The sequence below is a fragment of the Archocentrus centrarchus genome, chromosome 14, assembly GCF_007364275.1.
Source record: "Archocentrus centrarchus isolate MPI-CPG fArcCen1 chromosome 14, fArcCen1, whole genome shotgun sequence".
Lineage (NCBI taxonomy): Eukaryota > Metazoa > Chordata > Actinopteri > Cichliformes > Cichlidae > Archocentrus > Archocentrus centrarchus.
Window position 1 is genome coordinate 33,586,869 of NC_044359.1, and position 63,531 is coordinate 33,650,399.

Here is a 63,531-nt window from a genome sequence, read left to right on the forward strand (position 1 = left end):
TAAATAACGTTTCGCTCACATTAGCTGCATTACAGGGCTCAGTCGTCTTCTTCTTCTTGTGGGTTTGCGGTTGACCAAACCAGCTTAGAGCTGCATTACCGCCACCTACTGGAATGGAGTGGGGTATCAGGAGTTAGATAACAATCCCCTCAGATCCTCCGTCGCTGCGACGGATTCCCTTTGACACTGAGCGATCATCGCTGACATGTTTTTCCACCTCCACCGCTCTCTGCCTTGTTTGTGTTGTGCTCGCTGTGCTGAGAATCAGCTGTTATTTTTTTCTCTACTTCAGCTCCCGGACATACTGCTAGCGAGCGCAGCTATTAGCACTAGTGACCGTCCGGTACCGGAAGAACCCCTTCCCCGTCAAAATATTTTTGATACTTTAATCCCTGATTTGTGACTAAATAGAGACCTGCAGCAGAAACGTATTTAGGAGAATGCTTGTGAATATAAAGCATTACAAGATTGCGCTCACGCAGCCCCTAGTTTTTCAGCATAAACACTGATGACGCAACAGCAGCAGTCAGCTGATTTACGTGCAGTCTGTCTGCACAAGCGGAAAGAGGCGGAGCCGGCGAGCTCAGATGGAGCAGAAGGAAATGTTTTTCTAGTGTCCAAAAGAAGCCTTTTCATCCCTGTAACCTCCATTAAACCTTTACTGGAAAACAGCTGGAGGTCCTTCATCAACCACCTGATCAGTAAGTGAAGAAAAGAGAACTTTGTAGCTGCTCCATCCATCCTGTGTGTTTCACACAGGGAAAAACTGCAGTACGGAAGTTAAAATATGCAGATGAACTGTTAATATGAAAAAAAGTATTTCTTATCCAGTTACTTGTGTAATCAATAAAATTGAATACACAATTGCTAAAACAATCGATAGTTGCAGCCCTAATGAAATTTGCAACATGCCATAAGCATCTCCTTCTCACACAGAAGCAACAGGATTCAGGTGATAGTTATTGTTGTAAGTAAGTAAAGTTTATTTATATAGTGTTTTTCACAGACAGAAAAGCACTGTACAATAATTAAAACACAATATCACCCCCCCACCCCCAGAAAACACTATGTTAAAAACATAATAACATTACCATATTAAAAGAAAAAGAATAAAAATAAAGTCAGAAACCAGAAAGCCTGGTTAAACAGAAAACTTTTCAACTATTTTTTAAATGACACCACAGAGTCAGCTAAATGGAGCTGGAGTGGTAAACAGTTCCAGAGCTTTGGTGCCACTGCCTAAAAAGCTCTGCCCACCCTGGTCCTTAGTCTTGTATGTGGGACAACTAAAAGACTTTGATTTTGTTGTGTGAGAGACTGTTGACTTCTTTTTTTTTAATGTTTTTAAATGCCTGGATCAATTTTAAATATCGGATTTATATCGGTATCAGCCGATACCCAAATGTAAATAATCGATATCGGTATCGGACATAAAAAAGTGGTATCGTGCCATCCCTAGTTGTAATAATGGAATTTGTACACCTTTTGCAGTGTTTGGTTTGTCAAATATCATTTGAACTGTGTTAAAATTTAATTTTGTTGCTAATTTTTATTTTAAATCTCTCTATATAAACATCATCACTTCATCTAGAGTTATTCAACCAAATCAAAAATGTACTTTACGTCTCTGTGTGTTCATCACTGCCATACTGTCATTTATTTCTTACTTGGGACAAAATTACATTTTCCTGATTGAAAAATGTCTTTACTTCTTTTCTGGTGAAACACGTTCACTCTGTGTGTGAGTCTGTTTGCTGCTGCTGAGCAACTTACCTGCATTACTTAAAGTCAATACTGTTTATGTCCAGTACTGTGCAACAGTGACCAAAATGCAGCTTTCCTTTAACACTGACACAAAGGGGTTCGGGATAATTACATGCCGATGGAAAATAACCACCTGCAGCTGACTCACACAACACAACTCACATAAAAGAAAAATGTTAGCAGAAAGCAGAGAGGAAATGTCTGAGTTTTAGTCTTTGTCACAAGACTTTTTGTTGACACCACAAGCTCAAGAAAACACTGCTGAACGTATTTAATGAGACAAACATGCAGACCCCTTGGGTCTGCATGTTTGTGGATGTTTGTGGATGTCCCAGCTCGTGTTTTTGAGCTTCTCAAATCTTTGGCCCTGCAAACACTATAACAGAAAACTAACAAACTAATATTTAAATCATCATTTTTAAATCAAGAAACTAAACTGAAACCTGCTCTGGAAACTAACTGAATATAAAGTGAACAAAAAAAAGATACTTAATCTGAGTTTGAGGATCTTGTCATCATCATGTCATGACAAATTTCCCCAGAAAACTATAATAATGTCACATCATGTACATCTAACATCATCATGAGTAATCAAAGCCAGGCTTCACCATAAAAGGAGCGTTTCCCTGGTCAGTGACAGCAGGTAGTTGTGCAGCATATCCAATCTCTAGCCTGTATAACAGCTTCTTCCAGCACTGAGACACAATAAAGAAACATGAAGACTTTGACTCTGAATGCTCTGCTGGGCCTGGCAGTAGCAGTTTACTGCTTGTCAGTTTCTCAGCTTACTGAGCAAGATGAAAGTTTAGCAAAGGCATGTGCCATGATGAAGGAGCCGGGTTATGTTTCTGATGGAAAGGTTGCCCATTTCTCCACTTTTAGGAACAACCTCAAATGGCAGATAAACAGCCTCACATACAGAGAAAAGACTCTTTTCTTTGCAGGCAGTGATTACTACAGATGTGTTTAAATAAGACCTGAGAAAATCAGCCAGCTGATTCTTTTGATATGGCAGCTCACAACTAGTATTAAAAATGTTACGTCAGCCTAATTACTATTTCTTTTCCCAGTTATGATGAGATCAAAAAGAACATGGATGAGGGATTCTCCAAACGGGTGGATGAGACCTTTTTGGGAATGACCTCCAAAGTGACTGCTGAGCAAATGATTCCAAATGTACTAACAGCTTTCTGGTAGGAATTTAAAGTAAGATAAAACTATCCAGTTATGAAGCTGTCACTGATCCAGTTATGATGGTGACTTTTTATCAGGAACACACACACTCACACACACACACAAACACACACACACACACACTACACAAATGTCAAGGTATCACTTTACAGCATTCAGAGTGAAAGGAAACAAAGCGAGGGCAAACTTGTATAAGTGGGTTCGGATTGAGAATTATTGCTTTTCTTTTATGGACCAAAACTGTTTATGTAGTTAACTATACAAAAAAAGGCAAAAAACTGACTTGGATGGCACTGTGCCTACATGGTTTTTCTCCCAGTACACTGGGTTCCTCTCACAGTTCAAAGATAGACAGTTTAGGTTAATTTGTGATTCCAAACTGGTGTATGTGACACAGAGAAAGTGCTTGAAGTGTACAGGATAAAGTGTTATGTGACTGTATGGTTAATATGTGACTTGTAGTCTAAAGAGCTTTGAATTGTCAAGACTTGAAAAGTGCTATATACATCCAATAAGGATATTGATTCAATACCTATATATTTTGATATTATACTGAAAGTGTACATTAGTTGAAGTACTCAAATACTTTACTGGAACTGCTCATATCTCAATAGTAACTGGTACAATGTTGAAATTTATATTTTAGTTTCAGTTAGTTTACTAAGATGGATAGTACTGCATTTCACATATCAATTTTAGATGCAAATTTTTTATTTTGCATGTTTTACTGAATATTTTCTTCTTCATGCACTTCCTTAGTGGATTTAATCCTGAGTTCCTTTTTCTTGTTTGCTTTAGAGTTCAATTTTTTTCCTCAGTATTTTTTGTTCATTCTTCTTGTGTGAGTTCCCCTACATTAAGTTCATTCATAGTTTGCTGGCTCTCCTACTCTCGGGGTAGTCCTCTGCCTCTCTGTCATATTTATCCTGACCCTTCCCCTCCTCCCACTCAGTTAAACATCACATTACACACACGTAGGTTCTTGGGGGAGGGGGGCTCGTGCTGCAGTGAGTATGGCCACCCCCTCGGCTCTGCTCGCTGTGTTTTGCTTGATGTCCCACTCCTCCTTTTTAATTGCATCAGTCAGTTCACAACGCATCATAGTACATATAGGGCCTTGGGGGCAGGTGTGTCACACAGTGGTTAGTGGGTGGCACTGCTGAGGTGGCGCCACTTGTCTGTTCACTGCTGCCTGCTCCTCAATTTTATTTACATTTTAGACATTGAGGGCCTTGAGGGACAGTGTGGATGGGCGCTGTTCTTCAGTGCTCATATTACATCTGTCCCTCCAATTTTAATAGCACCATAGCTTTCACACAGTCATAGACATTCTTCTCATTACATACACTCACATCACCCCAAACATGCTGGGTGGGAGGAGGGGGTGGGCGGATCTTCTCACACCCCAGTTTCAAGCACCCTGCCTTGGGTGGGGACTGGCTAGTTGTTCGGGGCTGGGTTGGCTGCTTCCCTGGGGTTGCCGCTGGCTATCTGCTGGTACCCGCTCTCTCACACTAGGTCCATGTATGGTATCCGTGCATGCGTGCGTGCGTGCGTGCATGCGTGTGTGTGTGTGTGTGTGTGTGTGTGTGTCTGTGTGTGTGTGTGTGTGTGTGTGTGTGTGTGTGTGTGAACAGCTGGGCCTTGGGTCTGTGTCTTGCTGAGCCTTGGCACCTGCGGGACACGGTTGTGGAGGGGCGGGAGTTACCCCTCCCTACCGCTCCACGCTGCTCCCCACTGATCGTTACTGCCACCCCTGGGGTGTGGATGCCTGTGTGTCCGGGTATGTGGCCGGATGTCTTGGTGTGGTTTCTGACCCGCTCCCTTGGCGGCTGCAGCCTGGGGGTGTCGGGCCATTCTTGGGCGCTTGGGGCCTCGGGGGCCGCATGCTCAGCTTGTGCTGGGGAAGCCGGGGGAGGGGGGTTGGCTGCTCATTGCCTCTGGCTCTCTGGACTCTTGCCCTTTGGCTGTGGGGGCTCCGTCTGGGGTCTCCCTCCTTCCTCCTCTGGGGTGTGCACGCGGTTGCCATCAAGATGTGTGGCCTCACGTCTTCTGAGCCCCTACACAGCAAATTTGGAAGTGTTAATTCAACTCCTGGGGAGTAGTCCCTGTCCCAAAGAAACCACACCCCAGCAGCCCCAATGACTTCAGGCCCATAGCACTCACCTCAGTGGTGATGAAGTGTTTTGAGAGACCCATCAAGACATTCATCACCTCCTCACTGCCCACCACCCTCGACCCACTACAGTTTGCATACCGGCCAGACAGATCCACAGATGATGCCATATCCTTCCTCCTCCACAAGACCCTTTCACACATAGACACCGGTAAGGGGAACTATGTGAGAGTGCTGTTTGTAGATTAGAGCTCAGCATTCAACACCATAGTTCCCTCCAGGCTGGTCTCTAAGCTGCTGGACCTGGGCCTGGGCCCATCCCTGTGCAGGTGGGTTCACAGCATCCTTGTGCAGGTGGGTTCACAGCTTCTTGACCAGCAGACCACAGGTGGTACGAGTGGGTCACCTCACCTCATCCTCCCTCACCCTCAACACTGGATCCCCCCAAGGCTGTGTGCTCAGCCCTCTGCTGTACTCACTGTACACCCATGACTGCGAGGCCACGTCAGAGTCCAACGTCATCATCAAGTTTGCTGACGACACTGCTGTTGTGGGACTAATCTCTCACAATGAGGAGACAGCCTACAGGAGAGAGGTCTCCCGCCTGGAGAACTGCTGCCAGGAGAACCACCTCCTGCTCAACGTCAGCAAAACAAAGGAACTGATCGTGGACTTCAGCAGGAAGCAGCAGAGGGACTACCATCCACTTGTCATCAGTGGTGCTGAGGTGGAAAGAGTGGACACTTTCAAATACCTGGGAGTGACCATCTCACAGGACCTGTCCTGGACTCATCACATAAACATCACTGTGAAGAAGGCCAGACAGCGTCTCTACCTCCTCAGGCGGCTGAGAGACTTCAAGCTCCCACTCAAGGTGCTCAGGAACTTTTACACCTGCACCATCGAGAGCATCATGCGTGGGAGCATCACCACCTGGATGGGAAACTGCACCAAGCAGGACTTCATGGCCCTAAAAAGGGTGGTTCGTTCAGCTGAACGGACCATCAGAACCACCCTCCCCAACCTGCAGGACATTTACACCAAGCAGTGCAGGCTGAGGGCCATGAAGCCCAGCCACCCCGGACACTCTCTCTTCTCCCTGCTCCCATCAGGCCAGCGTTACTGCTGCCTGAGGGCTAAGACTGAAAGGTTGAAGAAGAGTTTTTACCCACAAGCCATCCGTCTGCTCAACTCTGAGCCCTAACTGGACCATTATTGCACAATGTAAATATTATAATTTATAATCTATAATTCCACGTAAAAGTGTGTATAGTGTATAGTATATAGAGTATAGTGTATAGTGTGAATTACTTTTTTATTTTTATTCTTCTTATTTATATGTGTGTGTATATATGGTTGCAGGTACAAAATACATTTCACTGTGCATTGTACTGTGTATAACTGTGCATGTGACGAATAAACACTATCTTAATCTTAATCTTAATCTTAAACTCAGTCAGATTAGATGGAGAGCGTTTGTGAACAGCAGTTTTCAGATCTTGCCACAAATTCTCGATTGGGTTTAGGTCTGGACTTTGACTGGGCCATTCTAACACATCAATATGTTTTGTTTTAAACCATTCCATTGTAGCCCTGGCTTTATGTTTAGGGTCGTTGTGCTGCTGGAAGGTGAACCTCCACTCGAGTCTCAAGTCTTCTGCAGACTCCAACAGGTTTTCTTCCAAGATTGCCCTGTATTTGGCTCCATCCATCTTCCCATCAACTCTGACCAACTTCCCTGTCCCTGCTGAAGAGAAGCAGCCCCAGAGCATGATGCTGCCACCACCATATCTGACAGTGGGGATGGTGTGTTCAGAGTGATGTGCAGTGTTAATTTTACCAGAGCATCTTTAACACAAGTTTGTACTTCTGATTAAATAACCAGTGTGTGTATTTTTATGTGTAACACAACAGTAACATACTTGAAAATGTGCTAATTCTTGATATCAATTTATTTTTACTGTTCCACATTTGATCTTTTGGATACATTCATAAGTCGAGTCACAGTTAATAAATTTGAAACGGCAGTAATTAGCTAGTGCAATACCTAAACAAGTGCCATAAATAAAACATAACAATTTAAGGTGAACTTAATAAATCGAGTGACATTACAAAATAACACAAGTACAAAACAGTATTTAAAAGATGCTGCTGGTAATTGTGTAACAATAAATTTGGACATCCAAGAATATAATAATACATTTTTTTTTAACTGTGCCTCATGTAACATTCAAGATCTTCTGTAACAAGTTAGCCATGTGTCTGGTCTAGAAGTTACTGCAGGGCAGGAAATAGTTGTTCCTCAGCACACGGTACAGCCTCCCAGTACTCAGGCTGTACTCATGCATGTAGGGTCCACTGTAGAGGTAGGTGAAACCTGCAGAACAGACATGTTACATGTTAGTGCTGCATAACAGCTCAAGGAATTTCAAATAGCTGCAATCATTGTCAGCATCAATATTATTTATATAGCACATTTGATTAAACATAAATGAATGTGCTTAGCATAAAAGATGAAAGCATGAAACCCCCAAAAGACAATCACTGTCTCATTTCAGTGTTCTTCAATGCTGGAATGCTGCTCACCTCTGTGCTGCAAAGCTGCAGTCACTCTGGAGGTCATTCCCGAAAAGGTCTCATCCACACGTTTGGGGAATCCTGCATCCATGTTCTTTTTGACCTCATCATAACTGGGAAAAGAAATAGTAATTAGGCTGATGTAACATTTGTAATACAACTTGTAAGCTGTCATATCAAAAGAATCAGCTGCCTGATGTTCTCAGGTCTTATTTAAACACACCTGTAGTAATCACTGCCTACAAAGAAAAGAGTCTTCCCAGTTTGTTGGTCATGGAGGGCCGCATCGACTTTCTTCACTGTTTTGGGCAGACCGAAGCTGGATATTGGTTTAGGATAGCCTCTAACAAGATCATAGCCGCTGAAAGCCCACACTTTCTGACCTGTAAACAAATAAGAAGAGGACTTTATAGTAAATCTATGGAAAAGCAAAAAAAAAAAAAGGTTGACTTGAAAAGTTTGCAACACTCAGTGGACACAGGGAACACGTACCTTTAAAAAGCATTACATGGTCTGACTGAAGGTTCTCATAAGCAGCATCAATGTTAACAGGGGCACTGGGCCAGAAGTTTGTGATGAGAGTTTGCTGAGGTGTCATTGTCTGAGGGTGGTTACGCCAGAAGAAGCTGAGGACACACACACACACACACAAACCCCATAAATGATCTCAAAAAGCAGCTCTATTGTGGAGAAAAACACTCTTTATAGATTTCAGCACTCAGATATTTAAGCATTTGTTTTACGGTACCGGTCCTTAAAGAAGAGCATCTCTCCTCGCAGTGTGGCAACAGCGTCCAAAACCAATGTTGAATCACAGGCGTTTGGAGTAGGGGGGGCTGTAGGTCCAGGCTGAATAGGATCCTTATTTGGACCTGGAGGTAATTCAATGACATTGACCTTGCAGCTAAGTTGTAAAATGATTTGTGCACAAGTTCTTCTAAGATTTTGGGAAAATCAAATGGTGTTTATTAAAAAAAGGACGAAATGAGCACTCACCATAGAGGGACTGGATGCCTTTAACATCATCTCGAGTGAGGACAAAGGTGTCAGGATCACTGTATGAGTACACTGGGTACATGAGAGCACCAGGGTCATCAGAGTGAGACAAGCCCAGAGAGTGACCAAACTCATGGGCAGCAACCATAAAGAGAACATAGCCTAAAGCAGAAAACACACAATGACAGGTTGGTTACAGCTTAGTGTAAATCAGGTCACACACTGGCAGAGGAGTAATTGATTAAAGAGGACACCAAAGTTAGTAAAAGTAACAAATTTACCTGTGTTAGAGCGGAACGTGAAGGTTTCATCATCGTCAAAATGGGCGTCTCCTCCAATTCCATCACTTGGGGCAAAGGCGTGGGCGAGAGTGCCATCAGGGCCGTCAAAGGGGTAAAAATCACCGTGTGCTGTTCAAAGACAGTCAGATAAGACTTGACAAAACCAAACATGCACTAAAGACAGTTTTAGTCAAAAAGCAAAAATGTAACTGGGTGTTCTTAACTGATAGCTGTGATGACGGTAAGATGTTTATGGAATAATGTAAAATTCAGAGATTATATTATTGAATGATCTTCTGGCCTCACCCTGGCGACCGAAGGAGATCATGATGTCAGCAGTGCCGCTGTAGATTCTTGTGAACCTCAGAGGAGTGACTTTGGCCCAAACCTGCAGCGCTTTCTCAATAGAATCATCCACCTCTGCCACAGACATGTCAGGTGTGTAGTTCTCTATCCTGTAGGACAGAAGAATAGTCCAGAAAATTATTAGATGGATTCAGTACAATCACATTTTCTCACATCTTCTCTCTTTAGATCATTTACCTGTATGTGAGGCTGTTTTTCTGCCATTTGAGGTTGTTTCCAAAAGTGGAGAAATGGGCAACGGCTCCATCTGGAACACCACAGCGTGGCTTCTTCATCACGGCCAAGGTGTCAGCATCCAGAGTCCCGGTGATCTGCAGACCAAAGAATCTCTGCATCTCAGCCAGCTTCTTGTTCAGTGGGCTGATGCCCCGTCTGACAGCTGGACCCTCCTCCTCTGTCAGGTTGAAGAATTTCTTCAGGTAGCTCTGAAGGAGAGAAATAGTCAGAGTTTGATATTTAAATATCCATCAGCACATATAAGTTCATTGAACAAGTAAAAAAAAAAAAAAATAACAGTAAAAAGCAAAAAGAAGCCAAGGACACATACCTTTGCTAAACTTTCATCTTGCTCAGTAAGCTGAGAAACTGGCATGCAGTAAACTGCCACTGCCAGGCCCAGCAGAACACTCAGAGTCAAAGTCTTCATGTTTCTTCATTGTGTTCAATTTGTGTCTTAGTGCTGGAAGAAGCTGTTATATAGGCTGGAGTTTGGATTTGTTGCACAACTACCTGCTGTCACTGACTAAGGAGACGCTCCTTTTATGGATAAGAGGCTTTAATTGCTCATGATGATTTTACATGTACATGATGTGACTATTATAGTTTTCTGGGAAAATTTGTCATGAGATAATGATGACAGGATCCTCAAAATCTGTCATTTAATTTACAGATTAAGTATCTTTTTTTGTTCACTTTATGTTCAGTTAGTTTCCAGAGCAGGTTTCAGTTCAGTTTCTTGATTTAAAAATGATGATTTTAACATTTGTTTGTTAGTTTTATGTTATATTGTTTGGATGCTGTTTGCAGGGCCAAAGATTTGAGAAGCTCAGAACAGGTGTTTGCGTGTATGTGGATGTCCCAGTCTCATTAAACACGTTCAGCAGTGTTTTCTCGAGCTTGTGGTGTCAACAAAAAGTCTTGTGACAAAGACTAAAACTCAGACATTTCCTCTCTGCTTTCTGCTAACATTTTTCTCTTACGTGAGTTGTGTTGTGTGAGTCAGCTGCAGGTGGTTATTTTCCATCGGCATGTGTGTAATTATCCCGAACCCCTTTTGTCAGTGTTAAAGGAAAGCTGCATTTTGGTCACTGTTGCACAATACTGGACACTGAGATAAACAGTATTGACTTTATAAAGTAATGCAGGTAAGTTGCTCAGCAGCAGCAAACAGACTCACACACAGAGTGAACGTGTTTCAACAGAAAAGAAGCAAAGACATTTTTCAATCAGGAAAATACAATTTTTTTCCAGAGTAAGAAATAAATGACAGTATGGCAGTGATGCACACACAGAGACGTAAAATACACTTTTTGATTTGGTTGAATAACTCTAGATGAAGTGATGATGTTTATATAGAGAGATTTAAAATAAAAATTAGCAACAAAATTAAATTTTAACACATTTCAAATTATGTTTTTCAAACCAAACACCGCGAAAAGTGTACAAATTCCATTATTACAACACTGTGTTACACACTGAAGTAACATTAACGACACACACTAACCACTTCCCTGCATCATTCACCAGTTCTCAGTTTTCTGTAGATACAGTGCGGTAATTACTGAATATCCACTTTGTTTAATTTAATGTCATGAGAATAAATTCCTTAATGTTAGTCGTGTCTTGTTTATGGGTGCAACGTTTCATGTGACCTGGCCAGGTCACATGAAACGTTGCATGTCTGGTAAATTGTCTTAAAACACTTTTTTGATGAGAAATAAATCAGTGACAGCAGCTGATCCTGCAACCACGCACACAGGACATGTGTAATATTGTATTACAGAACTTAAGAAGGCAGTGTGTCTGGTCTAGACTCTATCTGTAAGCATGTTGTGTTGTTCACCAATTTCACTCATGCAATCACCATCTTTACAGACCACATTACTCAGATATTACTACCCCTGGTGCATTCCAGGCCTTCAAAATGTTGATCGATGCGTTCAATGATCAATGAAATGTGTTCTTAAATGGTGAGAAGGAAACCTGGTTTATGATACGTAAATTTGTGCGAAATGGGAGAACTGCTGCTCCTCACTCACAAATCGGGATCTCAACTTATGATTCAACTTCCTGCTTAGTTAAAACTCTAAATAGGAACTAACTGCGTCCCAACGTGAGCAGATAATATTTGAATTGCCCATTACACAAACCGTGGTTTAGTAAAATTTGGCTGGACATATTTTTAACAGGGCAAAAGCAAATATATATTCTCCCAGACATTTGTATCTGTATATCACCAGTCAGAGTTTAGGCCATGACACAGACAGTCACTGTGCTACTGTCATCTTAAATGATGCCCATACAACACCTTTTACAAACAAGTTTGTTATTGTAGTGTAACACTGTTCCAGTATATATATGCAGTTGCTTAGAAATATGGGCATTGCGCTATGATCTTTAAGAAATGTTTTACATGTTATAGATTTGCAGATTGATGATGAGAGGGGTTAAAGTGGGATTTGGTAGGTGGGGGAACCCTAAGATGGGGCGTAACAATGATCGTGTTTGAGGAAGAATCACATAGAAATAAATCATATAATAATATGTATTGTGTTAGATTTTAGTTTGTCTACAGGTTGTGATCAGCTGACCTGTGCTGCTACTCACTATTCATTGCTCTACTATTACTACTGCTATTCATTGCTCTTTGTGGATTTAGCCAACTGAATTCCACAACCTATTAGCAGATGTTTAATGCACCATCAAGGCTGATTTCCAGTCTCTACACAGTTTAATTATTCATTTAAAAAATTTTTTTTTTTCCCTGCTCTCGGTGGAGACGGACGTATTTTTCTCTTCTCCCCAGCCTTCCCTATCTACCCCTGCTTTTTGCTGCTTCGCTGCTTAGAGCATCTCTTCACACATCTCCGAACTGGAAATTAAATTATGGATCTGGTCAGCTGGTCTCTCAACACTACTGATGGCCAAATTCTCATCACGAGGAGATTGGGAGAAGGGGAACCCTCTTTCCTCTGGTCCGACTACACACCCGGCTGGTTATGTTATGGATTCCTGTGGGGATGGAAGATAACGTTCCTGGCTGCACTGTGTGGACGTGGTATATATATTGATACCAGGATTTCTTTTCCCGAATTGGACCTGGGGATACCTGGTATCCAGGCAGCTGTTCAGGCCCTAGTAAGGCTGCCTATGAGGGATGCAGAAACAGTACGAACTCAGTCAGACTCAGTAGAGCTGAATCGAAATAGATTACATCTGGAGGAGTGTTGGAGTGTCTGTTCTGTATGGCAGAGTAGAACCAAATTCAGATTATTGGACTTCTGAGAGGTAACCAGAAAACTGTAAGTCTGTCAGCAAATAGTTATGACGGCCTGAACCAAAACAATTGCAGTATTTGGAATTTGGCTCCCAGACGTCCTTGGATGCTGTCTATCTAAAGTGTCTCCTGGAGATGTTATGTAAACAGATGCTCTTCACCCCCCCGCCCCGTGTTGTGACCTGTATGAACTGGTATCCTGGCAACCAAGGCTGACTATACCATCTTATCATGAACATTATCATGAACTGCTGGTCTGGAAGCTGTGTGACCATCACAGTATCCTGCTCGTCTCCGCTGGCAGCCCCTCCCCTACCCACCCTAGTGCTCTCCAGGCTTTAAATGTGCTGCTGGTTTGCTGAGGTGTTTTTTGGAACCTTGTAAGGTGTTCATAATGAACACAGTACCAGATGATTTTTTTGAACCTACCTATCCCAGTGTATCTCTTTCTGTTTTCCTGCTAAAGGTAGCGCCGGTAAAACGGCTGCATGACCTCAGACACCTGTCCCCCCTGTTTGTGTTTGTCTCTATGTTTGTATTTCTTGGATGGGTGTTCTGTTAACTGTAATTTCCCCATTGTGGAACTAATAAAGGTATTCGTATTTAATGAAGGTGCCGGAACACCGTTCTGGATCTATCTCATCCATGTTAGCCTCTGATGATGAGCAAATTAGAAACACTTCATAATAACCATTTGAAAAGAATAATTTGATAATGAATTCACCTTTAGTTGATACTGTTTTACTGTTTGGTAACAGTGAAATGAAAATCTCCATTAACCGGTGAAAATTGCTTTATAAATCATCCATAAACATTTTGAGAATGATATTATAAAACTGAAACTGATGTTTATAATACAGTTATTAAAGAGTATATAAACAAACCGATTAAGTTCACCTCTCACTTTTAGACAGCAGAACTACATACTGGAAGTGAGAGTTACCACGACAGCTACCACAGGTTGATTAAAATGAGTCCTACTCAAGTAACTTTAGAAAATATTCCTCAGGTATTTCAAAATTTGTACGAGTGTTTCTCAATTAGACCTAAAAATAAGTTGAAAATTCAACTTCATGGTGGGGGATGTGGTGAGACTCTGTTGGCTGAGAGGAATTTTTGACAAAGAAATCCCAACAAAGTTTCACAGACAAGTTGTTTACTGTGAGTGAATGTCTCCCTCTCATCCGCCCTGTCTATAAAGTCTAAGATTATGACAGGGGCATTATTAAGGGGTCATTTTATGAGCCAGAGCTGCAGAAAGTCAAATTTGTCAAAGACAGACTTTATCACATGGAGGAAATACTGGAGAAACTGGCCTGCAAAATTTAATAGCTGGATCAAAAGTAGTGAGGTTAAAAAATTGAACAAAACAATGAATCCGCTCCAAGTGCCAGATTAAAACAAGGATGGCACGCCCAGGTGGGGGTTCTATGTCACGCTGCCCTCTAACCCCAGCTAAAAAGTATTCAAGAATAATAAAAACTCACTTAGAGCTTCAGGGTTCATGGGATGTTGCTCTACGTGAAAGTTTGTATCCTCATATATGGCACAATTTGCCTGAAGAAATGGAAAAAGAAAACCTTCGAGGCAGATTTTACTCCAATCTGAATGAGCTCAGCATGGAGCTGGAGTTTATCCTCTGTAAACTAGACCCTGATATAAAGCTAAGGTTTATTTCATTAAAAGAAAAAAAAAAAAAAAGAATTCCTGGGTAACAGTTTGTTTCACATCAGAGTTCAGCCCCCTTTGGTTCACACGTCAGGACTTCCTGCTGGACTTTTGTGGAAGTGTGACATGTGATATGCCCTGCAGACATAAACACAGGTATTTACCATCTGTACTGCTATACTGACGTTGTCAATTTGCAGGTAGTAGGTGATGCTTACACTCCTCTGTTGCTCACTCTCAAAAGAGAGGATAAATACAGTGATATAATTACACAGTTTTACAGTTTTTCTCAATTGCCAAAACACTTAAACCCTGTTGTCTGAACCAAATGCTCAGTATATATATATATATATATATATATATATATAGGTGAGCTAGGACAGGTGAGCTAGGATATTAGATTATTTACCTTTGTATTTTTAATTAACCACTGTGTTGTGAGATTGAACCTCTTTGATGATCGTCTGGGAAAAACCCTTGTAACGAGAGGCAGGAGGAAGAGACAGTGAGGTGGATTGTTTCGATCGGACACCTGGTACGTCATTATCATAAATCAGCGCAATCACGCACGGGCACACACGCACACGCCCTCTCATGCACGCGCGGGGCTTTTTTCACACCTAGGTGTGAAAGGGCCGCCTCCCTATTACTACTAGCATTTTTGTGAACAGTAAATATTATTTCTTAAAATTTCATGATCTGATCGTTGTGTTTTCTTTTTTTCTATGTTGTGCATAATGACTGTTCAGTAGTGTTTTACATTTTGATTGACTCGGGGTCTGATCTGACAACACTGTTTGCTTTTGAGCACTGCTTCAACTGTTTTGAGGCAATAGTTTAGTTTTGCAGGAAGAGTCAGAGGTTTTGTGAAAGTAGTTTGAAAATTGAGTTTTGTGTTTACAGATTAGAGACATGGTTTCAAGAAATGTGTCTTGGCAATTGAGAAAAACTGTAACAACCCTGAACCCTAACAACCAGTGGCAAGAAAGCATCTTGAAAATATTCAAATGTCAAGTCAAAACAAGACTGTGAATTTCACCTGCAAGAAAACTTTAGTAAAACTCTATTTCTGTCCTATAAAACTTCTACTGTGAAAAAAATATGATCCAGGATAATAACAAATTTGTACCTGACTATCAGGCTCAGGCTAGTAACTGTCGCCTGGGGCATCTGTGATATAAAGATGTGGTTTGGCCTCTATGTGCTCTAAGTCATTCAGGTGTGTTATGCTGAAAGACATATTTTAGACATGAGAAGCATGTCTCTGTTATATGAGAAATCTGTAGAATGCACTCTGAGTGAGTTGGATCTTTTCACTGCACCCTTATCTCAACTCTCCATTGAAAACAAATCCTACATGGAGCTCAGATCTATTTCTGCTGTGACTGACTGGGGCCCCCTAGAAGTTTTTGTACCAGGAAGCAGCTGTAATCATTTGGACCTGATTGATACTTTGCTGCACCTAAGATTGAAAAAAAAAAGCTCTCACAGAAAGACACCAGTTGAAAAAAACCTCTCTTCCCATCAGTATTCATACGTTCTAACCCAAAGAGGCCTACATGTGACAAATTTTCTCTGTGGCTGAAGAAAATAACCTTTGACTTTATCTTCAAACCATAAAGCCTTTGGCATAACAGCAAGAAGCATGGGGAGAAAACTGCACTAATCTATATATCACTGATTATAATCGCTGTCTGTAAAATAAATCACTTTAGACTCCTGCATTATAAAGTTTGGTTTACCATTACAGCTAAAATTATTTAAGCATCAGCCCTTTTGAATTATGCGTGACAAAAACAGAGCCCCTGAAGTACGGATGTCTTAATTGCAGAAGTAATCTTTCCACGCAATCATGACCTCTGGCATCCCAGTTTTTAATTGTGATGTTATAGCAGATACCAAAAACAGCCTGGCGTTATGGTCTACGACATGGACCACAACGTAAAGGCCTGGATGACCTCTAATTTCCTGCATCTAAATTCAGACAAAACTGAGGTTGCTGTACTCTGCCCCGCAGGTCTTAGAGGTGTGGTGTCTAGCCAGATACTTTCTCTGGATGGTGTTGAATTGGCTTCCAGTGACACTGTGAGAAAGCTTAAAGTCATTTTTGATCACAATATGTCCTTCAATGCACTTATTAAACAAATATGTAGGATCACTTTTTTGCATTTGTGCAATATTTCTAAACTAAGAAACATCAGAGTAATGCTGAAAAGCTAATTCACATATTTATTACTTCTAGCTGGACTATTTTAATTCATTATTATCAGGCTGTCCATAAAGCTCCCTGAAAAGCCTTCAGCTGATTCAAAATGCTGCAGCTAGAGTGCTGACAGGGAGGCAGAGCCTTCAGCTTTCAGGACCCTCTTCTGTGGAACGAGCTCCCAATTTGGATTCAGGAGACAGACATGCTCTCTATTTTTAAGATTAGGCTCTAAACTTTCCTTTTTGAACCCTCCCTTAGTTATGTCTAGGTTTCTGGGCAGTGGGTGGGGTTTCCCATGATGCACTGAGTGTTGCTTTTCATTCACCTCGTTTTACTCTGTTTATACCTTCCACAGTGTGTCTTTTGTCCGGTCTCTCTCCCCTTAGCTCTATCCAGTCACTGCAGATAACTGGCCCTCCCTGAGCCTGGTTTTGCCTGTTAAAAGGGAGTTTTTCCTTTCCACTGTCGCCAAGTGCTTGCACATAGGAGGTCATTTTGACTGTTAGGCTTTCTCTGTAATTATTGTAAGATCTTTACCTTACAATAGAAACCACCTTGAGGTTACTGTTTGTTGCGATTTTAAAATTGAATTTAAATGAAATGAATATTTCTGATTTCTGCAACAGCAGTTCTCCAAACACAGACTTATGGCTGCTTATATCAGTCTACTATGCAATAAAGTCTTATAAAAACCTTTTGATCCATTCCAACGGACACCCTGTGTTTAGCATTCCTCAGACATGTTTACAATCTTAAACATGAACTGAAGTCTGATAAGACTACACACGGCAAACGGAAACTCTAAGGAAACTGAAAACCCTATAATAAACTAGGAATCTAAATCATAAGCAAACTAAGAAACATGATGGAAAAAACTTAACAATAACAGAACTTCCACCCCAAAACACAAAGAGATTGAGTCAGTGGTCAGAGTGGCTCAGCAAACCAAGTCATATTCCAAACCACCAAACAGGCTTTTTTTCCCCACTGCTGTTTATCTTCAGATAATTCACTGGGCCCACACTGTCATCCTGGGCCGAATCGAAGCATCACATTCTTTTGAAGGATGTTCTGGTGAACTGTCTCAGAAAATATTGTGAGCTCTTTTACTCTCGCTGAGACACTACAGCCAATCTTATGGTTTCCCCACCTGCTAAACTCCACTTTAACCTCTGGCTGTACTTATTTTTCTGTTTAGCTGTAAAGTTGAGGTAAAGTTGGTTCTAGTCCCCGTCTGAGTGCATGCTGTCATTGGGGCCCTGGGAGAGACACTTAACCCACATTGTGTAAGTATGAATGTGGTTGTATGTTTGGTGTTCGGTGGTGGTCTGTGGGGCCGTAGGTGTGAATTAGCCGCCACGCTTCTGTTAGACTGCCCCAGAACAGCTGTGGATACATTGGTAGCTTACTGCCACCAAGTACGACTGAGGTGTGAATGAGTGTAAATGTGAATGTACATGAAAATGTAAATCGTCTTTGAGTACCTTGAAAAGTGCTATATAAGTCCAATGCATATTATTACAAACATACTTGAAAATGTGCTAATTAATGATATCAGTTTATTTTTACTGTTCCACGTTTCATCTGTTTTATACATTCATGATTCAATTCAAAGAAAGTCGAGTCACAGTTATTAATCTTGAAAATGAAACGGCAGCAATTAGCTAGTGCAATAACTGAACAATGACTGTGCCATAAATAAAACATAATAACAATTTAAGGTGACCTTAATAAAACAATGAGTGACATTACAAAATAACACGAGTACAAAACATTATTAAAAACATGCTGCTGGTAATTGTGTAACAATAAAATTAGACATCCAAGAATATAATAATACATTTTTTTTTAACTGTGCCTCATGTAACATTCAAGATCTTCTGTAACAAGTTAGCCATGTGTCTGGTCTAGAAGTTACTGCAGGGCAGGAAATAGTTGTTCCTCAGCACACGGTACAGCCTCCCAGTACTCAGGCTGTACTCATGCATGTAGGGTCCACTGTAGAGGTAGGTGAAACCTGCAGAACAGACATGTTACATGTTAGTGCTGCATAACAGCTCAAGGAATTTCAAATAGCTGCAATCATTGTCAGCATCAATATTATTTATATAGCACATTTGATTAAACATAAATGAATGTGCTTAGCATAAAAGATGAAAGCATGAAACCCCCAAAAGACAATCACTGTCTCATTTCAGTGTTCTTCAATGCTGGAATGCTGCTCACCTCTGTGCTGCAAAGCTGCAGTCACTCTGGAGGTCATTCCCGAAAAGGTCTCATCCACACGTTTGGGGAATCCTGCATCCATGTTCTTTTTGACCTCATCATAACTGGGAAAAGAAATAGTAATTAGGCTGATGTAACATTTGTAATACAACTTGTAAGCTGTCATATCAAAAGAATCAGCTGCCTGATGTTCTCAGGTCTTATTTAAACACACCTGTAGTAATCACTGCCTACAAAGAAAAGAGTCTTCCCAGTTTGTTGGTCATGGAGGGCCGCATCGACTTTCTTCACTGTTTTGGGCAGACCGAAGCTGGATATTGGTTTAGGATAGCCTCTAACAAGATCATAGCCGCTGAAAGCCCACACTTTCTGACCTGTAAACAAATAAGAAGAGGACTTTATAGTAAATCTATGGAAAAGCAAAAAAAAAAAAAGGTTGACTTGAAAAGTTTGAAACACTCAGTGGACACAGGGAACACGTACCTTTAAAAAGCATTACATGGTCTGACTGAAGGTTCTCATAAGCAGCATCAATGTTAACAGGGGCACTGGGCCAGAAGTTTGTGATGAGAGTTTGCTGAGGTGTCATTGTCTGAGGGTGGTTACGCCAGAAGAAGCTGAGGACACACACACACACAAACCCCATAAATGATCTCAAAAAGCAGCTCTACTGTGGAGAAAAACACTCTTTATAGATTTCAGCACTCAGATATTAAAGCATTTGTTTTACGGTACCGGTCCTTAAAGAAGAGCATCTCTCCTCGCAGTGTGGCAACAGCGTCCAAAACCAATGTTGAATCACAGGCGTTTGGAGTAGGGGGGGCTGTAGGTCCAGGCTGAATAGGATCCTTATTTGGACCTGGAGGTAATTCAATGACATTGACCTTGCAGCTAAGTTGTAAAATGATTTGTGCACAAGTTCTTCTAAGATTTTGGGAAAATCAAATGGTGTTTATTAAAAAAAGGACGAAATGAGCACTCACCATAGAGGGACTGGATGCCTTTAACATCATCTCGAGAGAGGACAAAGGTGTCAGGATCACTGTATGAGTACACTGGGTACATGAGAGCACCAGGGTCATCAGAGTGAGACAAGCCCAGAGAGTGACCAAACTCATGGGCAGCAACCATAAAGAGAACGTAGCCTAAAGCAGAAAACACACAATGACAGGTTGGTTACAGCTTAGTGTAAATCAGGTCACACACTGGCAGAGGAGTAATTGATTAAAGAGGACACCAAAGTTAGTAAAAGTAACAAATTTACCTGTGTTAGAGCGGAACGTGAAGGTTTCATCATCGTCAAAATGGGCGTCTCCTCCAATTCCATCACTTGGGGCAAAGGCGTGGGCGAGAGTGCCATCAGGGCCGTCAAAGGGGTAAAAATCACCGTGTGCTGTTCAAAGACAGTCAGATAAGACTTGGCAAAACCAAACATGCACTAAAGACAGTTTTAGTCAAAAAGCAAAAATGTAACCGGGTGTTCTTAACTGATAGCTGTGATGACGGTAAGATGTTTATGGAATAATGTAAAATTCAGAGATTATATTATTGAATGATCTTCTGGCCTCACCCTGGCGACCGAAGGAGATCATGATGTCAGCAGTGCCGCTGTAGATTCTTGTGAACCTCAGAGGAGTGACTTTGGCCCAAACCTGCAGCGCTTTCTCAATAGAATCATCCACCTCTGCCACAGACATGTCAGGTGTGTAGTTCTCTATCCTGTAGGACAGAAGAATAGTCCAGAAAATTATTAGATGGATTCAGTACAATCACATTTTCTCACATCTTCTCTCTTTAGATCATTTACCTGTATGTGAGGCTGTTTTTCTGCCATTTGAGGTTGTTTCCAAAAGTGGAGAAATGGGCAACGGCTCCATCTGGAACACCACAGCGTGGCTTCTTCATCACGGCCAAGGTGTCAGCATCCAGAGTCCCGGTGATCTGCAGACCAAAGAATCTCTGCATCTCAGCCAGCTTCTTGTTCAGTGGGCTGATGCCCCGTCTGACAGCTGGACCCTCCTCCTCTGTCAGGTTGAAGAATTTCTTCAGGTAGCTCTGAAGGAGAGAAATAGTCAGAGGTTGATATTTAAATATCCATCAGCACATATAAGTTCATTGAACAAGTAAAAAAAAAAAAAATAACAGTAAAAAGCAAAAAGAAGCCAAGGACACATACCTTTGCTAAACTTTCATCTTGCTCAGTAAGCTGAGAAACTGGCATGCAGTAAACTGCCACTGCCAGGCCCAGCAGAACACTCAGAGTCAAAGTCTTCATGTTTCTTCGTTGTGTTCAATTTGTGTCTCAGTGCTGGAAGAAGCTGTTATATAGGCTGGAGTTTGGATTTGTTGCACAACTACCTGCTGTCACTGACTAAGGAGACGCTCCTTTTATGGATAAGAGGGGAAACCTGGCTTTGATTGCTCATGATGATGTTACATGTACATGATGTGACATGATTTTGGAAGTTTGCAGGGCAAATTAAGGAAATGAGATACAATGAGAACAGCCTTAAAATCTGTAATTTAATTTACAGAATAAAATAAGTATTTGAATAAAAGAAACCCTTTTTCTTTTTACAGAATCTGCTTAATAGTGTATATTTTTGTATTTTGTCTTCTGTTAGTTTTATGTCATATTGTTTGGATGCTGTTTGCAGGGCCAAAGATTTGAGAAGCTCAGAACAGGTGTTTGCGTGTATGTGGATGTCCCAGTCTCATTAAACATGTTCAGCAGTGTTTTCTCGAGCTTGTGGTGTCAACAAAAAGTCTTGTGACAAAGACTAAAACTCAGACATTTCCTCTCTGCTTTCTGCTAACATTTTTCTCTTACGTGAGTTGTGTTGTGTGAGTCAGCTGCAGGTGGTTATTTTCCATCGGCATGTGTGTAATTATCCCGAACCCCTTTTGTCAGTGTTAAAGGAAAGCTGCATTTTGGTCACTGTTGCACAATACTGGACACTGAGATAAACAGTATTGACTTTATAAAGTAATGCAGGTAAGTTGCTCAGCAGCAGCAAACAGACTCACACACAGAGTGAACGTGTTTCAACAGAAAAGAAGCAAAGACATTTTTCAATCAAGAAAATATAATTTTGTCATGAGTAAGAAATAAATGATAGTAATAAATAAATGACAGTATGGCAGTGATGCACACACAGAGACATAAAATACATTTTTTATGTGGTTGAATAACTATAGATGAAGTGATGATGTTTATATAGAGAGATTTAAAATAAAAATTACACACATTTCAAATGATTTTTGAAAAACCAAACACTGCAAAAAGTGTACAAATTCCATTATTACAACACTGTGTTACACACTGAGGTAACATTAACGACACACACTAACCACTTCCCTGCATCATTCACCAGTTCTCAGTTTTCTGTAGATACATTGTGGTAATTACTGAATATCCACTTTGTAAAACTGCGTGTCTACACACACACACACACACACACAGAGCACCATCCAGCTCCAGGGAGAGCATTTCTTCAGTTATCTCCTGTCACTGCTTTGTTGCCTTCTTCCATTTCACATTCCAACAGGTCGTTAATGCGGCTGATGGAGAGCACATTTTTAAATTTAGAGTCATATTTGTAGTGGAGGTTTCCCTTGAAGAAGTGCACAGATCCTGGAGAGGAATCAGTATTCATTTAGATTTAGAAACTTTAGGAAAGGTTTATTTCTCCGGCTTCCTGGAGTTACTCTAACACATGCATTTTAGATTAACTTGATATTCTAGAATGTGGAGAAAGATTTGAATAATCCACAGAACTAGAAAAAAAAAAGCCTTCTAGGAAGTGCCATGCAAATGCCACACCAGTGTTTGAATTAATAAAAAAGAAGAAGAAGAGGCAGCTTCTCTCAGCTGCTTCCTTATTCACACAGTGGCACTGCAGCAAGCATAATGTTATACCAGATGCCCTTCCTGACACAACCCTGTCAGGGATTTGTGTCTCCTTCCAGTCCTCATCTGTGGAGCTTTTGCATGCTAGCTGAACTGTGTTAACTACTACACAAAAAAATTACATATTATGAATAAATAGGGCACCCACATGCCAAATTTATTTTTTGTATAAAAGGTCAATTTTTGTATCATTAAATTAGGATACAAAATTATCAAGTTTGAAGACTGGTCTCCACAAGGTACAAACCAAAATATTACATAAAAGTACTTTGAAGGGTATGAAAAAATGTAATATCATTAAACTTACAATATGGTACTGTTTTCCCCTCAAAGTGAAAAGGGCACCTTTGTTCTTATTCTTTTTACTCTTTGCTTATATGCAAGCATGTTTCCAATCACAGCAAAGATATTCAACTAATTTGTGAGCCAAACAACAAAGTAGCAGAAAAGACATCCAGTATTAATGTGAATGTACCGGAAATTTCTTTGGATTAAATTAAATTAGATGAGAACATGCTTTTAATGGGATTTTACATTGTAAAGGGCAGAAAAAGAAAGGTGATGTAAATACCATTATAGAAGACAGCTGCATCTAAAGGAGTTGGAATCCCTGGCCACTGCTGCTCGATAAGCACAGGTGATCCCTCCATCATCTTCTGTTGCTCATTGTACCTAGATCATCATATATAATTTCATATATATATATATATATATTACATAGTGTTATGTTGTTATGTTTTCTTATTTATGGGTGACAACATTTCACGTGTCCTGGGAAGTCCGGTAAACTAACTGTCAACACCTTTTTGCTGAGAAATAATCAAATCAGTGACAGCAGCTGATTCTGCAACCATGCACACAGGACATGTGTAATATTGTATTACAGAAATCACAAAGGAAGTGTGTCTGATCTTGACTAGTTCTATCTGCAATCATGTTGTGTTGTTCAACAATTTCACTCATGCAACCACCGTCTTCACAGACCGCATTACTCAGTACTTAGAGTTAAAATTGTGGAACTAACTACAGTAACTGATTTGCAACCTGAGCAGTTACTACATGAATTGCCCATTACACAAACCATGGTGTAGCAAAAAATTTGGTTGGACATATGTTTAACAGGGCAAAAGTAAATACATTCTCCCAGATTTTTTTATTTGTATATCACCTCAAAATGTCCCACCAATATGATGGTATGAGGAGTGTTTCCCACTTTATCTTTTAGCATATCCTATTTGTTATCTGTTTGCTTCCACCTGGCCATACTTTAAATAAATTAAAAATCTATTTCCACTGCTATACTAATGACACCCAACAACTCTACCTGTCCATCAAATCTATTTCTGTTCTCCCACCCCCTCCCTCTCTGTTTGCCTCCAGGAAATCAAATCCTGGTTCTCCAGAAACTTTCTCAAATTGAACAGTAATAAAATTGAGATTCTCCTCATTGGTACTTAATCCACCTTGTGAAGACAGTTTTTCTCTTCCACTTTACAACTCCTGAGTTTCTTCCTCCCCTCCTTTTAAGATCTTTGATTTGACACTTTCATTACAAACTCACATCAGTAATGTCACTTCATCCTTATAGGTCCACTTTTGTCAAATTATTTGCCTGGGCTGTTCTCTCACATCCCACAGTGCCGCCATCCTCGAGCACACCTTGGTCATTTCCTACTTTGATTACTGTAACTCCCTTGTCTTTGGTCTTCCTCTCAAATTCATGCTTGAGTCATCAGAAGAATTCCCTCCATTAGTCACATCATGCCTGTCATTCAGCAGCTTCACTGTTTCCTTGTTAAATATCATATTGATTTCAACGTTCTGCTCGTCACCTTCAAGGCCATCCATAACCTCACTCCACATCACCTTTCTGAACTTCTGCACAACACAGTCATGTACAGTCTCAGGTCTTCTTCTGTCCTTCTTAGGTCTAGAGCCTTCAATTGCTCCACTTTCATATCTCCTCTCAAATTGTACCTCTTTAAACTTGTTTAATTGATTTGATTGTTATTTTCTTGTTATAAACTCTTTTATGTAAGGTGACCTTTAATGTTTTGAAAGATGCCCAAAATTAAATGCATTATTATTATTATTATTATTATTATTATTATTATTATTATTATTATTATTATTATTATTATTATTATTATTAACAACACTGGGTGATGATTAACAAATGTGTACTGTAGTTAAGGATATAAAATGTGTGCTGATGTCATAAGAATATAATTGTAATCGTGTCTCATTAGCTATGACACAATGCATAGTATAATGCATAATTCATAGAAGCATATTTTTATTGCACAAAACTAGATAAATCTAAAGTTTCATTAACTATCATATATTAGTGATGGTTCTAAGTAAAGATCTATGCATATTGATGTGAAAGAATCCAGATAACCTCAGATCATCCTGCCATTAACAGCCACCGAGGGGACCACAGGATTCTGGTCCTCAGACACTTCTGACTTCTACAACAACAGTTCTCCAAACACAGACTTATGGCCGCTTTAATCCATCTACTATGTAGATGATAAAGTCTTATGTACCTTTTGAGCCATTCCAATGGGCACCTTGCCTTTAGCATTCCTCAGACGTGTTTACAATCTTAAACATGAACTGAAGTCTGATAAGACAACTTGTTTTTAGTTCCCAAGAACACAACATACACACACAGCCATCTAAAACTGTTAATCAGTGAATTTGGTTACTGATGTTTGCTCCATCAGGATGGAATGACGTAATAGCAGTTCTTATTTTAATTTATTCCCATGGACAGAGGGTGAGATGAGAATATCTGTACCACCCACTTTATTTGGTCTGTGTAAGGCTGCAGCCAGTAGGTGGTCAGCACAGCTTAGCATAAAGACAGGAAACAGGGCTAAAGAGCTGTATGATCTTAAATACCTCCAGCACTCATCACCAGTGAAGAACACGGTGTAGCGGTCATTTCTGAAGTGAAGAGCAGCATCTACAGATTTTATCCTGGAAGGGAAGCCCAGGGTTGAGAGGTTTCTAGGAAAACCCTCCTCAAGGTTTAGCTGCCTCAGCACCCAGTACTTATTCCCTGAAAAAATAAAACACTACAATTACACATATACAGATATATATTTGAATTCTACTACCAGAAACTAAACTGATGTTTCATTTTTTTTTCTTTTCTTACCTTTGAAAAACAGAATAACATTCTCCCACACATTCTGATAAACAGCATCCAGGCTGGGGGGGACAGTGTCTGACCAAAGGCTGCTAATCAGGGTGATTCGTGTTTCATCAAACTGAGGATGTTTGCGCCACATAAATCTTAAAAGGACGAAAGCCATCAAACAGACACCCAGAGAGAATCATGACTGTGGGTCCAGTTCTGGGCTGACTTACATACCTGTCTTTGAAAAACAGGACTTCCTGTTGTAGTTCTGTTACAGCATCAAAGGACAAATCTGGATCACATTTGGCAGGTGTTTTCGGAGGAGGCCTTTTAGAGGCTAGCAAAGTAAAATTAGGATTGATTCCTGTACGCAGCAGAAAGAAAGAAAAAAAAGTTTTTTCATTTAATCATCTACTAAAAAGCAGCAAAATAATTTTTAAAAATGACATGTTGATAAATATCAGACAAATTGCACCATTAGTCCAGGAGGATGGGAGAATTTAACTTTCAATGTTAACCTTTGATGTTGGCCAGTTTCCAATGGTTTTGAACAAATAGAATAATTCTGAGACATTAGAAGGCAATCACATGGCTATTTTTCACTACACACAACAAATAACTGTGTCACTGCTAGTGTGTACTTATACTTGTTTTGTGTAAAACCAGCCAAAGTACATGTGGTTATTTATTTATTTTAAAGTACAAATTTTGGTTTGCAAAAAGTTTGCAGGTTTCTGCTTTCTATTTTGTAGTTCAGTCACTGTGGCTAATGTTGAGCAACTTTTTTGAGCTCAAGCAGCGAAGCTGAATCCAGCTCAACTCACCATAAAGTTTCTGGATGTCTTTGACATCTTGAAAGGAGAGCTGCGGCTCATAACCTGGGTCGAAGTTATATGGTGGGTACATGATAGCTCCAGGATCAGGTGAATGGGGCAGACCAAGTGCATGGCCAAATTCATGGATTGCCACTGCAAACAGGTTGATACCTGGAGCAGGAACGTACATCATGTTGGTGTTTGTATGGAACAGGAAGCTTGTAACACAAAATTACATTGAAATCAGGCCCGTGATGTCTCACCCACTAAATGATAGGTTAATATCGCGTTCTCATTCTGTCTTCCAAACCACATCTGTCACTGATGTGAACATGTGGGGTATTTCAGTGATACAGTTTCCTAAAAACAACTTATCAGTAAGCAAATGACACAATTTGAAAAACACACCTATCCACAGAACACTGGATAAGACTGCAGCTACCGTGCTAATCTTGTCTTTCGTAATGTCAGCTGTCATTTAAGTGTGAGAACATTTTTTAAGAGATCTTTGGCTCTGGTAGTACCAGTGGAATTGAAACTCCAGCTTTCGTTAGCATCAAAGTGCACGTCTCCACCAATGCCATGCCCAGGCGCAAAGGCGTGAGCCAGGATTCCTCCTTTGCCATCAAAAGGTGAGCCGTCCTTATGATCTGCAACACACAGGGCACTATTATTTATCCCCCGTTTCACTCAGCTTCATCATGGCACTTGAATGAGGAGACTTGATCTCTTTAGAACTCACCTCCATAGTAGAAGGAGATGACGATATCAGCCTCTCTTCTGTCCCGTTTGTGAAATTTCAGAGGTGTGACGTTGGACCAGAGCTGCCACGCTGCCCTGAAGACTTTGTGAACCTTCGAAACTGGGATGGGGAGTTTGTTGCCAGTTATCCTAATGATAAAATTTTTACCATTAAATATATTCATCTTTACTAATATGACATGTTGTATTTCAGTGCCGTTTATGCTTATATTTTTTCACAGTAAAATGTTATTTTTGGAGAAGCATTCTAAGGGTCTGGATCTACTGGACTGAACCCCCTAAAAATTTAGAACAGTCATTCGTGGTATCCAAAAGATGAACCTCTCTTTAATCCATTGTCTCTTATGAAGCTTTATTTGACTCCAGCCATAACAGGACCCCAAGTGCTGCCTACTCTGGAGAACTAGAGTCTGATTTTGTTTTCTTCACAGATAGTCTTCTACCTCTTCCTTCAGCTGTTTCCTCCATCTCACCCTATCCCCAGCATCCGCCTCTGTCACACCATCTGCATATCCTCCTTCGATACATCTGTGGACCTCCTCTGAGGTCTTCCCATTTTCCTTGTGTCTCGCAGCTCCATCTTCAACATCCTTTTCCCAGTATATCCTTTATCCCTCCTCTGCACATGTCTAAACTATCTCAGCTTTTCTTCTCTGACTTGAGCTGTCCCTCTGATGTACTACTCTTGTCCATCCTGGTCACACCCAGTGAAAATCTTCAGCTCTGCCTCCTCTTTTTCTTTATGCCACATCTCCAAATAATGCATCACAGCAGGTCTCACTGCCATCTTGTAAACCTTCCTTTTCACTCTTGTTTCTTTGCTTTGGATGGCTGACCCCAGGTATTTAAACTCATCTACCATCACTATCTCTACTCCTTCCATGTTCACCTTTCAACCAGTCCACCTCCCTTTCACACACATTCCTCTTCTCTCCAGAACATACCTCCACCTCTCGTGGCTCTCTTCCACCTCCTCCCTACTCTCAATAGATCACAGTCTTGTCTGTGAGCATTATAGTCCACAGAGACTCCTGTATGACCTAGTTTGTCAGCCTGTTCATCACCATTTCCAACAAGAAGGGACTGAGAACTGATCTCTGATAATCCCTGTTCCCACCCCACCTTGAACCCATCTGTCACTCCTACCACACACACCTCACCACTGTCTCGCTGTCTGAATCTATGTCCTGCAGCAGACTCACATACTTCTCTGCTTCTCCTCGCTTCTTCATGCAGCACCACAGTTCCTCTCTTAGCCTTTGATCATTTGCTTTCTGTAAATACACAAAGACACAGTGCACCTCCTTCTGATTTTCTCTATGCCATGCACTATGCCTTCTCCATCAACACTCTCAAAGTACACATTGCATCTGTAGTGCTCTTTCTCGGTATGAAGTCATACTGTTGCTGTCTGATCATCACCTCTCTTCTTAACCTAGCTTCATCAACTCTTTCCCATAGCTCATTATTCTCATATTCCCCTGTAGTTAAAACCTTGCTCTTGAAAATCTGTACCAGTACACTTCGTCTCCATTCCTCATGCATCCTCTCACCCTCCAAAACTGTTAAACAGTCTGATCAAAAAGTCCACCGCTCTCCCTCTCTTAGACCATCAATTCACAGGTATGTCATCTGGACCAAGTGACTTTCCACTCTTCATCCTCTTCATAGCTGTGCAGTCTCTCTCTCTCTCTCTCTCGGTTGTCGACCCAGGCCCCAACAGATCCAGTATGAAAATCTCATTCTTTATGATCTGTATGTTGGATTTGTCCAACATGCCCTTCCTGACACAGCCCTCCCCATTTATCTGGGCTTGGGACCAGCAGTAGGAGTGCACTGGCTTGTTTATTATTTCTGACCTGTAGCTGATCTTTCTCTTCTTCCAGCGAACTGTTTCTCCAACGCGCTCCACATCTGACAGACCACAGCGCGGCTTCTTCATCACTGCCAGAGTCTCTTTGGTGAGCTCACCACTTGGAGGCAAACCAAAGAAGCGCTGCATCTTCTTCATCTTCATCTTCTTATCACATAATCCAGTTGTCCAGTTGTCATCATCTTCATTCGTATCAGTGGTCCTTTTCTGTCTTGCTGACTCGGGGTGGTAGCCGTAGAAATGCTGTAGATATTCCTGAAAAAGATAAACTGATATCACTCAAATAAAAAGTACAAACATGTTGAAACAAGCAGTTTAAAAAACACTTTATAGTACTGTGAACAAGTACCCCCAGCCCCTCAATTCTTCTTATTTATTTATTTATTGCATATTTGTCACACATGTTCCAGATCATGAAACAAATTTTAATATTAGCTTCCTGAGACCCAGCATTACATTTTTTTGTCCTCTATCAAGGACGTGAGTTTGAGACCTCTACAGTGTCCACATTTTATGGCTACACGGGAGGTGAAGTGATACTTTTTCTATGCAGATATTATGCTTGATGATGATGATGCTAAAAACCCAAGTTATTTCTTCAATTTGAGAGTCGTAACTTTGAGTTAGTAGGATTTACAGTAATTTTACCCTTTTCAAAGCAAAGATTTTTTTCATTGTCCTGTGTAATACACAGCACTTTCTACCTCACATTTTCATCCTATGTCCATACATGAGGCAGAAAGGATTTTACTCAAAACTGTGGAAGGAGAGTCAGGCTTACTGCTGTCAGAGCATGAGGTGGAGGAAGGCCAGCAGGAAGGTGCGTGCTCAGAGGACTTATCAGCTTTTAAAGAGCCTGAGCACAGACAATGTGACGGCACCTGCTTGCTCCGTTCTTGCTCTAATGTCTGGTTCTCCTCCACCTCATCTCCTGACAGCACTAAGTGTGTCTCCACTTCAACAATTCTGAGTAAACTCATGTCTGCCTCACTCAGCCCCATGTCATACCATCTATCATCAATATTAGTATCATTGGTGACATGACAACGACCCAGGTTTAGGTGAGTTTAGGTACACACAATGGAGTTTAACTTTGACATCGCTGTGGAGGAATTTTGGCCCACTCTTATTTGCAGAATTGTTTTCATTCTGCCACATTGGAGGGTTTTACCAGCATGAATGACCTGTTTGAGGTCACACCAAAGCAGGTTATCTTCATCTAAAGTTCAAATTCATTTGATGATCTGAAGCATATAAGTGTGACAGAGACTGGGATAAATACGTTTCACACATTGCCACACCAGCTGTGGTAAAACACAAATGTTTTACAGTAAGCATTCCAAACCTTTTAATGATAGTACGGTGCAGACACACTGCAGGTGACTTAAAAGATTACTGCAGATCTGTAAACAGCATGGCAGTAATCTCCACAACACCTTTCATCTCTGTACCTCCAAACTAATTATGTGCACAAGTTGTTCCATGTTTCATGTCTTTCAGTTATGTTTCTGTCTTAGTACAATAATCATTGTTATTAATATTGTTATAAGTTTATACAAGGACACAGCTGTACACATAAAGTACTAAAAAAAAAACCCTGATGTTAGCATGTGTAGACAAAAGTAAATAAATTCTTATAATCAATGTATTCACTTAAGATCGGCTTCAACATCAACATGACATTTAAACACATAATTTATCGTGTCTGGCAAGTGTTATAAATAACAGTGTGCAGCTATGTTTTCACTGCTGCTATTGCCTCACAAGATAATGTAGTCGCTGTTCTTCAGAGGGGGTTCTAGTCTACCTGAAATTGGAGCCAGCTGGCAGATGTTCACAGGGAACCCTCATAAAGATTTCATTATCAGTGCATCACATTTTGCTTCAGGTGAGGCTTCACAAGGGAAGAAAGCCAAAAATGAATTATTATCACTACATCAACACAATTTTTAATAACTTATCATTTAAAAAATCAAAGGTGGCTGGCTTAAGTGAAAAAAAAATTAACTATGGCTCTGCAATAATATAAAACTATAATATAATAATTTTAAAGGGTGAAACACACTGTAAGTACTGGCAGCTCCATTTACCAACATTAAACTGTTATTTGACAGTGTCTGTGATTCCACTCTATGATGACAGTTTCCTACAGTAAAAATATAATGGTACAGCACAACTGTACCATATAATACTGTTAGCTGTTTGGTTTCTCTTTTACTTTTATTTCTAACGTATCACTGCATGTACCCTGAAATTAGGTTCTTGGCTTTCCTCACACTTTGATCATAACGTCTTAACTCCTTAAAACACACAGGGGACAGGAATCATACTGTTTCCATTTTAACAAGGATTCCTGCCACTACGCACAGGATTTTCCTGAAAGCAGAAACCTTTGGAATAGTGAGGTCATCAAAGAAGCTTTTAGGGTAATCCACCACTTAGCTCAACCAGCAAATCACACCTGAAGTGGGATTTATGCTTTCCATGAATGAACCCCTCTATGAATTAAAAAAACACAATATCCTAGTGCAAAGACCTTCAAATCTGTCTTTAAAGCATGCCTTCCATTTTTTCTACAGGGGTCATCTCCTGCAAAAAATGTTAAATACCTCTGCAAACTCTTGGTCAGCTTCAGATGGTCCAGCGTGACGTTGCTTAAGCAGGTCTGGGGTTCGGAGGGGTAAAGCCATCATAAGAGTTTGGCTGGGCATCAGAAGAGTCAGAAGATAAAGGCAGAGCATCTTAATGTTTCGCAGTCAGGTATCTCAGCAAGTCAGCGTGTGTTTGAGATGCGCAGCTGCTGATACACATTGCTATATGCAAAGCTGTGGCATGGCCCACCTGTTAATTATGTGCTCTTGTCCCAACAAGAACAGCACATACACAGCAGGGTACGCCATAAAGAATCTTCAAAGACACATCAGAACCCTCATTTATGAAATTTCTCAGGAACGGGTAGGAAATCAGTCCTAACTGGCCCAAAATTCCAGTAATATATTCAGTCTTATTTTTTTTTATCAACATTCCTTACATAATAACTATCCCTATCTTCTCCAGCATTGAATTAAAATGACAACAAGGATCCTACAAAGATTAAATTCAAAATTCTTTAGAATGATTCCGTTAAGGATAATCTCACTGTTGTATCTGCATAACTCTCTGTACAACTGCTTTCATTTCGAAAGTTGGTAAAGTTACAGAATGAAGGCTTAGATGTATAATACATGCAATACCGCTTCAATATCTATAAATATCTGGTTACACACCATGTTCCTAAGTTAGAAACAGGGTGTGTAATCAGATACTTACTCTGGATACTTACTAGTACTTTGGCCTCCAGTAACACTGTGAGGAATCTTGGAGTAAATTTTGACCAGGATATGTCCTTCAATGCGCATATTAAAAAAATATGTAGGACTGCTTTATTACGTTCACACAATATTTCTAAAATTAGAAACATCCTGTCTCAGACTGATGCTGAAAAGCTAATTCATGCTAATTCAGGGTGGATTATTGTAATTCATTATTATCAGACTGTCCCATATTGGTTCTCTTCATTGGTTTCCTCTTAAAACCAGAATTGAATTTAAAATTCTTCTCCTCACATACAAGGTCTTGAATAATCAGGCCTCGTCTTATCTCAAAGACCTCATAGTACCCTATCATCCCAATAGAGCACTTTGCTCTCAGACTGCTGGTTTACTTGTGGTTCCTAGGATACTTAAAAGTAGAATGGGAGGCAGAGCCTTCAGCTTTCAGGCCCCTCTTCTGTGGGACCAGCTCCCAGCTTGGATTTGGGAGACAGACACCCTCTCTGTTTTTAAGATTAGGTTAAAACTTTCCTTTATGATTAAGCTTGGATCAGGTGACCCTGAACCCTCCTTTAGTTACCCTGCAATAGGCCTAGAATGCTGGGGGTTCCCATAATGCACTGAGGCCCTTTTTCCACCGAAAAAATGGCACTGGCATCGTTGCTGGTGCCAGTGCCAGTAATTGAACTGTTCAGTGTTTTTTCCACAGCAAACTCACTTGGTGCTCGGCTGAAAAACGGGTTCAAGTCTAGCTCTGCAAGCCTTCTGTTCTGGAACCAAGAATGTGTGTTGAAAGCGGCAGAAGTGCGTGACTCTGCAATTCCCATGATGCACTGAGTGTTTCTTTTCATTGACCTCTTTTTACTCTGTTTATACCCCACTGTGCATTAAATCATTAGTTATTATTAATCTCTGTCTCTCTTCCACAGCATGTCTTTTGTCCTGTCTCTCCCCTCAGCCCCAACTGGTCGCGGCAGATGACCCCCCCTCCCTGAGCCTGGTTTTGTTGGAGGTTTCTTCCTGTTAAAAGGGAGTTTTTCCTTCCCACTGTCACCAAATGCTTGTAGGGTCTTTGCCTTACAATATAAAGTGCCTTGAGGTGACTGTTTATTGTGATTTGGCAGTATATAAATAAAATTCAATTGAATATTATGATTTACGATAATCAGTATTTATTATCTAAGCTTGTTGGACCATCAAGCTGATATTTAAGCAAAAGATTAACAATTCTAAAAAAATAACTAAATGTTTATTGGACACATGTTCAAACAGTGACTCGGTGAGTGGCTGCCTCTTGATTTTGATTGTTTTTATCTCCTGATGTTATTGCATTACCACAAGATAAAACTGGCTTTGTAGACAGGCTGCTGTTGTTGCCTTCTTGAGAAATGAATCACAAGAGAGTACTGATGAAAAATCATTATCAATGCACCATGTTTTGCTCCAGGTAAGGCTTCAAAGGGAAAGAGAGCAGAAAGTTATGACATGAAAAATCGTTTTCTTAATTTATAATTTTAAACAATAAGTAAAAATACTTAAATGTAGGTCTGTAATATTATAAAATGATTTTAGACTGTGAGAAATTAAATTGCAGTAAAGTACCAACGTACTGTTATTTTACAGTGTCTGCAACTGCAATCTAATAGTTTCTTACTATAATTTAATACTGTTACTGCTTTGGGTTTCATTTTAATATTTTTTTTTTCAATTTTAATAGTGTATTTTCCTCAAAGAGATTATTACTGTATAGCATAACAGCATGTCTTGCCCAGATACCTTAAATTTGTTTGTTTGTTTTTTTATCTTTCTTGAACTATGCCAGTATATCAGTTTTGTCATCTGTCATTCTTTGCATCACTCAGTGAAAGAAATTCCACTGTAGTCATGAAAAAACCTAGCATTGTTGATAGGGGCACACTGCTAGCTAACAGCCAAAGTAAAAACACAAAGTAACTGTAATAACCACCACAATAATTCAAAACTACATACTTAAAACAAAATAACTGATTGTAAGACTGTAATTAGTACTTTTGATCATTTATGTACATCTTACTAATAATTTATATGTAATGATATAATAATAAATATAATAATGTTATTACAATAAAAATCCACCACAGCTCTTTGCTTCCAGCAGAATGAGCAGTGAGGATGCATTGAAGAAGGTTTTAAAGTGTGAAAAATGTGTACACTATTGGAATAATACTGTGTTATAAAGCACAGTATTAACTAGTATGTCAGCTCTTTGGTTGCCATTGTACTGATATTTAGGGGTTCCTACTGTAACAGTTTATTACAGTAAAACAAACCCGCATTCTCTTATCCGTGTAACCTGAATCCAGTTTCTCACCTTTCTTAAACTGTGACAGTGTATCAGCTTTGTCATGATTGCCTCACCAAGTGCACTCCATGATTGCAATACTGCTACTGTATTCATTTTAACAACTACCCTGAAGGGGAACACTGTGATTCATCAGGAATTTTGGTTATATTGGCACTAGCCAAACCCTAACACTGTTCTTGGTCACACAAACACTGGAAACCACAATACACATCCATAACAATTAGACTAGGGTGTGCATCCAGTAAGGGTCCCCGGGCTAGACACTCCCACCCCCACTCATGGAATATGCACATTATTTTTCTTTCAAGTCAAATTTTTTACTCTATTTCAGTTACATAAAATAGTTTGCAACACTTAGTTTTTAATAAAATTTTAATCTACTAAAACAACCTTGATACACAATAAAAGTAGTTGACTGTGATCCTGATGAATTTATATTAGTTTAAGACAGTCTGAAGCCAAACCAATGAAAACTAACCATATATATACTGTATGCTTTCACTTGGAAATTTTTACAAAAACTATAAAACCTCCACTAGTTACAGTGCACCGAGTTCAAAAATAATTACTTATGAACAGTCATAGAAAAAAGTGTGTCGAGTTTAGGGATGACATCAAAACCAGCAGATTTCCTGTGTAGGTGCTGAGTTGCTGTTTGACGTCTACAGCAACTGCGGCATTCCCAGCATGAGTCATCATGGTATTTACAAGGCCTCACCCAGATGTAACCTGTGGGAGGCCCACCTGAACTAGCAACACAGCCTCTGTGCCTGGACACCTTTTGAGCAGCAAATACCGAGTCAAAGGAAGCGGGAAGCCTGGGAAAACCAATAAATGACACTCATTAGGGCTCCATTACATCACGATATTGCTCGCTGTCCTCGCAGGCTCAAGCTGGATTTGATCTTTCCAGTAAAATCCCAGCTGACTAACTTTAAATATACAGCAATCCTTCATTCACTCATCCAATTAATGAAGTTAGTCAGATGTCTGTTAATGTGTGTAGCATGCATGGTGCATGTTTCCTTGCACATCGCTTTAATGGAAATGAACATTTAACACATGGAAATCATTTAACATGTCTTCCTTTTTGACAATAAATATTGAAATCCAAAGTCTGAAACTGGAAAGAAACATTAGAAAATCTACATGCCAGCCACCTGATGAAGAAAAAGGATTTTTCCAGACTGCTCACGTCAGTAAAGTGGTGTTTTCCTCTTTCTGTCACCGCATTAGTTGTGTCAAATGCAGCCATACAGCTGAGTGGAATTCACCTGTGGGTGTTTTTGCAGCTTGTGATGAGGATAATCCCTTCTGTTTGTTTGCCATTTTATTCCACAGACCACAATCCTGCTGAGAATGAGCTGGCACTAGAAGGTTACCTCAACACCACAGTGTTTATGGATGAAAAGAGAAATTCAGTGTAGCTGAAAGATATTATTCTTTGTCCAGACTTGTTCTTCTTACAATCCACTCAGAGATGCCAGGACACCTGACTGTCAAGGACAATACGGTCAAATAATACAGAATACTCACTTGTTGCATATCGGGAATTGACTCATCGTATTACCCAAAAAGCAGAACTTCAGTTTTGGAACACAAACAAAGCAAATTACATGTTTCCCTGACTGTGTCAAGTTAAAGTAATTTAGGAGGTCAATTAGATATGTCAGCAAATACAGTTACATGCAGCAAAATTTATAGTTAGAGAGGTTAGACACTTAAGATAATGGACAAAAGACAAAATCAAAGAAGACACCGTTCATTTGGACAAGGACACATTTTGTACTGAAATGAGACTTTTTATCAGACCTTAACCGTGGCCTTCCTCACTTACTGACTGTCTTTCTCTCATCAGTGAGAATCTTGTTCCATTGGTTTGAGATGAATTTGATTTTTTTTTTCTTTTTGCTTTAGAGCAGTGGTTCTCAAATCCAGGCCTCGTGGCCCAGTGTCCTGCAGGTTTTAGATGTGTCTCTGCTTCAACACACCTGAGTCAAATATAGAAGTCATTAGCAGGACTCTGGAGAACTTGACTACATACTGAGAAGGTAATTCAGCCATTTGATTCAGGTGTGTTGGATCAGGGACACATCAAAAACCTGCAGGACACTGGGCCATGAGGCCTGCATTTGAGAACCACTGCTTTAGAGGAAGTGTGATGTTCCATTGTAAAGTCAATGAGCCACATCATGAAGAGTTAGGCTGAAGAGAGAGGTGACAGTGATCAGTGAGCAGCAGTATGACTTCATGCTAAGAAAGAACATAAGAGATACAATGTTTGCTTTGCTGATGGAGAAGGTATAGAGAAGATCACAAGGAGTTGCGCTGTGTCTTTGTGAATCTAGAGAAAACAGATGACAGGGTGCCAAGAGAGGAGCTGTGGTGCTGCATGAGGAAATCAGGAGTGCCAGAGAAGCATGAGAGGGAGTTGAAGGGCACGTATGAAGATACCGAGCCAGTGGTGAGGTGTGCAGTAGGAGTGACAGACAGGTTCAGTGTCTTGTTTGCAATGGTGATGGATGGGTTGACAGATGAGATCAGGCAGGAGTCTCTGTGGACTACAGATGACATTGTGACCTACAGTGAGAGTAGGGAGCATGTGGAAAAGAGCCTGTAGAGGTGGAGGTATGCTCTGGGGAGAAGAGGACTAAAAGTGAGTAGAAGCAAGGCAGAATACATGTGTGTGCATGAGAGGGAGACAGGAGGAAAAGAGCAGAGGTAGTGAAGGTAGATGAGTTTAGATACCTGGGTCAGCCATCCAAAGCAATGGACAGTGCACAAGAGAGGTGAAGAAGACAGTGCAGACAGGGTGGAGTGGGTGGAGGCGAGTGTCGGGTGTGATTTGTGACAGAACAATAACAGCAAGAGCGAAAGGGAAGGTTTACAAGGTGATAGTGAGACCTGCTCTGATGTGTGGATTGGAAAATACAGGTGAACCCTCAGACCAAGTGAGCTGAATTCCTTGGGTTTTAGAGAGGACAAGCTACACAGACTGAGAAGAGTCTGCATGGGAAAAAGCAAGTTGTAGGACAGGAAGACTGAAGACACTGTGACAGCTAGGATTTTCATTGGGAGTGACCAGGATGGACAAGAGTAGAAATGAGTACATTAGAGGGACAGCCCAGGTCGAGCGGTTTTGAATCTGAGCAGAAAGTATACATTTCCAAATTTATCCTGCTCCCTGGTTCTATCAGCAGTCACACCATCAGTCAGTCAGTCAGTCAGAATACTTTATTGATCCCAAAGGGAAATTACTAAGAGATATTTTGACTATATACACATCTAAATCTATACACATATGAGAATTGTGAGTGCAAAAATTTTTAAATAGGTGTCATTATATATATATGCACAGTCCTTTTTTGTACAATGTATAAGTGTATGTACAATGTATATGGAAATTTAAACAATTTTATGTACAATTGAATACTGATAAGTGAATGACACTGATGAACCACAATGTCACCTATTAAGGGAGGAGTTGTAGAGTCTGATGGCCACAGGTAGAAATGACCTCCTGTGGCGCTCTGTGGTGCATTTTGGTGGGATGAGTCTTGCACTGAATGTGCTCCTGTGTCCCATCACTGTGTTGTAGAGTGGGTGGGAGCCATTGTTCATAATGGCCTGCAGCTTAGACAGCATCCTCCTCTCCGACACTGCCATAAGCGAATCCAGCTCCACTCCCACCACATCACTGGCTTTGTGGATCAACAAACATCAGTGACACAGTCCCACTGGCAAGCATATCATATCATCCCACTGCCCACACACGTTTGATGGTGTGATATCCTCTTTCTCTGTACTCTTCTCTTCCCATTATTCTGCTACAATTTAATCTTGATTTCTGCCCAAAGAATAGTTTTCCAGGACTAATGTGGAACCTAATCTAATCTAATCTAATCTAATCTAATCTAATCTAATCTAATCTAATCTAATCTAATCTAATCTAATCTAATCTAATCTAATCTAATCTGTCCTTTCTGTTCTTGCATATTGTTTGTGTCCTGAGGTAAATCCACTGCATTTACAGTACCAGTCACAAGTTTGTACACACTCACCCATTCATATGAGTGGGTTGAGTGGGTGAGTGCGTTCCAAATCTCACCAAATCTTAAACTGATGTAAAATATGCTGAGAATAAAGACAAGTATCTGTATTTTTAAAATGAAAAACCTTGAGCCTTAAACACCAAGTGGACACACTGGGGCTGAGTGTTACCAATTAAGCACTCATCACTCACATTATTCAGACAGATAGAGATTTAAATGGATATTTCTATCACTATGGCACTTTTTTGTGACGTGGCTGAATTTTCTTTTTGTCACAACATGCTCTACTATATACACAAACACACCTCTTTATTACTTTTCTGCAGCCTGATGGTACTTCCTTGTGACAGACTCAAGTGACTAATGAAGGACTAAAGAGGGGAAATCAGTGAAAGAAAGGTGGTGACACATTTTTAGACCAAGCCCTCTGCGGCTTTTATTACTTACACACGGACGTAATAATAACAATGTACTTCCTCAATGTGCAGAGCATTTTCTCAGCTTCAGCACAGCTGCTGAAATTTGGTCACCCTGTGTCAGCTGTTACATGTCTTATCAATCTTTTACAGTCATGGTAAAAAGAAGGTACATCCTCTTTCAATTCTAATGTTTTATAGATCAAAACTTAATAAAAATAATCTGCTGCCAGGTGCTGCTAATCAAATATACTTTATTAACTGATCATCAGCAAGTGTGAGCACCTCTATAAAAGCAGAAGGTTTGGCATTTTGCTGGTCTGAAGCATTCAGGTGTGTGTTAACACAATACCAACAAGGAAATATATCAATAATGATTGTAGAGAAGCAACCCATCAATCTACAAAGAGTCATTTCCAAACAATTTCTTTCATTCTACAGTGAGAAAGATTATATAACTAGCTAACCCTCCCAGGATTTTACATCCCAGTAAATTCACCCCAAGGTCAGACTGCAAAACTCCAAGAGCTACACCTCAGACTCTGCAGGCCTCAGGCAATTCAATTCAATTTAGATCAATTCAATTTTATTTATATAGCGCCAAATCACAATAAACAGTCGCCTCAAGGCGCTTTGTATTGTGGGTAAAGACCCTACAATAATACAGAGAAAACCCAACAGTCAGAACAACCCCCTATGAGCAAGAATTTGGCAACAGTGGAAAGGAAAAACTCCCTTTTAACAGGAAGAAACCTCCAGCAGATTCAGGCTCAGGGAGGGGCAGTCATCTGCTACAACTGATTGGGGCTGAGGGGAAAGAGACAAGACAAAAGACATGCTGTGGAAGAGAGACAGAGAATAATAACAATTAATGATTAAATACAGAGTGTAGTATAAACAAAGTAAACAAGGTGATTTAAAAGAAACAGTGCATTATGGGAACCCCCCAGCAGCCTAGGCCTATAGCAGCATAACTAAGGGAGGTTTCAGGGTCACCTGATCCAGGCCTAACTATAAGCTTGATCAAAAAGGAAAGTTTTAAGCCTAATCTTAAAAATAGAGAGGGTGTCTGTCTCCTTAATCCAAGCTGGAAGCTGGTTCCACAGAAAAAGGGGCCTGAAATCTGAAGGCTCTGCCTCCCATTCTACTCTTAAGTATCCGAGGAACCACAAGTAAGCCAGCAGTCTGAGAGCGAAGTGCTCTGTTGGGGTGATACAGCGCTATGAGGTCTTTGAGATAAGATGAGGCCTGATTATTCAAGACCTTGTTTGTGAGGAGAAGAATTTTAAATTAAATTCTAGATTTAACAGGGAGCCAATGAAGAGAAGCCAATATGGGAGAAATCTGCTCTCTCTTTCTAGTCCCTGTCAGTACTCTAGCTGCAGCATTTTGGATCAGCTGAAGGCTTTTCAGGGAGCTTTTAGGACAGCCTGATAATAAAAAATTACAATAGTCCACCCTAGAAGTAATAAATCTATGAATTAGATTTTCAGCATCAGTCTGAGAAAGGATGTTTCTAATTTTAGAAATATTGCGCAAATGCAAAAAACCGTCTACATATTTGTTTAATATGCGCATTGAAGGACATATCCTGGTCAAAAATGACTCCAAGATTTCTCACAGTAGGCTCACACTGGAGGCCAAAGTATGACCATCCAGAGTAAGTATCTGGTTTGACACCATGTTTCTAAGATTTGTGGGGCCGAGAACAAGAGTTTCAGTTTTATCTGAATTTAGAAGCAGGAAATTAGAGGTGATCCAGGCCTTAATGTCTTTAAGACATTCTTTTGATTTGGGCTTGTTTGCAGCCACAGCACTTACCTGGTACCTGGCAGTGTCTTAGTTGACCATGAACTCATCTGCATACTGAAGTATTCTAGAGTCAAATGTGAAACTGTCACACCACAGGACAACCTTTTCTTTTTTCCTTTTTTTTAAAACCATGAATGTAAATCCCTGTTAAAGAAAATATGCCTTATTACAAATTTTCCTATATCCGGATCATTTATTTACTTTCATTTTTATAACATTTTTCTGACTCTAAGTTGCACTGTTTTATTCCTGATGTTGCATTTCAGCCTTCATTAGTATATGCACTAGTGATTTGCAAACTTTACCATAAATCATCCCCTGGAGTTTAAAATCTTGTTTTAATTTTCACATATTTTTGTGTACTTTTATACGCTGCTTTGTGACACAGGCTTTTATAATATACAAATGAACTTTTATGATTACAGTGTGTATGCATCAAGTGTGTTTGTGCCACAATTAGTAAATTATTGCTTCACTCTTGGGTTGAATGACTCCATTCAATTCCCTAAGAACATGCCACACAAAACTTATGAGCCACATATTATATTATGTAAGTTTGACCTTTTTTTTTTTATTTGACAATACAGGACATCATAAAAGATGGCACATGATCAAAGTTCAGCAAAAACATTGGCAGAATTTATTCTTCTTCACTGCTAATAATCAGAGGAAGGGCAAACTGCAAAACACAAACTGAATGGTTTATCACAAACATCAAGGCAACTTGGATTACACTGCAAGGAAAACAATAAGGCACCCTCTTTGCACCTGTTCAGTGATGAGCAGTGATTTTAAGATCTATCATACAGCCACACATGGACAATGATAACACTGTGCTTATGAATGTTTTTCTGGGCCTGCGCACTTATGAGAACCAAGCATGAGTTAGTGACACAACATTTATTTATCACAAAAACTTAATGTACGACATATTTCAGGATCCAGTGCACAACAGTCGAGGAGGCCACAGAAAACACCAAGAGTCTCTCGCTACAGTAGTGTTGTGCTTCTTCCAGTTTTACATCCATCCCCACAGTTTCACAGTAACCAAACAAAAACACTGTAAAGAAACAGCCCTTCATTTCACCACAAAAATGCAGCATATGAAAATGTAAGCATGGATCCTAGCAGAAGGATCTAAAGCAGATAGGTAGTTCTTCATACACTTCATGACATGCTTGGCAATGTTTGAAATACACTGGAAATTTACAGCCACCTAGTGGTTGTATCACAAACTGTTTCACAAACGTATTCTTCCCTAGAGATCTATAGAGGTGTATATGTGCAATCTGCCTGTCATGTCATCATTAAATGGAAAAAAGGAATAAATTAAGTGTTTTAAATAACATGTAGTGTTGTTTGTATGGGCATTGAGGGGATTATATCTAAAAGCAGGAGATAAAAAGCTAGCCAGAACTGGATGAATCCAGTTCTTTGTTCTCGTGAAGATGTATCGACTCAGACATGTTCCATTCATTCACTTGGTCCTTTGATTCACTTTCAAAAATTAAAATTGTGATTTTTTTTCTATTAACACACATTTAGTTGGCTCCACTATCAACATTTAAAGTGACTGCATCGTACTCTATAATGTACTGTATCATATAATCTTGGGGGTAACAATAGCTTGGGATAGATGATTGATAATGAGGTTCTAGTATTTTTTTTTTTTTTATGTTGATCCGACCCTGCAGTTGTGGTTCAAATGTCAGCAAAGGTGTTTCTTAACATTACACAAACTGTGTCTCATTATGGTTGTCTCAAGAATTAAAAAAAAAAAAAAAAAAAAAGCAACTGGACTTCTTTAATTTTTTTAAGATGTTTCATGTCTTATCCAAGAGGCTTCAGTTCAAAAATTGAAAGGTGGAGAATCCCAGGTATTTAAACCCTAGTGGGGGCTGTCCCCATTGGAGGTGGTCGTTGACCCTCTATTAATCATGTTTGTCATCACATGAGCCAAGGTGAAAAAAAAAAAAAAAGGCGTGGGTCATTACCACCAGGGGTTTTGGCTGAAACCAATGTGAGACCTTGTCCCACCCCATTATGTGACTTATTGAGGTCACCTGAAAGTAAGGTGTGAGTGGGGGTTGAGGGACCTGGGAAGGGATCTAAAGACTGCATTGTAGGTGGCTGACATTTGGTGTCGTAAGCCACCTCTGTTCAGTCATGGTTCTTCACAGTGGACATGCCTCTTTTACTCCTCTTTCAAACATTCTCAGTCTACAATGTGAACAACTGCATCCTCAAAGGAGTGCCCTTTATCCTTGGTTTTTCACACACTGCCTCATGTGATGACGCACATGATTAATAGTGGGTCAGTGACCACTTCGAATGTGGAAAACCCCCACTAGGGTTTAAATACCTGGGACGCTCCACCTTTTGGTTTTAGAACTGAAGAAGCCTCTTGGATAAAAGGTGAAGCATCTTCAAAAAAATCTTAAGAAGTCCACTCACCTTTTTTTTCAAGCTATTCAGACTATCATGACCTAGTTGACTGAAAATCTACACAGACTCATTATGGTTCCAGTACACCTACCCCTGTGGGCTGATCAGGTGGCTGTAAAATCCTTCACAGAGCACAAATTAGTTCACAGTATCACTTTAGCAAGAAGGGGAAGCCTTTACCTGGGAAAATCTTAACTTTGCCAACAATGTTTTGTTTTGTAAGAGCATTCAATCTCTTGTTTATAGTAAACTATTAAAATATGTCACATCACATCTCCTTTAAATACCAGTGCAACTTTGGCAACAAATACAGCAATAACTCCAGTTATGTTTTTATATATATTGCCAAAAGTATTCACTCACCCATCCAAATCGCTGAATTCAGGCGTTCCAGTCACTTCCATGGCCACAGGTGTATAAACCAAGCAAAGAATGGGTCGCTCTCAGGAGCTCAGTGAATTCCAGTGTGGTACTATGATAAGATGCTACCTGTGCAACAAGTCCAGTTTTGAAATTTCCTCACTACTAAATATGCCACAGTCAGCTGTTAGTGGGATTATAACAAAGTGGAAGCAATTGAGAACGACAGCAACTCAGAGATGAAAGTGGTAGGCCACATAAAAATCAGAGTGGGGTCAGTGGATGCTGAGGGTCATAGTGCACAGAGGTCACCAACTTTCTGCAGATTCAATCACTGCAGACCTCCAAACTTCATGTGGCCTTCAGATTAGCTCAAGGACAGTGTGTAGAGAGTTTCATGGCCGAGCAGCTGCATCCAATGCAAAGTGTTGGATGCAGTGTGTAAAGCATGCCGCCACTGGACTCTAGAGCAGTGGAGATGTGTTCTCTAGAGTGACGAATCACACTTCTCTGTCTGGCAATCCGATGGACAAGTCTGGGTTTGGCGGTTGCCAGGAGTACAGTACTTGTTTGACTGCATTGTGCCAAGTGTAAAGTTTGGTGGAGGGGGATTATGGTGTGGAGGTGTTTTTCAGGAGTTGGGCTCGGCCTCTTAGTTCCAGTCAAAGGAACTCTTAATGATTCAGCATACAAAGGCATTTGGGACAATTTCATGCTCCCAAATTTGTGGGAACAGTTTGAGGATGGCCCCTTCCTGTTCCAACATGACTGCAGACCAGTGTACAAAGCAGGTCCATAAAGACATGGATGAGCCAGTTTGGTGTGGAAGAACTTGAATGGCCTGCACAGAGTCCTGACCTCAACCTGATAGAACACCTTTGGTGTGAATTAGAGCAGAGAGTGTAAGCCAGGCCTTTTCATCCAACATCAATGTCTGACCTCACAAATGTGTTTCTGGAAGAATGGTCAAAAATTCCCATAAACACTCCTAAACCTTGTGGAAAGCCTTCCCAGAAGAGTCAAAGCTGTTATAGCTGCATATTAAACCCTATGGATTAAGAATGGGATGTTACTGAAGCTCATATGCAAGTGATGCAGATGAGTGAATACTTTAGGTAATATTGTGTGTGTTTATATACATATATATATATATATACATATATATATGTATATATATATATATATATATATATATATATATATATACATATATATATATATATATATATATATATATATATATATATATATATATATATATATATATATATATATATATATATATATATATATATATATATATATATATATAAAAATTTTAAAAAAGCATCTTCTAGTAAAGTCATCCAAGCTACATTGTTTCAGGCTTCTAGCTGGCAGTTACTCCATTTGTAGTAAACACATTATGGGGCAGGACATGCTTTAAGTAGAGTTCTTTCAGCTACCCATAAGCAAAATATTCTTATTTATACTTGGGACTAAAAGGGATGTCTTTGAGTATTTATGCTTAGGAGAGTCAAATATTCAGGCATTATGTGATTTTTGTATTAATGACACTATTTTCCCTGTTCCCAAACCCTAACCATGCGAATGTCCAAAACCCTTTTAACATAAGTCACTTTTGCAGATCACTCATTCATTGCATCGCAGATTAGTAAGCAAATAAAATAACTACACTCCAATAAAATTACAGAAAAACTAGTCTAATAAATTATGATGATTAAAAAAAAAATCAATTTCTTCTGATCTCAGTGCTAAACTGTACTTAGTAAATCCCCACAGTGCAGAACCAAAGGGTCCCTGGGGTGGTGCTTTGGGGTCCACTTTCTTCCTGTCTCAGTCTCCCAGCAGCTGCAGGGTGACACTGGCAGGTCCTGGTGCCGATGATGTCTGGATTTATCAGTCACCATCTTTCAGTTGGTCCCCATCCCTTCATTCAGCTCGTCCTCTGTGGTTCAATGTGCAATGTGGGCCACACTCCACACAGAAACTGAACAATGTTAAGATACAGCCATAGGTCACCAGTTACGTAACAAATATTCCAGAGTCCAAACAAATGATATTACATGAAATCCATTATATTCTGTAGAAACAGAGCTATATGTACCTTTACTTTTGGCCTGTACTTGAGGTAGGTTGATCTAATCTGCAAGCTAAAAGAACATGAATATTTGATTTTATTGTTTGTGGACAATAAATCTCATTACAGCTATAATTTACTGAGACAGAAGCTTACCTGAAAAGTATGTGTAGGTAAGATCCCAGACCTGTAAAGATGTGCCACCAGGCGTGGAATTGTGTAACCACTCCAACACCAGAGGGCAGCGTTTGTCTACTGGCTCTGAGATTCAAAAGAAAGTGTTGACCCACCAACTCAAATCATTAACAAAGCAAACATTTTATCTCCTACAAAGAAATTTTTGATAATAAATTGACCCAAAGATCATTATGTTATACTTTTTACAAATGTAAATACATGTACACTGACACATTGACACATGCATTGTTCATTTAAGATAAACAGTCTAAGTTTGCTTGATTAGAGCAGCAATTCCCAAAGTGTGGGCCAGGGTCCCCCTGGTGGGCCACAAAGGTATTGCAGTAATAATTTAAATTCATATTGAAATTATTCACAATTATGTACAATTACATATTTACTTAAGTATTTATTTATATAAATAGTAAATTAAAACTGCTATTAGGAGGTGGTTAGTGTGATATTACTCTGATCTAAATTTACTGCTCTTACATTAATGTGTGTATGGCAGGTGGGCCACACATTGGCCTTACAATTTACTGGGCAGCATTATCAATTTATAACCAACAGCTTGTGTTCTTTATGGGTTTTTTTTTTTTTTAAATAAAACTTTCAAGGAAATACATCCCTTTCACTTGTATTTTGACTAGAGTGAAGATTTGAGTGGGCCCTGGGAGATTTTTTGTTTTTCAAGTGGGCCGCTGCACTCTTGACTTTGGGCATGGCTGGAGTTAAGTAGCACTGAACAGCTCATGACTTTGAGGGGAACACGTTCACCATTACTGTTACTGTTAAGTGGAGAATAATTAACTTTGCTCTCAGAATTTCACAATTAACTTTGAATTCCACAACTCACCTTAATGAGTCACAGAAGATATTATCAATGTTCCACAGAAGGAACCCCAACAAAAAGATACCTAAAGAGGTGTAAAACAGTGCCCTGAGCCAAGGGTACACCCTGAAAATGAAACAATAACGACCCTTCAGCGTGTTGTCGCCTCACTGAACATTAATGAATAACACTTCTTTTGATATGGTAATGTTTCTAATTTTAGTGAACCTTGTGGCAAACTTACCATGTAACAATGAAGATAGAACGCATGACTAGGCAAGCTACTAGAGCACCATACATGACCTGGAAACAAGGTGTTTGGGTTTAAACAGACTATGCAGATACAGACACAGATACAATCTTTTAGTTAGATTTACATGCACATAGTCAGCGGAGCTCAAACTGACTTTAAATTGTGCAGATACAAACAACTTGAGCTATACACTGAAAATAATAACAGTGTGCTAGCACAGCTTATTATCATACTATATTAGTCATGCCAAATAACCTTCCATCCAACATTTCTGCTTTCTAGTGTGTTGTACACATTATAGTCAAACGCTTTCCTTTTATGATATAAATAATTAGACCTTTTAATCAGTTTTATTTCTGCCTAAGTGGCAAATCAGTAAATTGGATAAAGCTTCATAATGGAAAAATGATGAATCTGAGAAGCTGCTCATGATTGAAAAAGAACATTCAGCCACAAAGATTTACATTGAATATTTTCTGAATAATAACACTTAATAATACTGATAATTATACTTAAGCTCTGTTTCATTTTCGTATTATTATTTAACAGAGCTGTGGAAACTGAAGTATGAGCCAATCCACCTCTATTCGTAGGTCTAACACTACACTGTCTTTGTTCGGGGATCGACCTTCTGATCAGAAGATGACCCACTCTTCTTCCTGAGCAACAGCTGCCCGCTGGAAGGTATAAAAAGATTGTCGGGCACAGAAATCTGCAAAGGTGGTACCCTGCGTCTCCAGTGTATGAATGAATGAACACTGGTTCATTCCTTGAGTTTGCTGCCTTATGCTTAAATAATTCATAGGTCAGGAACTAATGTATACAAGTACTTGGACAACTGCACAATCTTTGTCATTTTGCCCCTGTACTCAACTACAGTGGACTTTAAATCAAACAACCATGATGTGATTAAAGTGCAGACTTTGAGCTTTAATTCAAGGGGTTTAACAAAAAGTATTGATTTGGGAATTACGGCCATTCTTTATAAATGGTGCTGCATTTTCAAAGGCTCAAGAATAACTGGATGACTGACCACTTCAGATAAAAGATATAAGCACTTAAAAGATATGGATGTTGATTTCAAGTGTGGAATGTGCATATTTTTATGGGAACTCTCAATATTAGGTCCAAAGAGATGTTGAGGCAAGTGAGAGTCCAGCATTAGCATTAGGCTGAAAAATCAAAGTAACCAGAGCGTTAGGAACAGCTCATGATCCACAGCGTACCATATCATCTGTCAAATTTGGTGGAAGAAATGTTATGATATGGGCATTTATGGCTGCCAGTGGAACTAGGCCAGTAGTATTGCTGGGTTAATTGAATTATTTTACCTTATCTAAAGTGTCATCACAGCATCATCTTGCATGTTTGTGTATGTCTTGGTAGAACAGAGTGAATATTATCACAACCACTATAGAGCAGTGTGATTAGTAAACAAATGCAGGTGCAAGGACTAAACAAAGGCCACTTTGTCAAACTATCCTTATTGCTGCAATATAACACACAATGTGAGACTAACAGGTTCAGACAAACACAGGGTCTAACACAAGTGAGGTCAGGTGTATTTGATTTTTCTTCTTCCTGGCAACAAGTGTTTGATGTGTTTAATGCCACAGTTAAAGATGTGGTTCAGTTTTGGGGCTCAGGATCATTTTTCTTAATGCTCCACTTTAAACTGCTCTGCTTTGACATGAATTGCTACTATACATTTGACAGTCAGAATAAATAGAGCCAAGTTTGCATACTGCATTGGCAAGCCCAGTGTTTACACAAGCCAAATAGGACCTGAGGTACACTTAGCCCTAATGGCAAACAATGAGCACTATGAGCCAGGTGAACACGATGCAAAACACTCCCTTACCTGGTGAAACACTGGCTCCTTCCACTGCAAATATACCTACACAAGTACCAGTCGACAGGGACATGATGACTGTTAGGCTTTCTTACTGAGAAGGTTCAAAGTAAGCTGGTAAATGAAACTGTGTATACTTACCACAGTGACTGAGACACTGAAGACTAATAATAACGCAATAGGAAATAAGCTGACACTGTTCTCTTGCTTGAAGCACTCATATCTGAAAAACAAATTAATATTTATCTTTTATGTTGAACTTGATAAGAAAAGAACAAAAGGACAAAGAGCAAATATAAGCAGAGCTAAACTGAAAGTGATACACTCATCCAGTTTATGATCAGTTTTTATACACACAGAAGTAAAGCTTTAAAAAGACTTTCCTGGAAGGTATCAAGTTATCAGTAAGAGATTCACTGGCTCATTTTACAGCAACAGTGGATTTGTTCTCGGGTACTGCCAGTCTTGAATGCTTTAACAATTAATCCAAAATGACTTTAATACACTTACATACAGTAGACAAAGACACATGTACTGTAGATCATGGGCAACTCGTCCAGTAACTGCAAATGGCAGGACAGATAAGAAACAAGTATTGTATCAAGTAACAAATATTGATGAGTCCAGTTTATGAATGCCTTTGCTGTTCAGATTTGGAGCCCACCTGCATCTCATACAGCAGCGTCATATGGAAGCACCAGGAACCAATGCCAACAGCTGGGGGGGGGGGGGGGGGGGGGGGGGGGGGGGGGGGGAACACAGGTTAAGGCATTTGACTGGCGAATTACTAGTAAGTACCAAGCCACTATTCTCAATAATGGTTACAGGCACTTTCTTGCATCAATAGCAACACTAATGCAGCACCAGCGCACCAACCTGCCAGTCCAAGGAAAGAGCAGATGTAACGGGTCTCAAGGCCATCACGGAACGTCTGGATGGCCCCATAAATGGGAGGGAGAATCATGATCAGGTTGCTGACAGTGTTCCCTGTTCCACAAGACAGCATTGATTAATGAAAGCCAGATGACATGACCTTTAAGATACCTGCACATCTCTGAAGGGCTCTGAGAATGGATGGCATGACAGCGTAGAGTGTAATGCATGGTGTCTTATGACCAGGGTTGCAGAAGAAAATATGAAGGGTACCTCAGCTATAAAAGCTCTATTATAGGATATAGCAGGAATATATAACACTATAATTTATTTAGACTGTACAAATAAGCAAACAGATTATATCTGCACTTTTGTTCCTTAGTTAATCAAAACTGAAACCATCTGACCACTTTACTGACAAACACACCATCATAGGCTGTACAGACAATCCTCAAATTAAATTATTTTCACAGCAGGTTACAAGGTTTGGATTTAGGTTCCATCTTAAAGTATCAGTAAGTCATACCTTATTACTTTTTCCTGCTTTTTCAGAGGCTATAGTCTAAACATCTAATCCAGCTCCTAAATCAGTTTGAATCATTTTCTTTAAATCTTAAATCATAAACTGTGCTTAATTTAACAGGTTACTTTTTTTGGTCACTGAACTCTTTCAGTGTGGCACAAGTAGATGTGGATGCCTAGTAGTAAAGGTGTAGTGGTGGGTTCCAATTCAATAATTCAAGCAATTACTCTAGTTAATTTGTGCCAAGCAAAGCTACGCTTGATATACAAATGTGTCCTTTGACTGAACAGGTGTGGCTATGTATACACTGAGGCGTGGAAATCAGTCAGGCTTACCAGGACATTACCTTGTTTGAAAATTTGCTTACTACAATCTTCAGAAACCAGCATGCCTTTATCTACAGGTATCTGATAAAAGCCATGAAAATATGTGGATTTTGGTTACTGATAAAAAAATGCACCAATGTCAGAAGTGCATTCTACTCTCACCATGTGCTGATTTTTTCAAAAAAAAGCACACATCAGGTGAGGATTAAAGTTGTGGTGGGGGTCGCTTTACTGCAAGAACAATGCAACATTCCATCCATTGTAGCCTGGATAACTGTTTACATGCTGAACTATTTTTCTGTGTCTGAAAAAAAAAAAAACAGCTAGGCCAATGTATGTCAAGCTCCATTTGTAAAGGATCATGCAGCATTCTGACAGGTAATGAAATTTAGAAATGTTGCAGTGAAATGAAGGAGCATGGAGCCTATTCTCATGACAGCAAAATGAAGACATTTGAGAAGTAGTCCAAACTCTGACTGCAGGGCTTGAGTTCACTTTGAGCTGACTTTGGATCAAGTGTTCCCTGACTTAGTACTTAGAAAACAGCACTGAAGAGCTGAAAGGTGAACTCCTTCACACAGAAAGCGCGCTGTGCCAATAATACAATGTATTTACAATACACTTGCTGGGCACATGGATCCCGTCCTGTGTAACAGTTGACGGAAGTCATCTTGTTTTCTTTTATATTACAAATTGTTACCATGAACTATTTGTTTACTACAGAGGAACTTTAAGTGCAAATGTTTGTTCAGTTTTGTTTCGCTAAATATTTTCGAAGTGTTTGACTGGCTTGTAAGTGAAAGCTCGAGCCTTTGCAGCGTCATTTCTGCTGATACAGGAGCTTTTTGATAAGACTGACAGAAACAATGTTTAAACCTAAGATAATAGTTCCAGAGAAACCAGTTTTTTTATCGGTAAACAAAGAAAAGAGGCGCCCCGGCCATGTGAAGGGAATGCTTTTATCAAGTATCGAGTGGTGTCCGTGAATGACTAATGTGTGCTCTTACGGGAAGAGCACGTCTAACGCCGGACTTTAACTCAAATGGTGGTAACGCGAAACATTGTGAAGTGAGCTGTTTGTGCATCGTAACGCTAGCTGACACTCGCTACACTGTAACGAACAAGCTTTAAACCTGTATGCAAAACAGCCCGACACATAACAGGTTAACACTGTCTCCGCTGCGAACAGCCTACCCTTCGCCTCTTTTACTTGTAGCAGGACAAACGCCGTATGGGTTACGGTTTAGATTATACAGAAAAAAAATCGCATTAGTAGCCGAGATAACACAATAACAGAAATACACTAAGTGACTGTTACACCAGTTCTTCCTATGTTTACCTTACAGGGGCGAAGCAGTGCGACTCTCCCACCCTAAAGCCGCTTTAAACGAACCCCAAATGCATCGTTTTTAGAATTCGTGATGCAGGTACGTTTTACTCACAGAATTCCGCGATGTAAAAAGACACGACATAATTTTCCTCACACCAGTCCAGCGTTGAGGTCGGCCGCCCCCAGTATCCTTTCCTGTCTATCGAGGGAGCCATGATGAAAGAGGAGGAGGCTGTGAGCACTAACGGATTTGTAGTCCCATCATATAGCACGAGCGCTCCGCGAGCCCTCCTCCCTCCACGCGCGATGGAGAGGCAGATAGCAGCAGCAGGTCAGAGTACAAATACAAATACCGCACTACCCACAGGTACAAAAGTTAAAAGAAAAGGTATCGTGTACGATATAAGTGCCCATTTCGGAAAACTGCAAAAGTGCTTTTATAATTTTATATGCTTTCTTTTTCTTTTTCATTTTGAATTCAATTAGATTTCTATACCGCCTATACTATACACATTAAACAGTTGCATCAAGGCGCTTTATATTGGTAAAGACTCTACAATAATTACAGAGAAACTCAACAGTCAAAATGACCTTGTATGAGCACTTGGCAAAAGTGGGAAGGAAAAACTCCCTCTTAACAGGAAGAAACCTCCTAAGGGAGGGGCAGCTGGTTGGGGCTGAGGGGAGAGAGAGACAGGACAATATGCTGTGGAAGAGAGCCAGACAGTAATAATAACTAACGATTAAATGTGGAAGTGTGTTTAAACAGAGTGAAAAGAAGTGAATGAAAAGAAACACTCAGTGCATCATGGGAACCCTCCAGCAGCCTAGGCCTACTGCAGCATAAATAAGGGAGGGTTCAGGGTCACCTGATCCAGCCCCTAACTATAAGCTTGATCAAAAAGGTAAGGTTTAAACTTTATCTTAAAAATAGAGAGGTGTCTGTCTTTTTTGTAAATATTTAAATAGCATGCTACTCGTTCATTTGCTTGTTTTGTTTTTATCTCGTAACCTAAGAATAAAAGTGTAAAATTGTTTTAAACTAATAACCTGCTGTAAATTAAACTCAGCAATAAATGTATCAGTATTAAACTATGTGTGCCCCCTATTCAGAGCCTTTTACAGGGCCAAAATGCTATTGTTGAATCACTCACCAGATATTCACAATTCCATCATTCTACAGCACAAAATCAGCACTTGGTGAGCTGGGATTAATAGTTTATTAATTGGTTAGACTGACAGACCATGTTGATTAGTAAATCAGCTGGTGCTGGTGAGTCAGGTCCAGCTCCTGTCTTTTCCCACTTTTTAATGAATGAATATACACACAATGCATATGGGTTTGCATGTTGTATGTTGACAAAGAAAAAGATACAGGCAGGCAAGAAAACCAGAAAAAACCAACTGCTTCTCTTCCTGTACACATCTGAATGTGGATTGCCATAGCAACAATAAATAACAAAGTTTCAATTCAAGACTTCATTACTACATCAGCAATAACTGGACAGAAATGTGTCACACAGTTCAAGCAAAAGAGGAACACTGGTCAACCACAAGGCAATACAGTCTCAATAAACAAGCCAGTGACACAAGCTAAGCAGGTTGTACAGTGGTGATAAAACAGCAGGCTGGGAAAACGTCAAACACAAATCTGTATCATAGCAGGGGACTGATACATCTGTACATACCATAGCTCCTTTATGTTCATGTGAAATGCTGGGCAATTAACAACTCCTGCTGCAGTTGTATGACTCATTAAGTAGTGTAGTTCATGCAAAAACGCTGTTTGCTGTGTTGAAAATGACAGAATGAATTAATCCGTTAGTTAACAATGAAATACGTGACTTTTGTCTGAGATGTTATTTTTTCTACATGTGTCATAAATCCAGACGTCCTTTTATGTAGTCTTAGTTTATGCATTCTTAGGCCATGTGTACCACTATAGTGTACACTTTTGCAACTCTGTATCATCTCCTTTGAAAGTAGAGCTGTCCAGAAGGCCATATGATCACCCTCAGTGGAATTTTCAGCTAATATAGCCCTGTAAAATCCTGCCTGCCTTAGGCCAAAGTGCCCGGTCCACACAAGCAAATCAGATATCCTTTAGACCACAGAGTAAAAGTCAGGATCCTAAAATAAGGATAACAGCAAGCTCTTTTTTTTTTTTTAATTGCAAAAAACAGGAAGTTTGTAACAGTTGTAGTTTGTATTGGTAATTTGTGTGTACATATTGAATTGCATTTGGCATAGATCAACACAGAGAAAAACAGTTAGCAGAAAGAATGGGCACAAAATAAGAAGCAGCAGGATGTGAACATTTTACATAAATAATTTAAGATTTGATGACAATAGAACCCATTATTCTGTGTACACATCTTGACGTTAATGCTGCTCCATTTAAATTTTGCTTTAACAAAATTTAATAAGTCATACTTAACCTAAGTCTTCAGTCCATAATATGATCTGCCATCATAAAAACAAACACGCACATTGCATTATTAAATACTGTCCCAAATTCAAAGATGTGCACATTGACTTGCTCAGAAATCACAGGACAAAATATTTAAGTTGGGTATTATGGAATGTTATTTCCATGTGACAAAGAGGAGTGCTCTTACACAGTATCAAATGTACCCTTCATTTCTCATTTTTTTTCTCAGCATGTTGCAGTAGAAAATCTACACTCATGCACACAGTCAAACATCTAACTTAGACCCTGAGGTCAACACATGGTTACAATTCATCTCTCATCTTTTCACCCTTTGGTCTGACCATCCTGCCAATGAACAAGATGGAGTTTGTTTTCTGGTCCTTTACTAGAAAAATAAAGGGGTGGTCAGCGTAGAACAGTTTGGGGTTCCTGAGCTTGTCTGTGCCAAAGATGCTGATATTAATTTCATTTCCGTCAGTGCCCCATTCCAACGCACAGGCATGGAAAACACTGGACAGATAGAGGTCCTTCTTCCCAGAGATCTTGGACAAGTCTGCTTTAGATTTGTCCACAGCCTCTGTCAGGCCCAGTTCATGGAGATGTTTCTGAGGAGTAGAAAGATGAGGTGTTAATAGTGACAATGTTAAACACTGTGATGAAAAGTTTCTGCTGGAAACTCTTGCAAACTCTTGAAGCAGTTACCTGAAGATCATGACTGATTTCCATGCTGACTTTGGGTAGAGACACAGCTGTGGCTGTCTCCTGTAGCATGCCTAGCCATTTATCCACCTGCTTCTTGGTCAGCATCTTCTCCAGTCTATCCAGAGGTTCCACTTGGTGGGGCATGATGAATACCACAGTGGACTTCTTATGAGCTAGAGGCATGCTCAGGATAGATAATTTATTGGCTGTGTCATCATAGAACCAAAAGAGACCTGATGAAACAAATGAATTGCAAATAGTAGGAATCTGTTCTCAGAATACACCAAAGAGAACCTTTAAAATTTTCTACTTTATACACTTTTCAAATTGACATTTGTAATAAATCAGTGATTATTACTTTTTATTGTGAATAGAGTTCTTACCTACAGATATGATGCTGCTTCCCCTAACATTACAACAGTCATGTTGACTCATTACGTCAGTAAACAGTGACAAATATCATATCTACTCATAAATATCTACGTATAGACAATATGTGTAGGGATTTTAAAGTAGTATTAGTAATAGTAGTGTATAAAAATACTTCAACATTTTTGTAAATAGACTGATTTTGAAGGACACTGCACTTGTGTTATAGTTTAGCTTAGCATAAAGAATCTAAACAAGGAGCATGCTAGCTTAACCATGCTAGCCAAAGTTGTGTGTTAGATAATTTGATGGCTCTGAGCAAGGCAACGAGCCCAAATCAGTCTTTCACTCACTGCTGAAATGGACACTAATTAAATGTAAAAAATGCATTTCTTCTTTTTCTGTTAGAATTCTTGAGGGTACTATTTTTTCAGGCTCTGTGATCCTTTGGAGCATGCTGCAGCAAGGTCCCCCAATGCTGGACAGATTACAGTATTATAATTTTTATTTTTGTGGAGTGTTCGGACTATAAAGTACTGAGTTTCATAATTACATTTTCCAAAGTATTCAATTATCCTTAGTCTCAAACTATGTTTCTGAACAGGTTAGCAGACCCGTCTCCACCTACCTGTGCGGTGCATCATCTGTACTGAAACAGTGTAGCTATGGGACACCATGAATCCACGGTTATCCACCATCTTATCATGGAACTGCTCATCCCAGTGAGCTGAGAGAAAAACATTCAGTTAATTTTAGGTGCTCTTCAGGGGACAGTGTAAGATAACACTGCATATACACACGTATCCACTCACGTTTGAAAAACATAGCACTGATGATCATCGCCCCATCAGTCTTTTCTACATCCTTGGTGACCTCAGGCAGTTTGCCATCAGTCGACTTGGTTGCCCACTCATTGATGGAGTTCACAGCACTCTTCTTATCTCGGAAGTTTATCTTGGAGTGCTCACAGTTATAATGCTTTTTGCTGCTCTTGACAAACTCATCCACAAAGGTGACGGAGCTGGGTCCATATAGGCGGTTGCTAATCTTCCAGGTAACATTGCGGGTCTTTGGGTCACTTATCTCCATAAGCAGTTCGGCCAGACCCGAGTGCAGCTGCTCATCCTTGACTTTAGCTGCATTCAGGATGGTTTTTACCTGAGAGGCAGTGGAGGCCTTTCCCCCAAGAGCCACCAGACCCAGAGAGGAGGCCACTACTACAGGGGAAATGATGATGTTCTCTACATTTTTCTCCTTTGCCATGTTTTGGTAGAGACTGAAAGCCAAGTTGGCAGTGCTGTCAGCCAGAATGTTGGCATGGTTACTCAACACTTTGTCTGCTGATGCAGAAGTGGCGGCCGAGGCTGCAGCAGCCAGAAGAACCAAAGATACCAGGTGTGTTACCCACATGCTGCAATGCTAATAATCAAACCTAAGAGAAGACATGAAGACAGTCATTACATACATAGGGTTTACTCTTCAGTTTTTGAAGATGAAAGCAGTGGCAGGGCGGTAAGTGTGGTTTAGCCCATGCCATTTACAGCAGATCTCTCTCTGCAAACCTCAAGTAAAGTCTTGCATAACAGCCACGTAGGCAGCTGCAGGATGCATCTGAGCCAAAACATTGGTGGGCTAGATCTGAGTTGTTCATGACTTAGAAGTGCCAAAAAAAATGGATTCAAAATTCTCTTATGGAGGAATGAGTTTGGTTGATACTTATTGGTTCCCTGTGGTTTGGGCAAAGTGGCCACTTCCTGACACATCACTACAGCCAAAGTTACATTTTTAGTGCAGTTCATATATATATAGAGTGGATGTGTGCTGTAGGGAGAGCAGGCTTTGTGCTTATGACCAGTTACAGATATAGTTCAGAGTAAGTGGATTTGTCGCTACTAGAATAGGCCAAATTCTCTTGTTTAAATTACATTACGGGAAACCACAGTAAACTCTTACATTGTTCATACTTTAAAAATATCTTCTTCAGCTTCTCAGACATGTCAGTACAGGAACCAAAAGCCACAAAGATGAACTGATATCAGACTTTAAAAAGTCGTTTTGTCTACATTTCTTAACGTCTTGTTGTGTCCTTATTAGTATTATAAGCATTTATGCATTTCACACTCACAAATTATACTCTGTTTCTTTAAATCTGAAATGACTCAGTGATTATCTTCTTTGGCACATGATGTCACAAACAGTCCATTTTACTGGACATGAGACTTAGTATGAATGACACTGGCACTGAAAATATGTAGACAAAGGAAGGAGAGACATGCCTTGTTACAGACAAAATCAGGTCAAAGGTTGCAGCCCACTCCTCTGGACGCTCATGCGGTTCTAGTTTTGTGCAGCAAATGTTTACATTTGCTTTTCCCGTCCTTTTAGAAACGACATGGCTGTAAGGGAATCTTTAACCATGTTAAAGATAGACAGAGTTTGTGGCCTCTTTTCACATGCCCAGCCATTTCCCACCAGTTGAAGGCAGCCCTCGACTCTCTCCCTCCCTCCTTCATGCTCCAAACACATTTATCTTACCTTATTAGGTCCTTTGAATAACTCAGCGGTTTTCTCGTCAAGCTGCTTACAAAAAGATCCCCCAGCACTGACCTGATCGGTGTTAGGTTCAAATATCTGATGGCAAAGAACAGAAGTGTATGAGACAATTTCCCGGGTTTCAGAGCATGAAAATCTGTGCCCTGGAATCATATTTCCAGGCCAGTCCCACCCATATGGATCAGTGGGTGAAGAATCCTCGCCCTCCATGGTCCTAAAGCCTAAAACTTTATCCCAGAAAGAGTAAGGAAACAATTAACCCTAAAATACTCCACTTACCATCCAGTGATCTTTTCTAAAGTTACACCTCACTGAATAACTGATTATGGTTGCATAATCAAAGACCTCCCATTCTTTAACATAATGCATAATTTCTAAATGTAGTCCTGTTTATGTGTTGGCTTCATTACTGTTTTTCCTGACAACACTGAAAAAAATGTGTGGAATTCAGTGTTAGTCCTATTGGACCTTTGGGTATTTGGGGTCTACAGCAGTAGTGGTGCTTACACATTGTTAATTAATCATCTTTATAATTATCTCAGTACTTTCCTTTCCCTTTTTTCTTTTTCCCCCTCCAGATCCTGTGTTTGCCACCTCTGTCACCTGATCTGAGATGCTGGCGTTGAGTTTTTATTCTAAGCTAGCTTCAGAAACTCAGTATCTTATAACTCCCACAGAGCATCTGTTTGTGCATTTTGCCATTGCACTGGCAGAAAAATACAGGGATTATCTTACTAATTAAAATACTAAAATGAACAGAGAGTGCGACCTTTACTTCACCTCTTACACTTTTATAACCTAGTGTAGAATTATCTGGAGCACATCAGTCAAAACATTTGAAGCTGTTCAGAACTGCAGTTGCATTTTTCAGTGATAAAGGCCTAACCTGGGCATGAAAACCTGTTCTTTCAACTGAAAATGTCACAGATGGTTGATTGAGCCTTTCTTTTTGAATGCTTGATGATAGATAATCTTTCACCCTTCTTGGCCATAATCTATAATACAAGTTTCTTCAAATATTTAGAACCTGTCAGAAACCTGTGGTAGCCTGATCTTTATGTGTTTAATTAGCTGAGTAATGGGAGCTCTATAAGGAGTTTAAGTCACACTATGTAAGCTGCACAGACCACTAGGCAGTGGAACACTGCTGAACACAACAGGATGTTCTCTGAGGCAGAACATCTGCAACTAAAATCAGCATTAGCAAGACATAACTTCAGGCTATGTGCTTGACAATAAGACTAATGACTGTGGCTGGATTTAGCACCTTTGTGAGTTGCTGTAAGTGGTGAACTCTTACAGTCAGATAATTCATGAATGGTGATTAAATCTGCAGAGATCGTCTGATTTTTGGAACCAGCTTCACTTCATACCATTTCAGATTCTTTGTGGTGGCTGCGCCAGTATGTATTCCTCATACTGTCTGAGTATGGAGACCAAATTCTCTGGTGGCACATCTTTTTTTCCTTATTTTCTTTCTCATGTCATGCACATTCTCACGTTCCCACTTCTGTGTTTAGAAGTGCTCAGGCAGCAGGAAGTTACAGAAGCAGCGGATGCGTGTCCGGTGCAACACTGTCCTTCTTTACAGCTTGCTGTTGTTTCTTTGCAGCTGTTTTCATGCAACCTGAACATGTGAAGGTAGAACTAAGAGCCCCAACATGTGATCATACTAATAGGGGACGTTCATAAATGGACTAAAAACAACCAGTGTGGGTATTACTAGGTAGCTAGTGGACCAACCCTACACTGAGTTTATCTGATTTAGCAAGATGGATCCAATATTTAATCAAATATGGTTTAGATGAACCATATTGTTTGATTAATACTACCTCATAAATAAGTAAGATACTCGTTTGTGCAACACTGTGTTGAAGACTTGGTAATGCAATTAAACAATGAACTTTTAAACAGTTTTGGAAATTGAGATAAATATTGAAGAAAAAAATAACAAGTTCATAACTTTTCTTTTAATAAAGATTGAGGCACTTATAACATGCCTGTAATAACAGAAGCCAAGAAAGGCTGTGCTTACAGCTATCATTTTAGATGCCATTAAAATAAGATAAAAATGACTGCATTTCACTTTATTTATCTTTTATTACAGCAATATAAATAATAATAACACAATAATATGCATAATAATACCTATAACAATAATGGGAATTAATAACATATTTTATTATTATCTGTTGCTCATGAGCCTTTCTAAGTATTGTTGTTAACCACATACGTTCCCTTTGTCTCTGGTTTTAAATGTTCAAATGCATACTCCCTGCAGTGCACATGCATGCGACCAATATTACTATTTCTGTTGTTACAAAAATTGTTTAAAATATAGTTTCAAATCTATTATTATTGTTTATTATCATCATCATCATAGTAATCATCATTATTTGTAATAGTTATAGTAGTAGTAGTACTACCCCAAAGGGGATTTGTGTGTCTGGCTGGATTTGAACTAGCAGCCTTTCAGCAGCAAATTTGTTAACCACTAGTGGTGGCAGATTTCAAATCAACAGTTCTAGTTACCTTCTATGGCCACTAGAGGCCAACAAAGAGCTAGCTGTACCTGCAGATAGGAGATGAAAACAAATCCTCTACTAAGCACAGTTTTGTTAATTCAGTCCTAGCTTCTTCTGCTTCTTCTGCTTCTTCTTCTGAAATATGAAATATGAGGCTTTACAATAATGCTTCTCATGGCTTGTTTCCACATTCCAATAAAGTTCATGTCTTCTCAACATTTGGTTAAAACACTGAACCTGAGCATGCATTTCATGTGCAGATAAGTCATAGTTGAGGTACCTTTACTGCCACTGCTAAATTGCTTGGGATTAAAGGGATCTTAATTGGATTGCAATTATCCAAATTCAAGGGTTAATCTCTGACTGCTGGGCCTGGAATAGCCAGATCTCTTACAAGACGTTACTCATCTCCTCTTCCTCTTTGCCAGGTGTTGAGGTAAGGCACTGCCTCCATGCTCCTCTATAGTAATGCACATAATTATTAGAACAATCATTTAAATTGCTTGAACAGTCTAAAAGAAAAGTGAAGAGAGAAGTAAAGCGCTGATGTGTTTCATTCTATGGCTCTCTCGGTGCTGAGAGCCTTTTCTGAAACCCTTAAGCTTACAAAAGCAATTGCATAATGTGAGAAATGTAACATAAATGCAAATATAAATGTAGTGTTAGGCCCCAGCAAATAACTGATTTTATCTGTTGATTTACAGTCAGTGTAAATAGTAATTTATGAATCAGAATAGTGGGAAATGATAATAGTTAATGTAGCAAAATGATACAATTAATTACAAGATTGATTATTTTCCCTGCCTGTGCACCTACAAGTCATCAATTCTTTTGGGCCTTCGACCTCATTCTCTGTGAGAGCTCACACTGGCATGGTGGTCCTCCAGACCCCACCCGTCCCTAGACCTCATCACCCCACCTTCCACCTGGCTGTTTGCTAAATTCCAGGAAACACTAACATTTCCATGAGCCGGGGCCCGATGCCATCCTTCCCTCCTTGGCAACCACAGCACCCTCCCTTACAGAGGTTTAATTAAATTATTTCTCTCTTACCTTGGGCTCTTGTCTTGAGCTTCCTTTACTGACGTCTCCACACTCAAATGAAACTGTTTCTTGACTCCCTGAAGGCTGTGATATTATTTCTGCCACATTTGTCCTCTTTGTTTGATCATCTCTCCCAGTAACCAAACCTCTGCGCCTGAGATCCTGACATGAAGCAAAGGCTAAAGAGCTAACAGAACAGGAACAAGTGTACAACTTGGATGACTCTAGATAACTAACACTCCCCTTCTACACCCACCTCATCCCTCTACAAATTATAATGTGTTTCATTTTAGATTTATAACATGTAAAATTGTAGAAAGAAGTTCTTGTAAAGATGCAGAGTTTGATGCTTCCCAATAATGTCTAGTAGCAATAAAATCCTGTGAATATAATGAACGAAGAGAATCATTTAACACTATTTGATAGATGGAAATGAGTTATTGTGTGTTTACACAGTATTTCTTGTCATCTTTATGGGAAGTTCACATTAAAAGAAGACTTCAATTTGAACTGCTGATGTTTCTGAATTTCAGTTCTTATTTATCTTAAAAATTAATTGAAAACAATCCAAATAGTCCATCACAGCAAGCTGATAAAGCATCAGATTCATTTGTAAAAATACTGAACCAGTTTTTTTTTATAAGGCATGACACACTGTATTTCAGAAATGTTCATAAGGTTATAAGACATTAATGGCAGCATATTTCACAAAAATCACTATTCTTTAATCTAGTCATGTAACCATATAGTTCAGAGCCACTGCTGCTCTTGTTGGTCATATATATTAGGAAGGTTTATGACAGATAATGATAGATTAGTACAGTTATGTCCATGAATAGTTGGACAAAGGCTCATTTTTTTTTCTGTAGTTTTGCCCCTGTACTGCGCCACAGTGGATTTTAAATCAAACAATCCAGATGTGCTGAAGTGCAGATTTCATATTTTACAAAGATGTTGCATCAGCTGTTTAGGAACTGAAGTCATTTTCATACATGGTCCCTTATTAGTCCAAACAAGTAGATGACTGCCCATCCCTGAGTCTGGTTCTGCTGGAGGTTTCTTCCTGTTAAAAGGGGGTCGTTTTGACTGTTGGGTTTTCTCTGTAACTTTTGTAGGGTCTTTACCTTACAATATAAAGCACCTTGAAGTGACTGTTTGTTGTGGTTTGGCGCTATATGAATAAAATTGAATTGAATTGATTTATTTTCAGAGTCTTAAAAGTAACTGGACAAACTAACATAATTTTAAATACAAGAATTGTTTTTAATGCTTGGCTGAAAATCTTTTGCAGTCAGTGACTGCCTGAAGTCCAGTATGGTGTGTTTCCTCCTGTGAAGTGCTCTGCCAGGTCTTTACTGCAGCCACTGTTTGCTGCTTGTTTGTGGGCCTTTCTGCATTCAATTTAGCATGTAATGCCTGAAAGGCTCTATTGGGCTGAGAATGAAGTGACTGACTCAACAACGGGAAAATATCTAATTTCTTTGTCTTGAGAAACTCTTTGATTGCTTTTGCAGTTTGCGTTG

At 39.8% G+C, this 63,531-nt stretch overlaps 5 protein-coding genes across 5 annotated transcripts; all 5 read right to left on the minus strand.

Annotated features, from left to right (window-relative positions):
* Nucleotides 1-7,250: 7,250 nt before the first annotated feature.
* Nucleotides 7,251-9,946, minus strand: LOC115791993 (collagenase 3-like). The gene is made up of 10 exons (XM_030746311.1): nucleotides 9,842-9,946; nucleotides 9,472-9,719; nucleotides 9,235-9,383; nucleotides 8,929-9,057; nucleotides 8,648-8,809; nucleotides 8,400-8,523; nucleotides 8,144-8,277; nucleotides 7,875-8,034; nucleotides 7,661-7,764; nucleotides 7,251-7,451 (listed from the first exon to the last, which is right to left on the minus strand). The coding sequence occupies exons 1-10, from the start codon at nucleotides 9,938-9,940 to the stop codon at nucleotides 7,342-7,344; spliced, it is 1,419 nt and encodes a 472-aa protein (XP_030602171.1). The 5' UTR covers nucleotides 9,941-9,946; the 3' UTR covers nucleotides 7,251-7,341.
* An 8,296-nt stretch (nucleotides 9,947-18,242) lies between these two features.
* Nucleotides 18,243-21,187, minus strand: mmp13a (matrix metallopeptidase 13a). Its single transcript, XM_030746199.1, has 10 exons — nucleotides 21,067-21,187; nucleotides 20,698-20,945; nucleotides 20,461-20,609; nucleotides 20,155-20,283; nucleotides 19,874-20,035; nucleotides 19,626-19,749; nucleotides 19,374-19,507; nucleotides 19,105-19,264; nucleotides 18,891-18,994; nucleotides 18,243-18,681 (listed from the first exon to the last, which is right to left on the minus strand). Exons 1-10 carry the CDS (start codon nucleotides 21,163-21,165, stop codon nucleotides 18,572-18,574), a joined length of 1,419 nt encoding a protein of 472 aa, XP_030602059.1. The 5' UTR covers nucleotides 21,166-21,187; the 3' UTR covers nucleotides 18,243-18,571.
* Nucleotides 21,188-22,384: 1,197 nt separating this feature from the next.
* LOC115791493 (matrix metalloproteinase-18) lies at nucleotides 22,385-32,139 on the minus strand. The gene is given in 10 exon segments (XM_030745575.1): nucleotides 22,385-22,524; nucleotides 23,372-23,472; nucleotides 25,708-25,867; nucleotides 25,967-26,121; nucleotides 26,123-26,312; nucleotides 26,773-26,934; nucleotides 27,288-27,413; nucleotides 27,506-27,654; nucleotides 29,385-29,653; nucleotides 32,008-32,139. Coding segments are annotated over 10 exon segments (1,584 nt in total).
* Nucleotides 32,140-45,470: 13,331 nt separating this feature from the next.
* Nucleotides 45,471-52,606, minus strand: acer3 (alkaline ceramidase 3). The gene is made up of 11 exons (XM_030746496.1): nucleotides 52,497-52,606; nucleotides 50,209-50,319; nucleotides 49,997-50,049; nucleotides 49,843-49,895; nucleotides 49,474-49,555; nucleotides 49,342-49,377; nucleotides 47,472-47,530; nucleotides 47,252-47,353; nucleotides 46,375-46,479; nucleotides 46,246-46,291; nucleotides 45,471-46,128 (listed from the first exon to the last, which is right to left on the minus strand). The coding sequence occupies exons 1-11, from the start codon at nucleotides 52,597-52,599 to the stop codon at nucleotides 46,075-46,077; spliced, it is 804 nt and encodes a 267-aa protein (XP_030602356.1). The 5' UTR covers nucleotides 52,600-52,606; the 3' UTR covers nucleotides 45,471-46,074.
* Nucleotides 52,607-53,683: 1,077 nt separating this feature from the next.
* Nucleotides 53,684-58,603, minus strand: serpinh1a (serpin peptidase inhibitor, clade H (heat shock protein 47), member 1a). Its single transcript, XM_030745613.1, has 5 exons — nucleotides 58,422-58,603; nucleotides 56,699-57,318; nucleotides 56,515-56,613; nucleotides 55,518-55,750; nucleotides 53,684-55,420 (listed from the first exon to the last, which is right to left on the minus strand). The coding sequence occupies exons 2-5, from the start codon at nucleotides 57,294-57,296 to the stop codon at nucleotides 55,118-55,120; spliced, it is 1,233 nt and encodes a 410-aa protein (XP_030601473.1). The 5' UTR covers nucleotides 57,297-57,318; nucleotides 58,422-58,603; the 3' UTR covers nucleotides 53,684-55,117.
* Between the last annotated feature and the right edge of the window lie 4,928 nt (nucleotides 58,604-63,531).

Bases quoted from the DNA above. Each gene is read 5' to 3' on its own strand.
- LOC115791993 (XM_030746311.1), bottom strand. From the start codon at position 9,940: ATGAAGACTTTGACTCTGAGTGTTCTGCTGGGCCTGGCAGTGGCAGTT. The intron at 9,384-9,471 runs GTAAATGATCTA...TCTGTCCTACAG, and splicing joins AAAAACAGCCTCACATACAG to GATAGAGAACTACACACCTG. The intron at 9,058-9,234 runs GTGAGGCCAGAA...GTCTTTGAACAG, and splicing joins GATCTCCTTCGGTCGCCAGG to CACACGGTGATTTTTACCCC.
- mmp13a (XM_030746199.1), bottom strand. From the start codon at position 21,165: ATGAAGACTTTGACTCTGAGTGTTCTGCTGGGCCTGGCAGTGGCAGTT. The intron at 19,508-19,625 runs GTACCGTAAAAC...GTGTGTCCTCAG, and splicing joins ATGCTCTTCTTTAAGGACCG to CTTCTTCTGGCGTAACCACC. The intron at 18,995-19,104 runs GTGTGTTTAAAT...TTCTTTTCCCAG, and splicing joins GTAGGCAGTGATTACTACAG to TTATGATGAGGTCAAAAAGA.
- acer3 (XM_030746496.1), bottom strand. From the start codon at position 52,599: ATGGCTCCCTCGATAGACAGGAAAGGATACTGGGGGCGGCCGACCTCA. The intron at 50,050-50,208 runs GTTGGTGCGCTG...CCCCCCCCCCAG, and splicing joins CTCTTTCCTTGGACTGGCAG to CTGTTGGCATTGGTTCCTGG. The intron at 46,292-46,374 runs GTAAGCTTCTGT...ATGTTCTTTTAG, and splicing joins TACCTACACATACTTTTCAG to CTTGCAGATTAGATCAACCT.
- serpinh1a (XM_030745613.1), bottom strand. From the start codon at position 57,296: ATGTGGGTAACACACCTGGTATCTTTGGTTCTTCTGGCTGCTGCAGCC. The intron at 56,614-56,698 runs GTGAGTGGATAC...TTTTTCTCTCAG, and splicing joins CAGTGCTATGTTTTTCAAAC to CTCACTGGGATGAGCAGTTC. The intron at 55,421-55,517 runs GTAACTGCTTCA...TCTACTCCTCAG, and splicing joins AAATCAGTCATGATCTTCAG to AAACATCTCCATGAACTGGG.